Source organism: Schistocerca nitens, chromosome 2, assembly GCF_023898315.1.
Source record: "Schistocerca nitens isolate TAMUIC-IGC-003100 chromosome 2, iqSchNite1.1, whole genome shotgun sequence".
In the NCBI taxonomy this organism is placed as follows: domain Eukaryota; kingdom Metazoa; phylum Arthropoda; class Insecta; order Orthoptera; family Acrididae; genus Schistocerca; species Schistocerca nitens.
Genome location: NC_064615.1, coordinates 702,860,941 through 702,933,029, shown reverse-complemented (window position 1 = coordinate 702,933,029; position 72,089 = coordinate 702,860,941). Strand labels below are relative to the sequence as shown.

The window sequence follows — 72,089 nt, the reverse complement described above, 5'->3', positions numbered from 1 at the left end:
TTCAGACTTTTATGGGGCGTGATAGTGACAGAGACATCCCCCAGCTTAGTACAAGCGAGCAAGGCCCGCGACTGGGCGGAGGATGCCGTTTTTATCAACACCGATCCGGACCGCATCTTGGACAAGCCCTCCACCTCCCCAAACTTGTCCTCTAAATGCTCTACAAAGAACTGAGGCTTCACAGATATAAAAGATTCCCCATCAGCTCTGGTACAGACAAGATATCTGGGCGAATACGTTTCACTTTCATGCAACGCCTTTCGTTCCTCCCATGGTGTGGCCAGGGATGGGAACGATTTGGGGTCATAAACATTACCCTTAAAATGAGCCCTCGAACGCTTAGAGACTGCCGACGGCTGGCCGCCAGCGAGAGATGATGTACCACGCTTCATTGCGGGTCATCCGCCATGATGCCACCTACTCCGACCAAGGGCCCTCCCCACGGGCGCCACCCAGCCACAGCAATAGCCACCTGGCAGGACGGCCATTGCCGGGAGTCCTGATGCCCCAAGGAGATGGGCATCTACTCCTTGGCATACGTGGGGAGTTAACGGCGCAGGCATCAGTAGAGCGATCCCTGTGTTGTCAGGGGGCTACAACCAAGAGGGTACATGGCGGCCCCACCACAACGGGCTGGCTACCGTGCTGGATCTTAGGTGCAAAACTGTCCAAGGTCGTCGTCGCAGTTAAAATAAACACTGCAGAGTGCAGCGTGGGAATCGCACCCAGGGACGTATCCTCGCCCAAGAGATGGAAAACGAGCGGGACACCAGTGCAACGACGAAAAAGCCGGCTAAAGGTCTCAAAGCACGACGGATACAGTGCACCATGTAAGGCGCCCTTCCCCAATTGGCTCGCTCTTTGGAATAATTTAGAAAGATGGAGGTCAAACCCGAGAGGGGACCATCACATAAGGCCGAAACATTTGAGACTCCTTTTAGTCGCCTCTTACGACAGGCAGGAATACCGCAGGCCTATTCTATCCCCCGAACCCGCAGGGGGTCATCCAAATGTGACTAATCATAACACTACCATCGGGACGATCGCTGGCAAGAATTCTAACCCTGTGGCGGTGATTGAACCACAGTAATCTTTGGGCGGGCCATAAGACGTTCATTTGCTGCCTATGCGATCTCGAAAGAGTGCACAATTTTCTGTATGTCAACCAAGGAAGGATTGTTGAGCTTGAGGGCTGCAACATGAACTTCTGGATTGGGAGGCAATTGGACCACTATGTTACGCATCGTGGAATCAGCATACGGGGTTTTGCAAGACTCAGACCTTGCAAATCCATCACCCTTGACCAATAAGACTAGCTCGCTTGCTAGTGGTACTGAGGAACTCTGAGTGGGACGAAACCTTGTGGAACCATTGTGAATAATAGGTTGACAGCAACAAACACAGTTCCTCAAAAGTGAGTGCAACCAGGTTTCAGAGGGGAACCAAATTCTTAAGTAAGAAAAATGTCTCTACGGACGCCCAAGAAAGAAAGAGCAACCATTGGAGAGTGTCATCAGAAGTCTGAAATGCGGCGAAGTGCTGTTTCAGCCACTGTAAATGTGTGTACCAATCCTCCTCGGTATCATTAAATGGCGGAAATGTGTGTGGGCAGGACTCTATCTGGGATGTGACCACAGTCGGGACAGGTCATGAATCTTGCACCTGTAATCAATCTGAAAGTAGCTGAATTTCCTGGCGCAAAAGGTCCATTTGCTGTTGGAACTGCAGGAGCAGCAGCTGTTGCTGCTGTTCCACTAACTGCACAAGTCCGAAGAGTAAACCAAATCAAGAGCCTAGACGTAGCAAGATCAAGAACCAACAATGATGCGTATGATGAACAACACTAGGGCACAGTCAGAAAACAGCGACTTCTGATCCCCTTCGCAGCTGGCTTTATAGTGACCCCATGATGCCGTTAGGCTAGAGGGGCAGGTGTAGTCCATGCAAAGCGCTGTGGCAGACACACTAGCTGCACAAGTTTTGCATCCACAATCCATAATTTTCATCCATAATTGCCTAGTCGCAAATTCTAGTAACCATAATCCGACACAACTCGAAGACACAGGCTGACCAGCTAAGGGCATCGACAGCGAGTTGCCAAAACAACAGGAGGACAGCTATTGACAATAATGAAGACAATAGCCATGGACAGATACAGCAGAATAAAAGTCCGAAGAGTAAACCAAATCAAGAGCCTAGACGTAGCAAGATCAAGAACCAACAATGACGCGTATGATGAACAACACTAGGGCACAGTCAGAAAACAGCTGACTTCTGAGCCCCTTCGCAGCTGGCTTTATAGTGACCCCATTGATGCCGTTAGGCTAGAGGGGCAGGTGTAGTCCACGCAAAGCGCTGTGGCAGACACACAAGCATTTGCACATTATAGGGGTGCCGCCTGGCAGCCATCGTCTATGCCCATGTCTTCTGGCAGCCTATCCAAATTGTCAGACTGGGATACCAGATATTCAATATCCCCCGTCAGTCCTATCTGGTATCAATCACTCAAACATGGTCTGCATTCTAGGATGGGTCAAAAAATTGAACTGGAAGCAATATCCTTTGTAGAGTGATTGCATTTCCTTTTTATTCAGTCAATAAATCAAAGTCTGCTTCCTGCTTTACCTGCAACTGAGTATATGTGATCATTACATTTCATGTCCCTACAAATTGTTACACCCCGGTATTTGTATGGGTTTACAAATTCCAACTGTGACTCACTGATATTATAGTCATAGGATACTACATTGTTTCATATTGTGAAGTGCATAATTTTACATTTCTGAACAGTTAAAGCAAGTTGCCAATCTTTGGACCACTTTGAAATCTTATCAAGATCTGATGAATATTTGTGCAGTTTCTTTCAGACTGCTCTTCATTATAGCTGGAAATGACACTCTTATTAAAATATTCTGTGCTGTTAAGCCTTGATCAACTGAATTTCTTATAGAAACTCAACATTCACTTCATCTGTTTGAGAAGGTCTTCAATGAAGTTGTAACTTCTACAAATGCCCAGTTTACTGTGTGTTGTTTCTCTGAGAATATCACTCAACACAATATAATATCTAAGAATATTTTAACAAGTGTGACAGATAAAACTAACATAGTAAAAAGAAATAAAGGATGCATGATTGTAATCTAAGATTTTTCAGCAAAATCTATAGAATGTAGCAAGTAAATTGGCAGTTATTAAAGTATTGTTAGCTACTGAGTTGACAGAGAGATTCTTTATGGCAGGACGTGGGATGAAAAAAAAAAATTACAATGTATAACACCTTGCATTAGCCCCAGATTTCATTTGGTCTTGACTACACAGTGGTGGCATTGCAATACATGTAAACAGTGAAGTAAGGGATATCATTTCACAGTCTGTAATGATTTGCATTCACACAATGGCTCTACTACTCTTATGTGACTGGTGCGAAATTTGAACAGATATAATCTTTCAGATGTAGAAACACTCCTACCAACTTTCGTTTATGTCGCGCAGCTCTTTGGAGTAGTGATTTTTTTCCCCCGTCACTGCATTTTCAAATCTTTTGAACCACATACTCAGAAAATTAACTATTTACAATTGTGACTACTTAAAATAGTCTCAATTGTAAATAATTAATATAAAGTTCAATGTATATGGACTGCATTCTACATACATACATGCCTTGAGTGCTCAGTTACTTACAAGCAGAAGATTTATTTAATTATGCTGAGCATAGTGATACACTGATGATTGTGGATATTGTTCTTTGCAATGTGCTGTGGTACTTTGATCACATGAAGGAGGAAATGCAGCTACATTTGTTTGTTCAGATCATTATTGCATTCAGCTTTTGTATTGTTCTGTAAGATGCTTGATGAACAGATACATATACAGTTGAAGAATGATAATGATAAGTGAAAGCACTTTACATTTTGTTTTTGATAGTATGCACTATGTTTATGGTATTAACGCACAGGAGAGATGTTGGTAATATATTTATGAATTAATCTGCTGCACTTTATGAGATACGTACTCTTCTGTGGAAGATAAATTGTAATTTAACAATTGAAGGAGTCACTTAGAAAGTCAAAACTGCACCTGACTTCCTGACGGATAATGATACAGCACTGCTCACATCACATTTGGCCTAGTCTAAACTGTACCAGACAACATACTGTTTTACATTTCATTTGTCTAGACAGGTAGTGTAGCTTTAGTACTTCTGCTTACCCAAAAGATGAACCCTACTTTCTACATAATTAGAGTGAAGGTCATGCTTCCATTCTGCAAGATGCAATCTATGCTATAAACACAGGTGACACATAGCAGTTTGTTAGTTTCATTGTTCATTTCACCACACAAGACTGGATATAAACGGATATAGATATTTTGACATTATTCTTATGATTACATATTCTGCAGTTACTAGTAACTTTTATGAAATGACACACTACTACCAGAAAAAGGTATATACTTATTTGCTTTTATGAACAGTATTATTGTTTATGTGTAGTATTGAGGGGAAGAGGTATTGATTATGGCGTAGTAAGAAATTTTACATTAGGAGAAAGATGTTAGGGTACACAACCGGGTGTATAAGATGGTAGTATTGACACATTCACTGATACAAATGTGACCACTCCTGTCATTCCACTGCTCTGTACTTGACACTGCACTTCATCAATGCATTAACACAGATAGGAAATGTAGGCTCTGTTTACTCTTTACTCGTGCTATTTGAAACATGTTTGAAAGAATGGAGGGAAGGGTATGTTTAGTTTTGGTTTTAAGTCTGAGCTTTTATTGAATATGTAATCATGCAACAACATCACCAAATTTGAATATAGTCAACATCACCACATTTAGTAGTAAACATCATTACCAAAAGATTTAGATGTAAGAGGTATTAATTAGTTATGTATATATTTAAATGTCTGGATTTGAGATCTATGACATGAGTTTTCATTTCTGGACACATGAAGTATATATATATATATATATATATATATATATATATAGAGAGAGAGAGAGAGAGAGAGAGAGAGAGAGAGAGAGAGAGAGAGGGGGAAACATTCCACATGGGAAAAATATATCTAAAAACAAAGATGATGTGACTTACCGAACGAAAGTGCTGGCAGGTCGATAGACACACAAACAAACACAAACACAAACACACACACACACTCAAAATTCAAGCTTTTGCAACAAACTGTTGCCTCATCAGGAAAGAGGGAAGGAGAGGGAAAGACGAAAGGATGTGGGTTTTAGGGGAGAGGGTAAGGAGTCATTCCAATCCCGGGAGCGGAAAGACCTACCTTAGGGGGAAAAAAGGACGTGTATACACTCGCACACACACACATATCCATCCACACATATACAGACACAAGCAGACATCTCACAAGCAGACAGCATATATATATATATATATAGGATTTTTATTTAGGTTTAGGCATGTGATTCGTTGAATTCAGATTTATCATTTTTGAAATGTGCACTAGCTAACTGGTATAAACACTGACTTTCATTACTCACTTTGTACGCAAAATTGATAACTGACGTCTTATGATTGTATAAACTAAGGGAACCTTTATTTGATGTATGTTTACTTACATATACTGTATGACCAAGATATGATATACTGAGATCAGTCTAAAAGGAACACACACTACTGATCTGCTACATACTGGAAAGAAAGAATTGATATTTTACTTGAAATGCTCCATCATACACAGGAAGGGAAGTTATACTGATATGCTCCATTTGGAAAGAAAAGATGGATTTGGATGTAAATGATCTACATTGGGAAAATATTGATTGCTTATTGTATGTGCTTTTAGCAAACGTGGAGATACTTACAGTTCATTGCCTTAGATTAGAGAGTCAAATGATATACTGATAATTGACTATGAAAACTTGTATAGGGAGGTCTATGGTGCTACAACTGTGTGTTGTGTGTGAAGTGAGAGACTTGGAAATGAATTGTTACATTTGTCTGCCTCATTCCGAAACTATTGAAAATGAGCTATGATAATGAAAAGAGATTGGTTCTGTATTATATAAGGAGAAGTTGAGAAAGTTTTGTTCTATTCATGGTATTACTGTTTCACATGACCAATCAGTTCTAGAGGATGTGTTATTTGTATAGTAATTATTGTTAGATGTATGAATGCATGCATTATTGAACTTTGTTAGCTATTTTGCGACTGCCTAAAAAGTTTTGTCCAACCTGTGTTGCACAATACTGTTTTGGAGGGTACTGAAATGTAATGGCTCACTTTTCATAAGATTTGGATCATCTGATTAATTGTTAAGTTATCATGTACAACCCATACATGTAATTTCACTTTTTGAGCTCTGCACTGTGATTTTCAACAACTTCATGGCAAAGTAATGTCTAATATTTCGTCCATCCATTGGGAGGAACATGTATCATTGATTTTATCAATTGCAATTACGATTTTTCATTTACAGACAATCGGATAACAAAAGAAGCACCAAATAAACTGCATTTTATAATGTTAGAAACCTGTAACAACTCTCTGTATGTCCTCCTGAGGAACATTTCCAACCGATTTCTCATACACATACAGCAGTTGACCGGCATTGCCTGCTGAAACATTGTTGTGATGCCTTGTGTAAGGAGGAGAAATGCGTACCATCACATTTCTGACTTTGATAAAGGTCGGATTGTAGCCTATCGCGATTGTGGTTTATTGTATCATGACATTGCTGCTCGTGTTGGTTGAGATTCAATTACTGTTAGCAGAATATGGAATCGGTGGATTCAGGAGGGTAATACGGAACACCGTGCTGGATCCCAACGGCCTCGTATCACTAGCAGTCGAGATGACAGGCATCTTATCTGCATGGCTGTAACGGATCGTGCAGCCACGTCTCGATCCCTGAGTCAACAGATGGGGACGTTTGCAAGACAACAGCCATCTACATGAACAGTTCGATGAAGTTTGCAGCAGCACGGACTATCAGCTCGGAGACCAAGGCTGCGGTTACCCTCGACGCTGCATCACAGACAGGAGCGCCTGCGATGGTGTACTCAACGACGAACCTGGGTGCAAGAATGGCAAAATGTCATTTTTTCGGATGAATCCAGGTTCTGTTTACAGCATCATGATGGTCGCATCCATGTTTGGCAACATCGCGGTGTATTCGTCATCGCCATACCGGCGTATCACCCGGCATGATGGTATGGGGTGCCATTGGTTACATGTCTCGGTCACCTCTTGTTCACATTGACAGCACTTTGAACAGTGGACATTACATTTCAGATGTGTTACGACCCGTGGCTCTACCCTTCATTTGATCCCTGCGAAACCCTACATTTCAGCAGGATAATGCACGACTGCATGTTGCAGGTCCTGTACAGGCCTTTCTGGATACCAAAAATGTTCGACTGCTGCCCTGACCAGCACATTCTCCAAATCTCTCACCAACTGAAAACGTCTGGTCAATGGTGGCCGAGCAACTGGCTCATCACAATATGCCAGTCACTACTCTTGATGAACTGTGGTATCGTGTTGAAGCTGCATGGGCAGCTGTACCTCTACACGCCATCCAAGCTCTGTTTGACTCAAAGCCCAGGTGTATCATGGCCGTTATTACGGCCAGAGGTGGTTGTTCTGGGTACTGATTTCTCAGGATCTATGCACCCAAATTGCATGAAAATGTAATCACATGTCAGTTCTAGTATAATATATTTGTCCAATGAATACCAGTTTATCATCTGCATTTCTTCTTGGTGTAGCAATTTTACTGGCCAGTAGTGTATTATCCCCAGCAAGACGATTACATTGCAGGTACCTTATCCTGCCGTAGAGGCCTGGCAATGAAACACCCATCACTAGATGTGCAGAAGTCAACATGTTAAATGGGCAACAGTGGGATTTCAACAGTTAAAAATTATTATAAACACAAAACAAAATATTTTGCAACTGTAAAGTACAGGACAGCATGATCAGTGTGCACTTACTATAATGGAATGCTGTCGCACTGATGGGCATTCAGATGATACTATAAGTTCTTCAGATACATTCAACTCAGTCTGAAATAGAGTGTTCCACAGGGAGCAAACAAAAGTGATATTGGGCGATGAATACAATCCTGCTGCACATTCAAGTAGTGATTCATCAGATAGCAGCGTAGATAATGACCAACCAAGGGTTTCTTCCAACTACAATGATGCTGTAATAGTGGGGATTGATATGGTATTGATTTACGACTTGCAAGTAATGCTATTAGTCATAGAAGGACATGACAAAGTGGGTAAAATATTACAATATGTATAACTGTAAAACATAAAACTAATTTATATATTTTTTATGTTGTGTTTTCTCATAAGTTCTTAATTTTTGCAGTGTTGCTATAGTACAAAATGCTGAAAGAAGAGCTGATATTGATTATCAATGGTCTGAGACTGATGGAATGGCATGGACAGCTACAGCATTGCACCTACAAACTCTGCAGGGACAGCTACAGCATTGCACCTACAAACTCTGCAGGGAAGCAGTGCCAACAAAATGTTATTCAAGAGACTGCTGGATCTACAGGGCTTGCAAAGTGTCCTGTTTCCACAGTAAGGAAAACAAGTTTTTGTATCTGCTTTGGATGCAGTAGATATAGAAGAAATGGACTGTTCAAATATTAAGAAAGATTACAAAAACATATTGACAGAGTATCTTTACTTTTACATACCACATAGCGTAATTTGCTCACACAAGAAATTGACATGAGTTCCGTTTTCAATGTCTGCAGTAAAAACTTGCTCCAAATATGCAACACAGTCTTTTAGTTTTGTGACACAATCATGACCACAACTCTCACTATACATTTCCACTGTAACATACTTCTGCAGAATGTTCTCCAGCTGTGCTCACCTCGTTACTTTCAAGTATTCTTTGCATATTGTGGGCACTTGCAATACTATTGCTGACACATACTTTGACACACATACACTTATCAGTTTTTGCACTAAATTGAATTTTTGGAATTCCTTCCACTGATAACTTATAGAAACATACTGAATTGCTAGTTACAGTAATGGCATCAAATGTCACTTTGCGTAATCCTACCTACATTTTCACTTTGGTCTGTAAATATTTTAATCACATTTTCTGTAAGGCACTTTTCATTTCTCTGATGAAGGTCTTTCTGTCACTTCAGTCTTCCTTCAGTCATATCTTTCCTAGTCCTTAAATAATGAAGCAGACCCGCAAAAAATCTTGGCATTGTGCCAACTGTTCATTTGAGTCCAGCTCTTTCGGTATTTCAGCTTTTTTCCCAGCATATCTTTAAACATATTGAAGTTTATTATCTCCTGTTCTCCACAGTACTTAGCACAGACCATGTATATCTTGGAAGGTAACCAAGTCTCTTTTTGGAACTGGTTTCAGCCAGTCAGTGTTGTATGTCCATATTTGCTGGAAACCAGAACACCTTGATGTAGCTTTTATCGCCACTGGAACATAACTGCTTTAACATCCTGGAATACAGTAATAGTGTGGCATCTGAAAAATATCACGGAATTAACAGTAATACATATTTTCTGCAGATAATGAACTACTCTTTACTACCATTTTGACTACATGGTTTTACTCTCTTACATCAATTTTAAATTTTGTTTCTATAAGAAAACATCAGTCAGAAAACTCACCTTTACAGATAAATCAGCTATCTTCGGACGTCTACACATGCATATCTCTCTGCATACAAAGCACAAACACTCTCAATCTGTTCCTCTCGTAACCAGTTAAGTAGGCCATCTTCACAATGCTGCTACTTCTCATAACTTCAGTTTGCGTAGAGTAGGCCATAATATTTTATCCACTGTCTCAAATAATAGAATTCATCTGCATTAGAACTTAAAATGCTGACGAAGCCAGGCCCAAGTTGTCGACCTTCTATTTCTTCTGCTGAGAAGCTACTCATTACAATAAGGTAAGCTGCTGCAAGTGTGAGCGACATTAAAAATGCCACAATGAAAAGTTCATTTCTAGTAAGACCACCTAGTATTGTACTTTATTTGATGAAGTACAGTCTTAGACATAAAACATATTCACTGCTGAGCCGCCCAGACACTGAGTGAGCTCCCTTAAGGTGCCAATAGAAATGGCTGCACCTGAAAATTCTAAGTACAACCATATGCATGACCTGACAACACTGTAGGATGTGGAAGTTTCAGGAGGAAATGTAGTCTCCTGCTCTAGCTGTAAATGCTGGTGGTCTAGAAGTAAAGGCTGCACAATGGTAACAGAAAGTATCGGGAAAATATCGAGATCAAATCCACTCACTGCTGACCTCCCCCCCCCCACCCCCCCTTTTCTTAATAATGCATTTTGGCTGACTGCTAAAGGTATCGGTCTTGTGGGACCTCACAGATAATTTTCTCCACTTTCTAGCCCACCATAACAACAAAACTTTCTGCAAAACAGCTTGTGGCTCGCCATGATCAGAACAGTTAATGGTTGGGAGTTCCCGTGCCCTACAGTGGCTGCCAACACTGGGTGCCTTCACATCAGTCACCATCCAATGATCGGATCAAGACACAGTGAACTTTGCCATATTCTGCTCTCACATTGTTACTGTAAAATTGGTTCTTATTGTAATGTTATTTTCCACACAAAATAACTCTGATAAATTGAGTGAACACTGTGCAGTTACACAAGATGCGTAAGATTCTGCAAATGTATTTATCAAGTGTCATTTTCTTATTTAAAGTTCTAGTTTTTGCCATGCAGCTATGTTTTGGACTCTGCATACAGCTGAAGAACACTAGACATGTTGTGCAATTGCAAGGTTTTCACTTGATTTATTGAAGTTATTTTGTGTGGAAAATCGGACTTTCAATCTTATAAAATTTGTTTAAGTGCTTAAGTTTCTATAGGCTTGCAACTGGTAAACTACTTGAGCACTGCCAGACTGTTTTATGTAATGTAAGAGATATATATTGCTGATGTTAATTTGTCCCATGTTTACTTTTCGTGTACAATAAACTACTGAAAAATGCTATTAAAATATGCATTGCCTTAGTACAAATAAATTACTACTTACAACTATAACCTTACACAAATATAAAAAAATAAATTATCTGTAAAACAGGCACACCAACATCAGCACAAATTTGTAAGATATTACTGCCACACACTTTGGTCTTCAAAGCAGTCTGAATTTACATTATGCCCTGTGTCATACTCAAGTAGTATGGAAATTAGGTATTTGGAGTATACAAATGAAGGAGTCCAGTTAAGAAAATGTTCACTACCACAATTTCACATATGAAATAGTGTCTCTACAAAAACCAAAAATTATCTTGATAGAAGCAAAACAGGGTGTTATCAATTGTGCAATAACATACATTTTTCAACCTTACAATATGTGGTACTGGAAGTAATAAAAGAACTTATGATGCAGCAATGTTCTTAAGTTTTCCCTACTGGTTTGGAATCTGGCTGATGGAAGCTCTGTCACAGAATAGGGGAAAATATTGGCCTACATTCAGAATGGAAACAAGACCAGATGCTGCACTTATTTTGCAGTATGACCCCATCACCTCTGAGCTAGCAAAGATCTACAGCATTTCTCTCCCCCAGTGGTGGCTAGGACAGATAAACCCTAATGTAAAACATGAAATTAGCTGCAATTTCTGTGTGAAGCATGCTCCCTGGGTGCAAAACTCTAAATTGCTTATCCCATGTCACATTTTAAGACGCTCAGACTGTTCAAAAGAAATGGCAAGAAAATATCGAGTGAATTTAGCACTAGATCAGGGCTTCACAACATACGTGCTCGCGGAGCAAGCTGTGAGCAGCAAGGAGTGAGCACGGAGCAGCGCGAGCACGCTACCCCTACTACCGGACCAGAGCGGAGAGTGGGGAGAGTCATGTGAGGCACACAACAGCTGCCGCCAGTCAATGTAAATCCGCGGCCGCCTGCAGGAATATCACTCACGAATTATACTGCGACAAATGAAACAAATAAAGGAGAATGTACACATGCCAGATAATTTTATTAGCTTAGTGTATGCCTCTACATTCGTATTAATTTGTGAACTGTTACACAATAAAAGGTGTCACTGAAGTGCGGGATTCTCGGTTATCTTGTACTTTTTGCCCTTTACAATTGCGTTTATGTTCGGAGTAATTGTTCTTGTGCATTGTAGGCGCAGCGTGCAGTTTAAATTTCGATCAGAAAATGTGTTTCTCAGGCGCGTCTTGTTACATTTCATTGCAGGGAACAGTTGTTAACAAACATACGTGGAACCGAACATTGATATTATTGTAGCCGCCAGTTTGTGCAAACGAGGAAATCTATGCTGAGGGAAGTGTCTGTAGAATTCCAAAATGTTTTTCTTGTTCTGAAATTTGTCTCTGTATTCTCTGTCACACTGCAGGTCAATAATTTCTAGTTGCAGCTCAGGACGAATCTCTTCAATATTCGCTGGATATGGAGAGGAGAACAGATCAAAATCACTGTCTAGTGCTGTCAGATCTAGAAAGCGTTGATCAAATTCTTCCTTAAGGGCAACTAAACTATGTGAATAACGTTCACAGTCTTTGTGAACATCTTGCATGGATGGTAATTTAGGAAAATGAGCTAGATTTCCTATTTCCAGCTGACTCGCCCAAAGTGTCAATTTCATTTTAAAAGCTCGTATTCGATCTATGAAATGAGTAATTAGCAGATCTTTAACTTGTAGTGAAACGTTCAAAGCATTCAGATGGCTAGTTAAATCTGCTAAGAACGCGAGATCAAATTTCCATGAAGGCTCTTTCAGTTCAGGAACACACATGTTATTTATTTCCATGAACATATTTATCTCATCTAATAGGCAAAAAAATCGATTTAATAATTCGCCACGACTAAGCCAGCGGACCTCGCTGTAATAAGGCAGGCTACCGTACTGGCTTTCTACATCCTCAAGAAAGCTTTTAAATTGTCTGTGTTGTAGCCCATGCTTCCTTATATAATTGGTTGTACGAACAACAACACTCATCACATTTTTTAGAGTGATACTCTTTGCACATAAGTTTTCCTGGTGGATCACACAGTGAACGCCCCTTATTTCATTTGGCACGGTCAATTTTTGCATTTTCTCCTTCAACAGCGCAAGGAAACCTGATTTTTTTCCCCGTCATCGCTGGTGCACCGTCTATAGACACTGAAACTAAAGAATTCCACGACAATCCTATATTTTCAACACTTTCTTCAACACTACTTAAAATATCACCTCCAGTTGCAGTGTTCATGGCTACTACATCGAGGAGCTCCTCCCTCACATGAAGATCTCTTTTAACACCTCTAATAAATATGGCAAGCTGTCTGTTCCAGTGATATCAACACTTTCGTCCAGAGCTAGAGAATACGCCATAAAATATTTACAGATATTTGCAAGCTGGCTCTGGACGCCGTCTGCCATGTCCTGTATGCGACGCATAATGGTCATGTTAGATAATGGCACAATCAGAAACTGCTCAACTTGCGATGGACACAAATGTTCCGCTGCAGCTACCAAACATTCTTTTATTAAATCGCCATCAGTGAAGGGGCGCAGGGATTTTGCTAAAAGCAAAGCAATTTTGTAACTCACTCTGAGAGCTGCCTGTTGATTTTTCTTCGTCGTCCAGATCTTCTTCGGATAGCTTCCTTTTAAGTTTAATAACTTCCTGTGCACGATGTGGTCCATCACATTTTCCACTTCCGTAGTCTTTCGCGTGGTACGACATATAATGTCGCTGCAAATTAAATTTCCTAAAAGAATTCAGCGTTTTGTGACATACTAAACATTTTGCAACTCCATCTTTTTCTGTAAACAGATACAATTCCTGCCAATGGCGGTTGAACTGCGAAAGCATGGTTGGGGTTACACAACGGCGACTTGACATGATTCTTAACCAGCGAAGTGACTGTTAGAGCTGATCATAGTACTTTAAACGTTACACAGTAGGTGCGAATTCAATAGGCATGCTGCGGCCCTATTCAAACGTACGCGCGCATTTCCCCTCCCTCCCCTCCTTCCCTACTCCGCGACCTTGCACCTGCTCGTGAGCACATGCCTGAGCAGACGCGAGTACTCGCGCTCAAAACCGGCCAGTTGTTAAGCCCTGCACTAGATGCAAGACATTATCAGCCACTGATCTCTTCTTAAGAAGTTAACATAAAGGCATCATCAAATCATCACAGTACCAATATTGCAAAGGAATGTTCAATGAGCGAACTGATGATACTTGAATACAAATGTAACAATATTCACCCCGTTGATTTTTCAGAACATGCAGTGCCACTGCACCCAACCTCTTGCATGCAAATGCTGCAGTTCAACATATATGTCAATTATTGAGCCTTTCTGAATATGGAAAATCATTCACAGGAAAATGAACTTTCTTGAAACATGAAAATCCTTTCCTTTCCTGACATTATTATTACATACTCACCTCAGACATGAAACAAATGTTTTGATTTGCTTCCACCTCTGTTGCACTGCACCCCCGCCCCCCTCCCCCCAATCAAACCCAAAGTGAACAACATGTCCCAAATGTTAGGCATTTTTCTTCCACCTTCAACTGTTTTACAATGCTTAAGCAACTTCCATAAGACTGAAGTAAACAAATTCCAATCGATAACCCCACAATAAATACTAGAACTTTAAATCAGAAAATGATACTTCATAAACACACCCACAGCAAACTAAGCATCCTGTGTAGCTGCATGGTCTTCACTCAATTTATTGAATGTACTCTGCATGGAAAATCAAAGAACAATAAGAAATAATTTTCTGCTAACAATGTACAAGCAGAAATGTGCCAAAGTGCACCATGATCAGCTGGTCAGATAGTAGCTGGCATCAAGGTGGACAGTAGCCACTTTAGGACAAGGAAAGTGTAGCAGAAACAGTTCTGATCATAACACAGCGATGAGCTCTTTTGTTTGTGGTTTTGCTATTAGTTGTACTTAGAAAATGTAACATTATTTTTGATGTTCCATGATACTTACACCTTTAATAGACAGCCAAATTTCAGTTCCAAAATAAAGGAATGAGTGGACTTTAATTCACTACTTTGTGTCTCTATTGTGTGACATTTACAACTAGACCACTAGCAGATACAGCACTGTACAGCTTGAGTAAACTCTTCCACATCTTACAGTGTTGCCAGATCACGCAGATTTTGAATTCTAAGGAGCAGCCACTTTTATGGGAGACTAAGTGGAAAACTTGGACTTAGTCTTGTGGCAGCCGGCTGGCGGCCATGTTTTACGTTTAAGACTGTACGTATACACGGAGGTGGCAAAAGTCGTGGGATACCTCCTAATATCACGTCAGACCTCCTTTTTCCCGGCGTAGTGCAGCAACTCAATGGGGCACGGGCTCAACAAGTCGCTGGAAGTCCCCTGTAGAAATACCGTACCACGCTACCACTACAGCCACCCATAATTGCACAAGTGTTGCCAGTGCAAATTTTGCGCGCAAACTAACCCCTCAATTATGCCACATAAATGTTTGACGGAATTCATGTTGGGCAATCTGAATGGCCAAATCATTTGCTCGAAACATTCAGAATGTTTTTCAAACCATTCTCTAACAACTGTGGTCAAGTTCCATGAATCATTGTCATCCATAAAAATTCCATTGTCATTTGGAAACATGAAAACCATGAATGGCTGTAAATGGTCTCAAAGCAGCCAAACATAATCATTTCCAGCAATGATTGGTTCAATTGGACAAAAGGATCCAGTCCATTCCATGTAAACACAGCCCTCACCACTATGGAGGCACCACCAGCTTGCACAATACCTTGTTGACAACCTAGGTCCATGGCTTCAAGATCTCTACACCACACTCAAACCCTACCATCATCTCCTACCAACTGAAACTTGGACTCATCTCACCAGGCTGTGATTTTCCAGTCATTTAGGGTCTAATCGATTTGTTTTCAAGCTCTATGCAAACACTGCTGCTCTCAGTCATTAAGTAAAGGGCACTGTGTTGTCCTTGGTGAGAGATAATGCCTAAAATTGTGTATTCTCGGCACACTCGACACTGTGGATCTCAGAATATTGAATTCCCGATTTCCAATATGGAATGTCCCATGCATCTAGCTCCAGCTACCATTCCACATTCAGAGTCTGTTAATTCCTGTCGTGTGGCCATAAGCACATCAGAAACCTTTTCGTACAAATCACCTGAGCACAAATGGTAGCTCTGCAAATGCACTGCCCTTTTATTCCTTGTGTACATGATGTTACTATTATCTGTATTTAAGCACATCACTATCCCATTACTTTTGTCACCTCATAATGTAAACAATGGTTACAAGTTAAAAAGTAACAACTGCTCCATATCCTCAGGTAGAATGTAATTCTGCTTGAAGTGTATTCACAAGAAGCATTGTCGGATTTGAGGGGAAATCTGTCACCATCGATCTTGTAGCAGTGGATGATTAATTCTGTGTAGTGGCATGAATTTGTTAATTAGACGCAGTCCATGATGAGGAAAATCACGATGTATCATTCTCAGCTTCATCCAGCTGCTCATTCAAAAGCAACAGGAATTTTGCTTTCATGTCTCTCCTACGCCTGTCACTAAGTTTCTTGAAATCAGGGAGGATGGATTGAAAAAACATCCAGTCAGCATCACCAGCTGATGACTCCCAGTTTCTCTTCATTTCATTAAATTGTTTAATTTCCAGCCAGTCAGCATATACTTTATGGGCATCGCTGTTGCTGGCTTCGGCTTTTCTTTTAGGAGGAGTTGATTGTAGTACCACATCACAATCAACCAAATCACACATTTCTTCCGACATTTCACAACTTTCCATTTCCTGATGGTCTGTGGTGGTCAGCGTTGCATTTGAAGCTGCCATGCTGTCTTCATTTTCCTCAAGTGGAGATACATTCCCAGAAGGAGCCCCTTTCATGTACGGGCGAAGAAATGAGAGATGGGGGGCCAAATAATATGGTTTCTTTAGCCTTCCCGATCCAGATTTCAAAGGTTTCAATGACCTTCCAAAAGCAGTGCGGATGTTTTTCCATCGGTCACGACAAATCTGTTCTGAAAATTAAGGCAAAATAAAGTAAATACAAAGTAGGTACATGTTTAAAAATTACTTAAGATTATATTTGTTTGTATAATGTAAACACTTGTCAATTATATTGACGATTACTTAGCATACATGTAAAATGTAGATGTGATGTATATTTTCCAATAGTTGTTATTACAATATTTAATATCTGATGTAACCCCACAAATACTCATTCATTATTATTGCAGGTATTTGGCTACAAGAAGCAGCTTTCAAGACCATCATTTATGGTTGTCCTAGACCAAAATAAGTGGAAAGTTATTGCAGATCAGTACGCTGAACTGTGAAATCTGCCAAACTGGGTCAGTACTGTGTCCTCTGAGTCTTTTGCAGTGGCTTGCTTCAATAAAAGCTGAGTCGCTTCAAATAACACATTGAGCCTACAATAGCTATCTTTGTCATTGTACTCAGAAGTTAAAATAACTGACTCCAGGGGCTGGCATGATATTCCGCTTTTACAAGTATGGTAGTAGCATCTAAAAAACATGATGAATTAATGGGAGCAACAATATGGAGCAGGGCAAGGAAGAGTGAGGGATAGCAGGGTAAGGGTGCGAGAGAGGTATCAGTGCTGCCTGGCAGAGCTTGCACAGGGACTAGAGGTGGCAGGACAGGGCTGATAAGTGCAGTGTCAGGAGGCTGTTGGGGAAGAAATGGGAGAGCTTCTCATTTTTCTCCTCATCTCCCTCCTCCATCTGCCATGCAGCACCGATTCCTCCCCCCCCCCCTATCTGTACCCTGCTATCCCTCCCCCCTTGCCCATGCTGTTACTCCCATTCAGTGTGTTTCTGTTACAGTCTGGGTGGAGTTGTTGGAGGTAGCTATGATCTGTGTGAGAGGTGTGTGTGCTTGTGAGAATGTGTGTGCATTTCTCTTTTCTAAAAAAGGCATTGTCCAAAAGCTTATTCGTAACAGTCTTTTCATCGTGCCTGTCTGCAACTACATCACTTGGCCTTTGTGTCAATGTATTTGTAGCTGCCTACTGCTAGAGGGCTCCAAATTGTAATGTGTAGCATGACGGTGTGTAATGTAACTATGTCGGTGCATGTTGTAATCTATTTTTGAATTCTAAGAGTTTGTCTATACATGTGGCACCCTCTCCACATGACAATGCGAGACCACACAGCCACTTATCATCCTCCATACAGACCCAACTTGGCCCCATCTGATTTACATCTATTTCCATAACATAAAAAACACCTTTGAGGACTTCACTTTGATAGTGATGAAGCAGTGCAATCACACGTGAGGTTGATCCACCAACAAAGTCAAACATTCTGCAATGACAGTATCAACAAGTTGGTCTCTCATTGGGAGACGTGTTCATTGTCAGAGTTACAAAATAAATATGTAGACATGAAGAATGAAGATGTAGAATGTCAATTTGTTGTCTTATTTAAAAATCTTTCCAAGTTTTCACATAAAAAATTTGAAGGCATTACTTTTCAGCATGTTCTCATATTTATATCTGTTCTCTAGGCAATGTTCAGCCTGGCTGACTTCACACATTCCCTTTGTTTAACATGTCACGACAGCTCAGCACAAAACTCAGAAATCATTCTAACAGTTTGTCCTTTGTACAGACTACCACATTTGCAGGGGACACCATACATGCTAGGAACTCTGAGACTTATGCTGTCTTTAATGGGGCGTTACATCTCAGAGGCAGGCCGCAACACTGGTTTCAGTCCATGTTCCTGCTGCATGCTAGTCACTGCCCCACTGCATGGAAGGAATGCAGCTAGCTCAGCCTCTTCCACCAATTCAAAAGCTGTCTTTAAATGGTGGAACTTAAAAGTTTTTACTATCTCTCCTTTACTGTCACCATTCTCCCTGAACACGTGTCTCAAATACTGAAACTCAGATTGTGCATGGTCATCACCCAAAATAATCTTTGCCTAGTGTACTAATTTGTTCATGACTGGCTTTCTTGTGTAAAGGGTGGTAAAAGTCACTATTTTTCAAGAACCAGTTTTATACACTGAATGACCAAGCCAGCCTCATGCTTTGCACTCAGCTCAAACAGCTAAGAACATAAGCTGGCCATCCCTCTCAATCTAAACAGTAACTTAATGTTAAGCTGGACACTGTTCATGTGGCTGATGAACTGCTTCAATGCATTTTCATCACTAGCCCATATCAAGAAGATGTCGTCAATGTACTATATGAAGCAATTTGGATGCATTCCCACATAGTTCGAAGCTTGCACCTGAAAGTGCTCCATGAAGAAGTTCGGGACAGACGGAGACAGTGGGCATCCCATTACTGTGCCCCGCATCACCTGATAACATTCACTGCAGTATAAGAATTACATTGTCATTAAGGCACAGTAGAATAGCTTTAGAGTAAAGAAGGAAACTGAAGGCCCAAAAATGTTCAAATGTGTGTGAATTTCTAAGGGACCAAACTGCTGAGGTCCCTAGACTTACACACTACTTAAACAAACTTATGCTAAGAACTGACGGCCCAAAGATCCCGCTTTTCTTGTATCAGCACCCTCATAAAAAGTGACAATGTCCAGACTAACCATTACGTCATTCTGGCCTATCTTTATTTTCCTGGGGGTAACGAAATGCTGCTCAGTGTCTTTCCGCACTAACTACTAGTCTCAGACGAATGACTTCATCTGTATGTTCAGCAATCCATAAAGTGTGGCATTAATTTCTTCAACATTTCTTTTGGAATGCAAGCTACCTTTCATAACTTCCCTATCTTTCTGTGATAGCTCGTGTTGGATCGAGACTAAGCTGCCAGAATGAATCATCCTTTAATAAATTAGCACCTTCAGATGACAGACTTAAGTGTTCAGGACCACACTGGCATTTCCAGTGTTTTCTGGTAAGACAACCAAGTCCTCTTTCTCACACAATAAAATGAGCACTCATGATGTATTAATCAAAGGGAACTTGAGAACTTATCCAGGACTTCCAGGTAAGACATCCTGTGAAATGTTAGTAAATGCCTTCTCTGAAAACTACCTGGAACAAACAGTTAGGAACACCACTCATGATGGAAATATACTGGATCTATTGGCAACAAACAGACTTGACCTCTTTTAGGATGTTCACATCAAAACTGATATCACTGATCATGATGCAGTTGTGGTAACAATGATGACCACAGTACAAAGGACAACTAAAACAAGCAGAAAGATATATATGTTCAATAAGCTAGATAAAACATCAGTAGTGTCATATCTCAATGAGGAACTTGAAACTTTCAGCACAGGGCAGGAGCATGTACAGGAACTCTGGCTCAAGTTTAAAAGAATAGTTGACCAAGCACTGGATAGATATGTAACCAGAAGAACAGTTCATAATGGGAGGGACCCTCCACAGTATACAGTCACTGTAAAGAAATTTCTTTAGACACAGAAATTACTGCATGGTAGGTGTAAAACAAAGCCTAGGGCTATAGACAGAGAGATACTGAATGAAACATGTTTGGCTGTCAAGAAAGCAATGCGTGATGCCTTCAGTGACTATCATAGCAGAATATTGTCAAGTGATCTTTCACAGAACCCACGGAAATTCTGGTTGTATGTAAAGGCCGCCAGTTGCGCCAAACTTAGTACCCCGTCCCCAGCGAGTAGCAAAAGCAAAAGCTGAAATGCTTAACTTTGTTTTCAAATGTTCCTTTACAAACGAAAACCCTGGATAACTGCCCCAATTTAACCCTCAAACCACTGAAAAGATGAATGAAATAAATATTATTGTCAGTGGTGTTGAGAAACAGCTGAAGTCATTAAAATCAAACAAGCTCCCGGGCATGATGGGATCCCTGTCAGATTCTATACTAAATTTGTGACTGAGTTAGCCCCTCTTATAAATATAATCTATCGTATATCCCTCAAACAAAAAAACCCTGCCCAGTTCTAGGAAAAAAGGCACTGTCTACCACCATCTACAAGAAGGGTAGTAAAAGTTATCCACAAAACTACCGTTCAATATCCTTGACATAGGTCTATTGTAGAATCTTAGAAAATATTCTGTGCTCAAACATAATGAGACATCTTTAACAAAATGACCTTCTCACTGCCAACCAAAATGGATTTCAAAAACATTGATCATGTGTAACCCAACTCACACTTTTCTCACATGACATACTGAAAACTTTGGATCAAGGCAACCAGGCAGATGCAGTATTTGATTTTTGAAAAGCATTTGACTCAGTATTGCACATAGGCTTTTTGTCAAAAGTACGATCATAAGGGGTATCAAGTGAAATTTGTGAATGGATTGAGGACTGTTTGGTAGGGACAACACAGCATGTTATCTTGGATGGAAAGTCATTGTCAGGTGTAGAAGTAACTTTGGGTATGCCCCAGATAAGTGTGTTGGGACTCTTGCTGTTCATATCGTATGTTAATGACTTTGCAGACAATATTAACAGTAAAATCAGGCTTTTTGCAGATGATGCAGTTATCTATAATGAAGTACTCTCTGAAAGAAGCTGCATAAATATTCAGTCACATGTTGATAATATTTCAATGTGGTGCAGAGTGTGGCAACTTGCTCTAAATGATCGAAAATGTAAATTTTTGCAATTTAAAAAAAGAAAAAGAAAATAAAAATTGTTCCAGCATAAAGTCAAGCACCAGCATGCCAGGCGGGAACGTTAGAGCAGAGAGCGCTGTGAAGATGATGTCAGCCAATAGAATACTGACTGATCCCTCTCTAGGACAACACGAGACAACAGTGACATCTACACGAAGAGGACACAAGCGCCACGCCGCCTGGCCATGGCCCAGTTGTAGACAAACCATTCAACAAGCTCTACAGCAACAACTTAGGAATTATATTGTTTCACTTGTATTAGGAGTTGTGTATACTGAGGAGATTTTCTTAATTTGTTTGTCACCCACTGCTTGCAACACCTCATTGTAAATTTCTCAATGTTAAGTATTGTCATTTATCTTACTGTACTAAAAACTCATTAATACGATTTGCTTGGATTGTTGTCTAGCGATCTGAGAAAGAAGGTTTCCGAGGCACCTGAGTCGTGGCGCCTTATATCACTATTGTCTAGAGTGTGTGTATCAGGAGAATGACACACACACACACACCTGCAAAGTGACAGATGGTCTGAAGCAAGTTCAGTCAAGTATGTAGTTCTAATTTTCATCTGCTAGAGGACAGTAGCAGACAGGACTGAACAGGAAGAATTATGATGTAGTTAAGAATCTTGACCACCAGAGTCCAGCAGTGTATAGACATTCAATAAACAGGTCAATAGAATGTTTGTAGCCGGCCGGAGTGGCCGAGTGGTTCTAGACACTACAGTCTGGAAGCACGCGACCGCTACGGTCACAGGTTCGAATCCTGCCTCAGGCATGGATGTCCTTAGGTTCGTTAGGTTTAAGTAGTTCTAAGTTCTAGGGGACTGATGACCTCAGAAGTTAAGTCCAATAGTGCTCAGAGCCATTTGAACCATTTTTAGAATGTTTTTGTGAATTGTTCTGTTTATTTCTTGAAGGCTTTTTTTGTTTATTTATGTTTGTACAGTTTTGTATATGCTTTTAGTGGTGTGAATGTGGTCTAAAGTAAATATGTAGATCATTGTTCTACAGACGAATGCTCTACGAACTAGTGTGAGAAAGTTTTAACGCAGTGTGAATGCAGACGACAGGGAATTTTGTATCACAATAGGTTAAGTAAGTTTACAGTAAAAGGAAAGCTACTAAAGAGCAAATGAAAAAAAAAATAATAATAATGTAAAGTATAAACAAAATGTTAAATATTTATTTTGGGAAAAAGTACAGTTCGAAAGTGTGTAATTTGTTGACTGGTTAATCATGAAAAGTGCAGACTAACACGGGAGGATAATGTTTTTCTATTGGCTTTAAAGAAAACTGACCAATCAGACAGAGTATTCTCCACGCGTCTTTTTTCTTGGAAATATAGAATGCTGACAGCAGTCTAAGAGAGTCTGAGCCAAGCCTTTCAATGGTATGATCGTGCAAAGTATGAGCTCCAAAGGAAGTTATAATTTGCCATTTTAGTTGTGCTACATGTTTCAAAAGTGTTTTAGAGTGATGGTTCATTTATTCCAGTGTACTTTTTTTAGAAATTACAGATTTTTAAGTAATTCTGTGTGTGAGAAAAGACAGTAATTCTGTGTGGCATATTGAGCAGATCGGAGACTATAATCTTTAGCGCATTAGACACCGATAAACTTAATAGTATGGCGAGCATTTTCATTTCAGAACAATCCATGCTTAGTAGCTGTTCAGATTTCGGGAAATACATTACATAAACTCACTCAAAATGAGAACATTTCAACTTATCCAAGTTCCATTATTTTGAGCACAGCAGTGAGTTGAAAGGTGTTGTGAAAGCATCAGAAGCAATAATTCCCACAACTCCTGCCACATATTTGTACTTCACAAAAATGACAGCCATGAATCTTTCACTATGGCAAGCCTATTCATCTGGTAAAACAACAAAGCCAAGCTCAATGACATTCAGAATGTGTACTGCGATATTCCACTAGAGTACTCCGACTTCTATGAAGAAATTTTGAAATGGTCGACAGCAAATAGTTAATATTATGATTTCAATTACTGACAGTGATGATTACAGTGTCTACAATTTCATCCACATCCACACACATACCCTGCAAGCCCTTTTTCCCTGCTTGGCAGAGGGTACCGTATACAATTACTAGTCATTTCCTTTCACATTTTACCCACAAAGAGAGCGAGGGAAAAATTAGTGTCTTAACTTTATTATGATCATGGCTCTCACACAAAATGCATGTTGTTGGCAGCAGAATCGTTCCACAGTCAACTTCAAATGATGGTTCTCTAAATTTTCTCAACAGTGTTCCCCGAAAACAATGTTGCCTTCCTTCCATCGACTCCCACTTGGGTTCCCGAAACACCTTCATAACACCTGCATTGCTGTTCGAACATACCAGTAACAAATCTAGCAGCTTTTCTTTGAACTTCTTTGATATCAGCCATTAATTTGATCTGGTTCAGATCCCAAACACCTGAACATTACTCAAGAATAGGTTGCACTAGTGTCCTACATGTGATCTTCCTTAGAGATGAACAACACTTTCCTACAATTCTCCCAATAAACAGAAGTTGACCATTCACCTTCCCTACCATAAGCCTTACATGCTCATTCCATTTCACATCACTTTGCAGCATTATGCCCAGCTATTTAAATAGCATGACTATGTCAAGCAGGACACTAGTACTGCTGTATCCGAACATTACGGGTTTGTTTTTCCTACTCATCTGTATTTAGAACTAGGTGCCATTCATGACATTAACTAAAAATTTTGTCTAAGTCATCTTGTATCCTCCAATTGTAACAACTTCAAGACCAACATACATCATCACAGTATCATCAGCACACAACTGCAGATTGTGCCCAACCTGCCTGCCAGATCATTTATGTATACACAAAATAATATTGGCCCTATCACTCTTCCCTGGCACACTCCTGATGATACCCTTGTCTCCAACGAACAGTCGCCATTGACGAGCCACTAACAAATCTGGGAACCTGTTCCATACACTCATAGCTTTGTCAAAAGTCTGCAATAGAGCACTGAATTAAATACTTTCCGAAATATAGAAATATGGAACCTAGCTTGATTCCCTTCATCCTAGTCCGCAGTATATAATATGAGAAAAGGGCAAGTCGGGTTTTGCACAAGTGATGGTTTCTAAAACCATTCTGATTCACAGACACAACCTTCTCAGCCTCAAGAAAGATTATCATATTCAAAATCAGAAAATGTTCAAAGATTCTACAGCAAATTGACCTTTTTTTTTAAGGGTATGTACAGGAGTCACCTGCACTTCTTTCCAGTCACTTGGTACTTTGCACCAGGCAAGAAATTTGTGATAAATGAAAGTTAAGGGCCAGTGCTGTAGAGCACTCTTTCTAAAACCTAACTGGGTTTCCATCTTAACCTGGTAACTTCTTTGTTTTCAACTCTTTCAGTTGTTTCACTACACCAGAGATGCCAATTACTAAATCCTCCACACAGAAGTCTGTTTGATGGTCAAATGTCAGGATGTTTGCAAGATTTTCCTGTATGAATGATTTCTTAAATGTGAAATTTACAGCTTCAGCTTTCGTTTTGCTGTCTTCAACTGCCGCACCCTCCGCCATGCACCTCACAGTGGTTTGCAGATATAGACTGGTCAACAATGACTGCATGGAAGCCTTAGACCAGCTTAGCAATTTTACCTAGTACCCGAATTTTCTTGTACGCTTGGTCAGAACTTTTTCTAAGGTATGACAGTGGCAATGTTTTATGCTTCACCTATAAATCTTTTCTGACACACAAATCTCTACTAAGCTTTGCATTGTCATTTGCACATTCTCTTTTGAATCAAGGCCTTTGCGTCAGCATTTTCCATATTTCACTGTTAAACCATGGTGGGTCAGTTCCATCTGTAACCCATTTTGACAATTCTCTACACAACATTTTACAATCTGTTTAAATTTTACCCATAATCCCTTTATAGCCATCTTACTGAAACTAAGTGATGTCAGTCCACTAAGTGAGATGCCTCAGAATGCTCACCTGCTCTTTCTAGCAGACACACTCCTCTGGCCTTTTCGACTGATTACTAACTTCCGTAACAATAGCTGCTATAATGACATCATGGTCACTAACCCTGTCTTTACACCGACACTGTCAATAAGGCCCGGCCCATTTGTAGCTATAAAGTTAAGATATTTCCATTCTGTGTGGGCTGAAACAACAAGACTTGTCAATGTGTACACTATTGTTGAAGGAAAGGCATTTTAACACTAAAGCTGCTGTTTATTTATAGCCGACTAGTTTTCACATGCCATCTTCATTATCCAGCATGATGTGATCCACGTGATAACATTGACACCTGGATCACATTACGCTGGATAATGAAGGTAGCTTGTGAAAATGGGCAAAGCCCGAAACTAATCAGCTAGTAAGTAAAACAATAGGTATGAGGATAGTTAATAGAAGAAAAAGTGATTTATTGTAGAAGAGAGATAAGACATTACAGCCCGATTGTTAAAAGGTACTCAAGTTTCAAGGTTTCCCAAGAGCTCCTCGAAGACAGCTACAGGACATTCAAAAGGAAGAAGCATCTCATTGACTGTAACAACAAAGTGACCAGTATGTTTTCCAGTGATTCAGAGAAGTTCATCACTACATGTTTACTGGTAACTGCATGTTGATAAAATTTCCAAACTATGTACTTTCTGTAGCTAAAGTGTTGAATCCAGTATTTGATGGTGATGAATGTGAGGTTTCATACAACTGAAAAAGTATAATAGCAGATTCTGTATAACCACAAGTGTAAGACATAGCTTGTGTAGCACCCAAGGACACTGATGTTTCTGCCTCCTATATCACCTTTAGCTACCATGACAGTATCAAATCATTTTGGATTTCCAATGTATTTTGGTTGACTTGATGCTCACTGAACAAAACTTATTGTAACTCAATGCTTTTCAGTGTATTTAATAAATATGCTGTCCAAGCTATTCAGATGTTAATAAATGTAATAAACGACAGCTGTTGCACTGTGTACCACACATAGCAAACAGGGAAACATTTACTGTGTTTTTATAAATTCTAAGTTCCTTTACTATCTGTTGCCAAATTATCATTTTATTCCAAAATGCTGGCACAGAACTGTTCCTTTAACCCTAGGACTCACTCTGGGGTCATAGGTGACCCCAATCATCTTTACTATGGATAAAATAATATTTCTATTTCTTGTAAAAATCCAGAATTTTATGACTTTTACCACACAGTATTGTAGTTCTCTCACAAAAATTTTTAGAGCGCTTGACGCAACATTTAAGTCAATAATTAACAAAAAACTACTGTTGGGGTCAATTATGACCCCAGATAGATTATATGTAACATTCATAGAATGTATAGATTATCAACTAACAATCTCTTTCTTAGGTATTTTGAGTTGGTAACACTGAATTCAGGTGTTATTCAGGTGTTACTCAGAACTAACCTCAAACGGGACGTTTGTTTGTACGTTTGTTGTTGCAGTGTAATTTCAGCATGGATGGAATACGTTTTGCTCCTGGCTATAGTGTAGAACAAGCTACGGAAGACTTATTTCGTAGTAGTAGTGATTCAGGAGGTAGTGACGCCGAAGACACAGGTAGACCAAAGTGATGAAATTTGTTTACATGAATTAGAAGAAAATGATATTCTTGCTGAAAATGATGACAGTGGAGAAGATGAAAGTGCAGTACCGGTAAGCAGAGATCGGGTTAGAATTATGTTTCCTGTTGAGTTGTTCATCACATTTTCTGTAAATTTCAAGCCATTGTGAAACATTTATGAGTGAAACAAATTATGACTTAGAGTAATATTGTAACTTCTGATATGTAATTACTCTGTCATATGTAATTTAATTCTACTACGTACATACCTGTTAAAAAAGCTGTGAAATGTGTCTAAATAATAAATAAAATGTAAACAAACAGTATTAAACGACAGTACGTTGTTCTCTGAATGATTAGTACACACAGTCAATTATATATTGATTGGGGTCATGTATGACCCCAGATGGAGTACTAAGGAAATTTTAGCAGAGTGAGTCCTAGGGTTAAATGACTATAAACATTTTATTCTTAAACTAATTCTGAGAAACATCCCTAGAGTGATTTTTGTTTCACTCTGTATGATTGTCATAAAAAGTGCATTATTGTTGCTACACTTTCTATAATTACTTTCAAAATGACTGACCAGTGCTGTGTAGAGTAACAGCACTGACAGATTGAGTACAATGTGCTTAAACAGCCTCCTCTTATTGCTATGAGCAGCTATGTAGAGCTGCAAACCTGCAGATGTTGGTGCTCTGACAGCACTGATAGGAAAACTGCTTTTCTCTGCCTGTGGTAGTTTAACTACCAAGCATAATCACATTCTAATGGCACTGTGCTTGTGTTCATACTGTAATAATAAAAAAGAAACTATACAAGCTGATTTATTATTCTTTCCTTCGTTCCAAAACTCAATGTTTCTATAGTAGATAATAATATAGGCATCTCAGGTTTACATCCTCTCCTTTTGCTAACAGCGAAAAAAAATCCAAGTTTGACAGATGCTTGTCATATGGAGTAGTCTTGATTTGCCAGACCATTCGCTCATCACAGTAGCCTACAGTCTTACTTCTGTGACAACATGCTACTGAGCTACCGTACATCTATAAAATACTAAAATGAGTTACTTCATTACCTGCACAATAATCCAACATCCTCTGGCTGCGTATTGCAGCAAACCATATAATGAATATTTTTGTATTATTGCGCTGACGAATGTGTACTTGCAACAACAGAGCAAAATATGAAAAACCGTTCAAATAATGCGTCTTTCCGATTCATATTCTCTTAGGTCCCATACAACTCTATCGTAGTTCTTACATCGTCATGGTATCCAATGATTAAAGTTTAATCTGTTCGTCGAAGCAGCTGATGACAAATTTCATTCCAACCTACATTTTTAAATGACAAACTGAGGCTTGCACAATTTGTATGCCTGCAATTAATGTTTTCAGAACCTTAAATGACGGCTCCTCCATTTCAGTTTCGAATGAAACAGTTTTAGAATACGATTGACGTTTTACAACCACAGGCCAAAATCGTGCGTTTGTTATATGAATTACAAACTGCAACGACAAAGTTAAGGAGATCCAAATGACGATACAGATTCAAGTTCTTACCAGTTTCCTTCATTTCAGTTGCTATATTTTTCCAAGCCAAACTGGTCACATCTGCCCTTGAATAAGATTTCATTGTGTAATTCCACAGACAAGGATTTTTTTCAACAAGCTGCACGAAAAAGATCATCTTCGAACACTCTTCCTGTGTGAACGACATATTGACTATACATAGTACAGAAGGAAATATAAAAGCGAAGAAGTCTTGAATAGACACGTGCGATAGAACGCAGACAGCCAAGTGCCTTGGCTCTCATTTGTTATCATTTATGTTTAGTACCGGCAGCATGCGGAGGGGAAAAAAATAAAAGCAGCTCTGGCGTCTTATGTGACGCGTCACTGCCAACCTTGTCGTGGACACTTATTACGTCTGTTAAGGCGCCAAGGCGGTCAAACCACGATTTACATCACACTCTAGAATATTGCTCAAGTTTGTGAGACCCGTGCCAAATAAGACTAATAGGGGACACTGAACTTATAAAGTGAAGGGCAGTACGAATGCTCACGGGTATGGATGACCCATGGGGGGAGTAACACAGAGAAAATGAAAGAACTGAATTGGTAGACTTCTGAAGGCAGACGTAAATCATTCCGAGAAAGTCTCCTAACAAAGCTTCAAGCACTGGCTTTAAATGACGACTCTAGGAATGTATTATATCCCCCTACTTATCGCACAGTAGGGACTGTGAGGGGAAAAAATAGAATAATTACAGCACGCACAGAGGTATTCAAATAATATTTCTTCCCGAGCTCCATACTGCAAGAAACTCTAAAACTGGTACAACGGGACGTGCCCTCTGCCATACACTTCACGGCTGGACCCATGTAGGTGTAGACAAAAAAGAAGGTATGGCTTGCCATTCATAGTTAAATACAATCTTTAGCTACATTCCACGCGCAGCAACAGCTACCAAATCACAGGCATTATGCCTCTCCACTCTCCAGCCTGCACCGAAAGTAGTAAACTAAACTGACCAGCGACTACATTCTTCACGGCAAGCTTCACATGTTCACAAAGTATGCCAAGCAGTTCACTTATTTTCGAAGTCTCACAATACATGGGCAATGGTGAAAAACAAAACCAGTCCATTATAATTATCAAGCTATGATGTGGAGCGATAAGGCAAGGAAATCTTTTTGTTACCGCTTAAAAACAGTCTTGTCTCAAATCGAAAAAAAAAAATCAGTGTAAATCTTTTTCATTTTTGTTGTACATATATGTTACTAATTCTGTGTTTTCTATATTTTCGGTTAATGCAATCGGTCTACTCATAACTGGTTAATGTAATACAGAAAAAAACATTTTTGAGAGTGAACACTTGTTATTTGCGGACTCTACATAACTTATGAAGTTGGCAGTTCCGACCAAAACATTTGACAGAAACAAGTGCAAGTTAATCCAGAGTGCAGACTGCAGACGATTGGGAACAATGTTTAGTGGCAAACATTTGGAATGAGTATTGAAGCTCTGTTACTTTCTTCGTTTTTTGTGTTATTTGGTGAGTTCATCAAAGTTTTGTCCCGTGTAATGTATGAAGTATGTCTGTTGAACAGTACAGCAGTACGGAAAAGCGCAATTAAATTGCTAACAAAATAGAAAAAAAAATTTCTTTTTATTGTATCAAAAAGAACACAGAAACGGAAATTTTCTTGTTCACAGAACATAACCTTTTATAGCAGGGCTACGTCCGTAAACACACACTCTCTCTCTCTCTCTCTCTCTCTCTCTCTCTCTCTCTCTCTCTCTCTCTCTCTCTCTTGTTGATCTCAACTATATATCTATATATGGCGTAGTGAAAGTTCTATTGTTTTTGCAGTCACCAAGAAAAATGAAACTCCAATTTCTCACTGTAAATAATATTATTTAATAATTTGCAATAGTTCATTGTTTGTTGGTCACTTCACAATCTCACTGAGCATGGTTTCGTAAAACACAAATGATTAACCTTAAAAATTCAGAGAACCCAGCATATGCAAAATATAGTGCAGTGTTCTGCATAGAATTTGCTGTTTTGTTAGTGCAAAGGAAAGTGGTATTTTTTTATTTACTTGTAAGTACTAAAAGCTTTTAAACATATTGTATTTTGAAAATATTATTACTTTTAAACCATGTTCCATGATGTGTACGCCTGTTGATTTAGTATGACAATCTTTTTGCTAGAAAATGATGTTTCTAAGTATGTCAGAACAAATACTATGCTTTGGAATTTACAGTGTCAGTTGGTGTTTGTGCAGAAGATTTAGGACTCCAGTCTGTTGCTGCTTTGAATAGCGAAGTAGACTCCTTCGGGCATGAAAGTAAATCTGATGTTTTGCCTCTGCGAGCTACTGTAGTGAGCAAAAGAGTTGCAGAATTTACGGTAAGCCACTACCTGTTTATAGTAATGATTTCAAAGAAATGAAAGAAAGGGGGGTATCTAAGTAAATATGTGAAAGTTTTGTACTGTTAATTAGTTAATATGAGAAGCACTACATCCTCAGAATGACAATCCCCTTTACAGTGGGAGTCAGCAATCAAAAGTCACAGCTTTGAATGCTGTTTCATACTACCATAATTTAGAGAAAAAGAATGACATTTGCTTTGACATCTGTCTTGATGCTTCCTCAGATATGAGGCTATAGACAGAGATTTCTATCACTCAAATTCTAATGACCATAACTAGATGGCAAACGAGTCATATGGGGCAGACTAGAGACTATATCCCAATGCATTTTAGCAGACTAAATCATGTCCCATTATGTTGCTGAAAAATTATTCAACCTGCCGATACTGCTTGTTTACATTGACCAATGTTATCCTTAAAATGGGCAAAATGCTTCTGAAATACATCCAATAAGTGTAAAATAAATGTCATAACAAGTATTATTGTTTTTCTTCTGTCATCACATTTCTGAACTTTGCAAACTTGCGAACAAACCATCATCTTTCCAACCTTACCGCCGGCCGGAGTGGCCGAGCGGTTCTAGGCGCTTCAGCCTGGAACCGCGCGACCGCTACGGTCGCAGGTTCGAATCCTGCCTCGGGCATGGATGTGTGTGATGTCCTTAGTTTAGTTAGGTTTGAGTAGTTCTAAGTTCTAGGGGACTGATGACCTCAGAAGTTTAGTCCCATAGTGCTCAGAGCCATTTTTTTTCCAACCTAACCTAGAGCTGGGGTACATTACGGTTTAGTCTGTCACCACTATAAAACTGATAACAGAAACAAAATAAATATTGTCAAAGTCTATCTTCTCAGTATTTTGTTCATGTATGACATCGCGTGCCCCAACATCATTCCGTCAGAGGTCTGTGCATGCTTGGAATTTTGGGACTGTGAAGCATGCCATTGCATGAAATACGTGGATAGCAAGAGTGCATGTGGAGTGCACATGGTGCTTTTTGGGTTAGGCAATAATTTAAGATCCTCCGAATGCTCGCCAGTTAATATGCAGAAATTTATCATGTATGAAGAATATACACTTGGAATGACAGAATTTTAACTGTAAATTGTTGAAGAATTCATTAAAAAAAGTCACTGAATTTACTGCACTCCAGGAAGGCTGTCGCCCTCAAATTACATTTGTAACAAACAACTTGTTGGAACCCGATGTAGAATGCTTCAAAGTACTTACTATTGCATGGAACATATATCGAAAATGACAGGTGGGCAGTGTTCATTGCAATTGACGAAAGTATTATATTGAGGACCAAATTGAGTTTGTCTGCAAAGTTATCTGGGTGCTATAACGGGACTAGATGAACTCGAATTAATCAGATGTTTCTACCAGTCACTACCATCTGCTGTAATACTGTAGGTTCATTGGAAGAATGTGTACGGTCAGTAGTATGGAAGTACTCCAGTCTACATCTACCTATAGACTCTGCAAACCACCCTGAGGTACATGGCAGAGTGTACGTCCCATTGCACCAGTTATTAGGGTTTCTTCCCAATCCCTTCACATATGGAGAGCAGACATAATAAATCAGATGTGATGAAAGATATAACAAAACACAAATATTTTAAGAAAATAAAATTAAAATAGAAAATTATTTAAAAAAAAGATAGCACACCCCCCTCATGACCATAACTTCTCTATTGTATGTAAATAAAGATAGATGTGGAACCTGGAAACCAGTAAATGTATTATATTATTATACCTTTCATTTAATCTTTCTTTTCTATCATAATAAAGAATAAATAATATAATAGGTTTATTAGAATGAATTATATAATTTATTGTAATATGTTACTAATATAAAATTAACTTTTTATTAAGTTGTGCAAGTGATTTGTAAGCAATCACCATTGTCTACCACCTGTTTTATCCACGACTGAGCCTATGTGGTCATTCCGTTTCATATCCCTACGAAAAGTTAAATCCAAGTATTTCTATGAGTTGGCTGTTTTCAGTAGTGGCTCATTGATAGTATAGTCCTATGATACTTGTTTTTGTTTTGTAAAGTGCATAATTTTAAATTTGTGAACATTTTAAGCAAGTTACCAGTGTGTGCACCACATTGAAATTTTAGCAATACCTCAGTGAATATTTATGCAGCTTCTTTCAGATAATACTCCACAAAAGATAATTACATGATCTGCAAAAATCTCAGGCTACTACTAATATTGTTCATAAGGTCAGACTTCTGAGACACTACTGAAGTTACGAGGTGCATTCAAGTTCTAAGGCCTCCGATTTTTTTTCTCCGGACTGGAAAGAGATAGAAACATGCGCATTGTTTTAAAATGAGGCCGCATTCATTGTCAATATGTCCCAGAGATGGCAGCACTGTATGGCAGATGGAATTTTACCGCCAGCGGCGAGAATGAGAACTGTTTTAAATACTTAAAAGGGCGACGTTTTCCTTACTTGAACAGCATGCAATCATTTGTTTTCTGAATTTGCCTGGTGTGAAACCAATTGAAATTCGACAGTTGAAGGAGACATGTGGTGATGGAGTTATGGATGTGTCGAAAGTGCGTTCGTGGGTGCGACAGTTTAATGAAGGCAGAACATCGTGTGACAACAAACCGAAACAACCTCGAGCTTGCACAAGCCGGTCTGACGACGTGATCGAGAAAGTGGAGAGAATTGTTTTGGGGGATCGCCGAATGACTGTTGAACAGATCGCCTCCAGAGTTGGCATTTCTGTGGGTTCTGTGCACACAATCCTGCATGACGACCTGAAAATGCGGAAAGTGTCATCCAGGTGGGTGCCACGAATGCTGATGGACGACCACATGGCTGCCCGTGTGGCATGTTGCCAAGCAATGTTGACGCTTAACGACATCATGAATGGGACTTTCGTTTCATCGGTTGTGACAATGGATGAGACGTGGATGCCATTTTTCAATCCAGAAACAAAGCGCCAGTCAGCTCAATGGAAGCACACAGATTCACCGCCACCAAAAAAATTTCGGGTAACCGCCAGTGCTGAAAAAATGGTGTCGATATTCTGGGACAACGAGGGCGTAATCCTTACCCATTGCATTCCAAAGGGCACTACGGTAACAGGTGCATCCTACGAAAATGTTTTGAAGAACAAATGCCTTCATGCACTGCAACAAAAACGTCCGGGAAGGGCTGCGCGTGTGCTGTTTCACCAAGACAATGCACCCGCACATCGAGCTAACGTTACGAAACAGTTTCTTCGTGATAAAAACTTTGAAGTGATTCCTCATGCTCCCTACTCACCTGACCTGGCTCCTAGTGACTTTTGGCATTTTCCAACAATGAAAGACACTCTCTACTTCTACATCCAGTGATGACTCTCCATCCGGTATAATATGCTGTGTCCTCCCTGCTGAAAAGTTGTAAATTTCACTTTACCCCATATAATTGTACTTTTGACAGTAATTGTAGTTGTGATATTGAGTCAGATGCTTTTTTAAAGTCAAATACTGCACCTACTTGGTTGCCCTGATCCAAAGCTTACAGTATGTCATTTGACAAAAGTGTGAGTTTGGTTTCACATGATCGATGTTTCTGAAATCCATGTTGTTTGGCATTGAGGAGGTCATTTTGTTCAAGATATCTCATTATGTTTTAGTTCAGAGTATGTTCTAAGATTCTACAACAAATCAATGTCAAGGATAGTGGATGGTAGTTTTGTGGATAACTTCTACTACCCTTCTTGTAGACAGGTGTAACCTGTGCCTTTTCCCAAGAACTGGGCATGGTTTTTTGTTTGAGGGATATACGATAGATACTAATTCAGTATAAAATCTGACAGGGATTCCGTTGGAGCCTGGAGCTTGTTTGATTTTAACGACTTCAGCTTTTTCTCAACACCATTGACAATAACATTTATTTCATTCATCTTTTCAGTGGTACAAGGATTACATTGAGGCAATAATCATAGGTTTTCCTTTGTAAATGAACATTTGAAAACAGAGTTATGCATTTCAGATTTTGCTTAGCTGCCCTCAATTTCAGTTCCTGTCTCATTCACTAGGGACAGGACACTAACTTTGGTGCAGCTGGCAGCCTTTTCACACAACCAGAATTCCCGTGGTTTCTCTGAAAGATCACTTGACAATGTTCTTCTACGATAGTCACTGAAGGCATCATGCATTGCTTTCTTGACAGCCATATGTGTTTCATTCAGCATCTCTCTATCTGTAGCCCCATGCTTTGTTCTACACCAGTTATGTAGTAATTTCTTCTTCGTTAGAAGGTTCTTTACAATGACTGTATACGATGGAGGGTCCCTCCCATTATGAAATGATCTTCTGGGTATATATCTATCCGGTGCGTGGTCAACTAGATTCTTTTAAATTTGAGCCAGAGTTTCTCTACATGCTCCTGCCCTGTGCTGAAAGTTTCACGTTCCTCATTGAGATATGACACTACTGATGTTTTATCTAGTTTACTGAACATATATATCTTTCTGCTTGTTTTAGTTGTCCTTTGTACTGTGGTCATCATTGTTCCCACAGCTGTGTCTTGTTCACTGATACCAGTTTTGATATGGACATTCTCAAAGAGGTCAAGTCTATTTGTTGCCGTCAGATGGGATATATTTCCGTCATGAGTGGTGTTCCGAACTATCTGTTCTAGGTAGTTTCTAGAGAAGGCATTTAGTAACATTTCACAAGGTGTCTTATCATTCCCACTACTAACAAAACTGTAATCTCTCCAGTTAATTGTTGGGCGATTTAAGTCTCCATTGATGATTACAGTATGATTGAGGAACTTACATACAAGTGAACAGAGGTTTCCTCTAAACTTTCCAGTTACATCAGGAGACAAGTCTGGTGAGCAATAGAAGGATCCAGTTATTTTATGCCCGTCCTGATACTGAGTCTTGCCTAAACAATCTCACATGCAGCTCCAGTTTCTATTTCAGTGGGTCTGTGTTTCTTGTCTACTGCAACTAATACGCCACCTCCATTTTCCATTTGCCATTCCTTTCAACATAAACTTAAATTTCCCCAAAACTTCACTGTTTTCAGTCTGAGGCTTCAGCCAGTTTTTTGTGCCCATTATTATGTAAACTTCACTGCTTTTCATGAGCACTTCAAACTGTGGCACTTCGTTATGAATGTTTCAACCGATTACCATGTTGTCGTCGTCATCTTCAGTCCAAAAACTGGTTTGATGCAACTCTCCATCCTACTCTATCCTGTGCAAGCCTCATCATCTCAGAGTAACTACTGCAATATATGTCCCTCTGAATCTGATTAATATATTCATCTCTTGGTCGTCCTCTTATGGTTTTTAACCCCCCCCCCCCCCCCCCACACACACACACACACACACACACACACACTCTTCCCTCCAGTGCTTAATTGGTGATCCCTTGATATCTCAGAATGTGTTCTATCAAACAATCCCTTCATCTAGTCAGTCTGTACTACAGATTTCTTTTCTCCCCAGTTCTGTTCAGTACCTCCTCATTAGTTACGCGATCTCCCCATATTAGATTAGATTAATTATTCATTCCATAGACCCACAAAAGAGGGGATCCTCGGGTGTGGAACATGTCAGATAACACATCACAAAAATGTAATTAGAAAAACTTGAGTTTCATTAAATTTAATGATCCTCAGTCAATAAACAGTAAAATTATGTACATGAATTGAAATTAAACTTCTAATATTTACAGGTTTAATACTTACATCTGCTTTCATTAAATCAATCATTCACACAGTAGCTAGTTACTTGGCTATTACAATAAAGTATTGTCAAAAATTAAAGTAAATTATTCATTTCAATGATCCTCAGCGAAGAACAGTCAAATTATGTATAAGATTTAAAATTAAACTTCCACTACTTACAGACTTAACCAAGGATTGTCAAAAATTAAAGTATAATAAATTTTCATTAAAATGGTCTACTGCACTTGTTGAGAAATTCATGGATGGAATAGGAGTTGGCCACCAAAAATTTTTTAAATTATGTTTAAATTGTGCCTTGTCTGAAACTAAAATGCTGCTTCTGTAGCAGCACTTTCCAAAAGCTTCTTTTTCTCTTTTTACCTAAACTGTTTATCGTCCATGTTTCACTTCCATACAAGGGTACACTCCATAAAAATACTTTCAGAAAAAAATTCCCGACACTTAATCTATATTCAATGTCAACAATTTCTCTTCTTCATAAATGCTTTTATTGCCATTGCCAGTCTGCATTTTATATTATCCCTATTTCAACCATCATCAGTTATTTTGCATCCTAAATAGCAAAACTCATTTACTACCTTTTAAATTTCTCATTTCCTAATCTAATTCCCTTAGCATCACCTGCTTTACTTCAACTACACTTCATTATCTTCATTTTGCTTTTGTTGATGTTCAACTGATATCCTCTTTTCAAGACACTGTCCATACCGTTCAACTGTTCTTCCATGTCCTTCACTGTCTTTGACAGAATTACAATGTCATTGGCAAACCTTAAAGTTTTTATTTCTGTTCCCTGGACTTTAATTCCCGATCCAAATTTTTCCTTTGTTTCCTTTACTGCCTGCTCAGTATACAGATTGAATAATGTCGGGGATAGGTTACAACCCTGTGTCACTCAGTTCTCAACCACTGCTTCCTTTTCATGCCCCCTAGACTCTGACTGACTTCTGGTTTCTGTACAAATTGGAACTAGCCTTTTGCTCCCTGTATTTTGCCCCTGCCGCCTTTAGAATTTGAAAGAGAGTATTCCAGACAACATTGTCAAAAGCTATCTCTTAAGTCCACAAGTGCTATAAACATAGTTTTGCCTTTTCTTAACCTATTTTCTATGAGAAGTCATAGTCATAGTCAGTATTGCCTCGTGTGTTCCCACATTTCTCCGGAACCCAAAGTAGTCTTCCCCAAAGTGTGCTTCTACCAGTTTTTCTATTCTCTGTAAAGGATTCGTGTTAATATTTTGTAACACTGATTTATTGAACTGGTAGTTTGGTAATTTTCATGCCTGTCGGCACTGCTTTCTTTGGAATTGGGATTATAATATTCGTCTTACAGTCTGAGGGTATTTTGCCTGTTTCATACATCTTGTTCACCAGATGGACTCTTTTCAAGAGTTTTATCATGGCCGGCTCTCCCAAAGCTATCAGTAAGTCGAACAGAATGTTGTCTACTCCCTGGGCATTGTTCCAACTTAAGTCATTCGGTGCTTTGTCAGATTCTTCACACAGAACCACATCTCCCTGTTCATCTTCCTCTACATACTCTTCCATTTCCATAACATTGCCCACAGGTACATCTCCCGTGTATAGCCCCTCTATATACTCCTTCCACCTTTCTGCTTTCCCTTCTTTGCTTAGGACTTGTTTTCCATCAGAGCTCGTGAAATTCATATAGGTGGTTCTCTTTCCTCCAAAGGCCTCTTTTAATTTTCCTGTAGGCAGTATCTGTCTTACCCCTAGTGATATGTGCTTCTACATCCTTACATTTGTCCTCTAGCCATTCCAACTTAGCCATTTCACATTTCCTGTCGATCCCAGCCATTTCACATTTCCTGTCGATCCCATTTCTTAGACGTTTGTGTTCCCTTTTGCTAGCTTCATTTATTGTGTTTTTATATTGTCTCCTTCCCTCGATTAAATTCAGTGTCTCTACTACCCCTCGTCTTTTTACCTACTGAATCCTCTGCTGTCGTCTGTCTTAGCTATTTCATCTCTCAAAGCTACCCATTCTTCTTCTGTCGTATTCCTTTCCCCTGCTCTTATCAATCATTCCCTAATGCCCCCTCAGAAACCATCTACAACCTCTGGTTCTTTCAGTTTATCCAGGTCCCATCTTCTTAAATTCCTGCCTTTTTGCAGTTTCAGTTCAGTTTTAATCTACAGTTCATAACCAATAAATTGTGGTCAGAGTCCACATCTGCCCCTGTTCTTAACGCTTTGTATGAAAATAGCTGAGTAAATTGATCAACCACCCAAGCAGAAAGGAAACATTTTAGACTTCTTAGCTACAAACACCTGACCTTTCTGGACAATGTCAATATGGAGGTAGGAGAGATCATCATAGCCACATTGATTACTAAGTTTCATAAGTGCAACATGAAATCTAAGAGAATATTTACACTGAAGAGAGAAAATAAGCTGTTAGCATCCCACTTGGACACTGAGTAAGCATCATGTAGTTACAATGTGATGGATCACCACCATTCTCACCCCAGCCTTCACTGGACATAACCCCACCAGCCTAGTTCAAAATCAGATTTTCTGGGCCACCACATCCAATCCTGATATTGCTGATGCCTCCAAGAAAACAACTTTGGACCACAGCAAAGTCAGTATTATCAGGAATGTATTAATTATCTGGAATGTATTAATCAGCTACTTCGACAAGGCCATCATTTCCTAAACTCATGCCCTGAAATGAGATCCATTCTGTCTGAGATTTTGCCCACCACACCTAGAGTAGCTTATCTCTGCAATATTCTTGTCACACCCATGCTGCTCCTACACCCGTCTCCCTACCGATGGATCCTGCTCCTTTGACTGTCCCTGCTGCAAGACTCGCCCACTGCACCCTCCTATCATCATCTGTACCAGCCCTGTAACTGGCAAAATATATATGATCAAAGGGAGAACCACCTGTGAAACAATACATGTCACATACCATCTGTTATGTAACGACTGCTCGGCCTTTTAGGTCTATATGACTACCACTAAATTATCAGGACAGACGAATGGGCATATACTGAGGGTGTAAACTGGCAACACACAATATCCTGTTGCAGAGTATGATCTACTTGACAGTTGTGATCTCGGTGCCTGTTTCACCACATGCGACATCTGGATTCTTCCCCCAGACACCAGTTTCTCATAATTCCACAGGCGGGAACGAGCGCTACAACATGTCCTCGGTTCTTATACCCATCTGGTCTTAATTTACGTTAATTTCTTCATCTCAGCATTTCTTCAAAGTAACTACTCCTTTCTCCACTCCATTTTAGTTTTCTACATCTTTCATTTTTTATCTGTCTATTTCTCGCCACCCGCCTCTGTTATGTACAATGCACTTTGCTTTTCACTCTCGTTAACTAGTGTACAGTGTTTAAGCAATAATCTGTCTTGCGTATTAACCTATCTTCCACCTTTAAACTCTTATTTTTTGAAATTTCATCTGTTGCTGTCCCCAAAAATCAGTCTTTCCTTCTCATCCTGTCTGGTAAGTCTCCGCTGACCCATGGCCTTGGCTGACCATCCTGACATCTACTCCTTTTCCAAGACCTTTACAGTCCTTTTCCTTCACCCCTCTTCCTTCCCCTCCAACACTTCTGTCTGAAAAAGGAGCCGCTAGCTGCAAAGCTTGCTTAATTATAACCTTTTATGTTTGTGATCTGCCGCCGCTTGGTGAGTAGATTTTTCATCCACCCAATTAGATTATTTTGTCAAAAATTGATTGATTTCACTGTGTTATTAGCTCATGTGGCCCTCATTTCTTCTTATGTAACCCTGTTGTCAGTCTTTGTTGTAGTCTGTCTTGTTCAAACTGTCGTCTGTTTTCTACCGTTCCGTTCGTTTATTTATCTCTGTCACCAAGATTAATCAACGCTTTGCCCCCTACAGTTTTCGATTTCTGATTTCTGTGCATGCAGATGGATCTATTTTTATTGGCATATAACAATTCCATTGTTATTTATGAATTTGCATCTAACAATTTACGCTGAGTACACTGCAGGGCCTTCTTCCGATCGTCATTTTTTTTTTTAATCCCCCCCCCCGATTTGACAGCTATTTTCTTTCTGACCTTCCACTTATCTTGCTTATACGTACTTATTTCATGTTTTTGTGCATTTGTGTTTCGCCAAACCGCTCTGATCGACTTTTACTGCCGTCTCCTACGTTAGATTAATTGTCGAGGTAAGTGGATTAAATTGTCTCGTTCAACTTTGTCTTTCTGTTACCCAGTTCTTAAAATTTCCTCTGTTTTTCACAACATTCCCAATCTATTTATTTTTTTTTTCCTTTCTCTTCCAATCGTTTTTTTCGTATCATATAGGCCACTTTCTAGCAAGAAATTCTACTCACTAATTACCTGTTGTTAATCGTTGTCTGTTCTCACAATTTTCATACGAATTTTTATGCTTTTTCCGAATTCTTTCCTTGTCTTTCTTCAATTTTTCTATCTTGTATACACTCTCTGATTTATCTTTTTTTGTCACTCCCACAATTTCTAAATCTCAAACTGTCCTTTTGTGCCATGATGAATCCCATCTCACATTACATCCGTTCTTTTCAAAAATGTGCTTTTCCACCATCAAGACTAAGGTCCCATTTTCCGTTTTTTGAAACCTGCTTTTCCTGTGGAGTTACTCCAAAAGGCCTAACAGTGAATGTCCCTCTTTCTGGATGTAATCCTACTGTACACTAGGCTCTTACAGTTTCAAATACAGTCATCTGTGACCTATATGCCTCATCAGCCAATATCCACTCCACCCGACTTCTCACCTCCTATAAAATCCTGCAGTTAGCTGCCCCTCATGTTTCCTCCAATAGTATCATCCACCCCCCCCCCCCCCCCGCCCCTGCGGGTCCGGGGATTAGAATAGGCCCGAGGTATTCCTGCCTGTCGTAAGAGGCGACTAAAAGGAGTCCCTCCCCCTCTAGGGGGTAGTTAGTGCCTGCGTCCGGAGACGGACGGTTCCACGACCTCTATTTGCGGTCATTTTGCTTTTTCACTTCTCATTTCTTCCTTCCTTTGGTTGGTTCCTTTCTTTGCTCTTCTCCACCTCACTGTCTTCCTTACACTTTCCCCTGCAAAATCTCCTTGCCCTCTCATTGCCTTCTTCTCATTGCCTTCTTCTCATTGCCTTCTTCTCATTGCCTTCTTCTCATTGCCTTCTTCTCATTGCCTTCTTCTCATTGCCTTCTTCTCATTGCCTTCTTCTCCTTGCCTTCTTCTCCTTGCCTTCTTCGCCTTGCCTTCTCATTACCTTCTTCTCCTTGCCTTCTCATTGCCTTCTTCTCCTTGCCTTCCCTGGTCTCCGCCTCGGCGTTTGAGACAGTCTCTCTCTCTCTCTCTCTCTCTCTCTCTCTCTCTCTCTCCCTCCCTCCCTCCCTCCCCCTCTCTCTCTCCCTCCCCTTTTTCCTCTCCTTTTTCCTCTTCTTCCTTCCTCCCTGTGCGCGCCTGAAGGCCGACCCACGCGTTCGCACGCGTAGCCGGTGACGGGGTAACACGTAATTCCCCACCCTGGGTAGGCATGTAAGGCACGCGCGTACCCCCTGGTAAAGGCCAGGCCCGGGGAGGGGTGATTGCCTGAGCTGATACCTTCTGACCATGCCGATTGGTCCCTCCGTCTGTTTCTCGGGAGGTGTGACCTGCGGTGTAAACATTCACCTAAGGCGGGAGTGCCCTCTGAGAGGGTCCCCACAAGGAAGGAGCGCGCCATCGGAGATGCTGGCAATCATGGGGGATTCCTCCGCAATGGATTTCACTCCATCTCTCTCGACTTCTGCCCAAAAACGGAAACTTGACCAGCTACCAGTGACAAAAGTACTACCGCCTGCCCCACAGTTCCTCGTCGTTTCCCGATCTGAGGACGGAAAGGATTTTTCCTCTGTCAACCCTTTCGTTATCCAGAAGGGCGTAGATGCCATAGCTGGATCTGTCAAATCTTGTACCAGGTTGCGTAACGGTACCTTATTACTCGAAACTGAGAGCGCCTTTCAGGCACAAAAACTGCTTCGGGCCACACTCCTGTACACGTTCCCTGTCCGGGTGGAGGCTCACCGAACTTTGAATTCGTCTCGTGGTGTGGTCTATACTAGATCCCTCGACAGCTTGACTGACGAGGAGATTCAATCTTTCCTCGCTGAGCAGGGCGTGACGGCTGTCCATAGGGTCATGAAAAAGGTCAACAATGACCTTGTACCGACCCGGACACTTTTCTTGACCTTTGACAGTGTTAAGCTGCCATCGCGCATCAAGGCGGGCTACGAGGTTATTTCTGTTCGCCCCTATGTCCCGGTACCTACGCGCTGCTACCAGTGTCAGCGTTTCAATCACACTCAACAGTCTTGTTCCAATGCGGCTAAATGTGTCACTTGTGGCAGGGATGCCCATGAGGGTGACTGTCCACCTCCGTCTCCTCGTTGTGTGAACTGTCAGGGTGACCATGCCGCATCCTCCCGCGACTGTCCTGTCTATAAGGAAGAACGCTGTATCCAAGAAATTCGGGTCAAAGAGAAAGTGTCCACCTCGGCTGCTCGCAAGCTATTGGCTAGTAGCAAGCCCACGCTGCTCCCAGCGGGGAAATACAGTACTGTCCTCACCTCGCCTCGCCTCTCCTCAGACTACCAGGGAGGTGGCACCCCAGACATGCGATCTGACCAGCACCACGGTCGTCCGTTCGGCCAGTGCTAAGATCGCGCGGTCGACGTCTCCTCTTCCTCCCATCACCCCACAGACACCAGCCCCTTCATCAGCTTCTGCTAAGACGAAGACCCAGAAGTCAGATGCACGGGCCTTCAAGAAGGAACCGTCCCGTGCAGACTTCCTACGTACTTCCACCAAACGACCTTCCAAGAAGGCAAATAGGAAGCACAGTTCTCCTTCTCCGCCACGGCGCATTTCTTCTCCTGCGCCACCCAGCGGTTGCCGCCCCAGGCCGTCATCAGTTTCGCCTGGCCACAGCGCTGGTAGCCGAACATCTGGCCGTTCACCGGCGGAGGAAGCTCCCCCTCCCGGCCATATTTCCAAGATGGTCGATGAACCTATAGACCCAATGGACGATGACTGTCCGCCTACTGATAGCGGCGGCAGTGCTCGCTCGAAGCCAGGCTCTCAGCGGCCTTCGAGGTGACCCCTGCTTTCATCTTCCTTTTTCTTTTCTTACGATGGCACTTATTCACTGGAATATTCGCAGCATTCGCTCCAACCGAGAGGACTTGAAGTTGCTGCTCCGCTTGCACCGTCCGCTCGTCGTCGCCCTCCAGGAAACGAAGCTACGCCCTTGCGATCAAATTGCCTTGGCACACTACACCTCTGTGCGTTTTGACCTACCCCCTGTGGTAGGTATCCCAGCTCATGGAGGGGTTATGTTGCTGGTCCGGGATGATATTTACTAAGATTCCATCACGTTGCACACCGGCCTGCAGGCAGTTGCCATCCGCATTACTCTCCCCACTTTTACATTTTCCATTTGTACCGTTTACATTCCATCGTCGTCTGCCGTTACCAGGGCAGACATGATGCAACTTATTGCTCAGCTACCTGCACCATTTTTGTTAACTGGAGACTTCAATGCCCACCATCCCCTTTGGGGCTCTCCAGCATCCTGCCCGAGGGGCTCCCTGTTAGCAGACCTTTTCAACCAGCTCAATCTTGTCTGCCTCAATACTGGCGCCCCTACTTTTCTTTCGGACACATCTCACACCTATTCCCATTTAGACCTCTCTATATGTACTCCCCAACTTGCACGCCGGTTCGAGTGGTATGCACTTTCTGATACATATTCGAGCGACCACTTCCCGTGTGTTATCCATCTCCTGCAGCATACCCCCTCTCCGTACTCATCTCCAAAGCAGACGGGGGCCCTTCTCTTCCAGGGCGACCTTTCAGGATCAAACATTCACAAGCTGCGATAGTCAGGTCGCACACCTCACGGAAGTCATTCTCACTGCTGCTGAATATTCCATCCCTCACCCTACTTCTTCTCCACGTCGCGTACCGGTCCCCTGGTGGACTGCAGCATGTAGAGATGCTTTACGTGCTCGTCGACGTGCTTTACGCACCTTTAAACGCCACCCTACAGTGGCGAATTGTATCAATTATAAGCGATTACGTGCACAGTGTCGTCGTATTATTAAAGAAAGCAAGAAAGCCAGCTGGGCTGTTTTCACAAGCACCTTCAACAGTTTTACTCCTTCTTCTGTTGTTTGGGGTAGCCTGCGCCGGCTATCTGGCACTAAGGTCCACTCACCAGTTTCTGGCTTGACGGTCGCGAATGACGTCCTTGTGGCCCCTGAGGCTGTCTCCAATATCTTCGGCTGCTTTTTCGCAGAGGTTTCGAGCTCCGCTCATTACCAGCCTGACTTCCTCCCCCGCAAACAGGCAGAGGAGGCTAGGCCACCTAACTTCCGCTCCTCGAATCGTGAAAGTTATAATGCCCCATTCACCATGCGGGAACTCGAAAACGCACTTGGCCGATCACGGTCCTCCGCTCCAGGGCCTGATTCTATTCATATTCAGATGCTGAAGAACCTTTCTCCTGCGGGTAAAGGTTTTCTTCTTCATACTTACAATCGCATCTGGATTGAGGGACATGTTCCCGCATGCTGGCGCGAGTCTATTGTTGTCCCGATTCCTAAGCCGGGGAAGGACAAGCACTTGCCTTCCAGTTATCGACCCATCTCGCTTACCAGCTGTGTCTGTAAAGTGATGGAGCGAATGGTTAACTCTCGATTGGTTTGGCTGCTCGAGTCTCGACGCCTACTTACCAATGTACAATGTGGATTTCGTAGGCGCCGCTCTGCTGTTGACCATCTGGTTACCTTGTCGACCTTCATTATGAATAACTTCTTGCGGAAGCGCCCGACCGCGGCTGTGTTCTTTGATTTGGAGAAGGCTTACGACACCTGTTGGAGGGCGGGCATTCTCCGCACCATGCATACATGGGGCCTTCGCGGTCGCCTCCCTCTTTTTATTCGTTCCTTTTTAATGGATCGACAGTTCAGGGTACGTGTGGGTTCTGTCCTGTCAGACACCTTTCGCCAGGAGAATGGGGTGCCACAGGGCTCAGTTTTGAGCGTCGCTCTCTTCGCCATAGCGATCAATCCAATAATGGATTGCCTCCCAGCTGATGTATCAGGCTCCCTTTTCGTGGACGATTTTACCATCTATCGCAGCGCGCAGCGTACGTGTCTCCTGGAGCGCTGTCTTCAGCGTTCTCTTGACCGTCTTTACTCTTGGAGTGTCGCCAATGGCTTCCGTTTTTCTGCCGAGAAGACGGTCTGTATTAACTTCTGGCGCTACAAAGAGTTTCTCCCACCGTCCTTACGACTCGGTCCCGTTGCTCTCCCATTCGTGGAGACAACAAAATTTTTAGGTCTTACATTTGACAGGAAACTTAGTTGGTCTCCACATGTGTCATATTTGGCTGCCCGTTGTACCCGTTCTCTAAATGTCCTCCGTGTTCTCAGTGGTATGTCGTGGGGAGCGGATCGAACCGTCCTACTTCGCCTATATCGGTCGATCGTCCGCTCCAAGCTGGATTATGGGAGCTTCGTATACTCCTCTGCACGGCCATCCATCTTACGCCGCCTCAACTCCATACAACATCGGGGTTTACGACTTGCGATCGGAGCGTTTTATACTAGTCCCGTCGAGAGTCTTCATGCTGACGCTGGTGAGTTGCCACTCACCTACCGGCGCAATATACTGCTTTGTCGGTATGCCTGTCGGCTACTGGCAATGCCCGACCACCCGTCTTATCGTTCCTTTTTTGATGACTCTCTCAACAGTCAATACGGGTTGTATGTCTCTGCCCTGCTACCCCCTGGAGTTCGCTTTCGTCGCCTCCTTCAACACCTTAATTTTTCACTCCCTGCAACCTTTCGAGTGGGCGAGAGCCACACGCCACCTTGGCTCCAGGCTCAGGTTCGCGTCCACCTTGACCTCTGCTCGCTCCCGAAGGAGGTTACCCCCGGTTCGGTCTACCACTCCCGTTTTGTCGAACTTCGTTCGAAGTTCCTTAATATGACCTTCATTTATACAGATGGCTCTAAGACCAATGACGGGGTCGGGTGTTCTTTTATTGTCGGGGCACAAAGTTTCAAATACCGGCTCCATGGCCATTGTTCGGTCTTCACAGCTGAGCTCTTTGCCCTCTACCAGGCTGTTCTTTACATCTGCCGCCACCGACATTCTGGATATATCATCTGCTCCGATTCCCTGAGCGCTATCCAGAGCCTCAGTGATCCGTACCCGGTTCACCATTTCGTGCACCGGATCCAATGCTCTCTTCAGCAGCTGGTGGACGTCGGTTCTCCGGTTAGCTTTATGTGGGTTCCTGGCCATGTCGGTATCCCTGGGAACGAAGCTGCAGATGCCGCGGCCAAGGCTGCGGTCCTCCAGCCTCGGACGGCTTCTTGTTGTGTCCCTCCGTCGGATTGTAGCAGGGTAATTTGTCGGCGCATTTTATCGCTGTGGCATGCCGATTGGGCTGCACTTACAGACAACAAGCTTCGGGCCTTGAAACCTCTTCCCGTGGCTTGGACGTCCTCCTCACGCCCTTCTCGGCGGGAGGAGGTAGTTTTGGCCCGGTTACGAATTGGACACTGCCGGTTCAGCCATAGCCATCTGCTGACGGCTGCGCCGGCGCCGTTCTGCCCATGTGGGTAATTGCTGACGGTCCGCCACATTTTAACGTCCTGTCCGGATTTTAACATCCTGCGTCTTGATCTTGGCCTGCCCTGTACTGTAGAAGCCATTTTAGCGGATGACCCACGAGCAGCTGCTCGCGTTCTTCATTTTATCAATTTGACAACCCTCTCCAAGGACATTTGATTATGCTGTTTTCTTTTTTAATCCTATGCCTGTCAGTCTGTCTTTTATTGTGTTTTCCGTTTCATTGCTGTTTTAAACTTGTGACTCGCGGTGCATTCCTAACGTAGTCTGGGCGCTAATGACCGTTGAAGTTGTGCACCCTAAAACCACAAAAAAAAAAAAAGTATCATCCACCAAGCCAGCTTCAGATTGCAACATCATGCCATACTTCACCCCAGAAAGCTATCCCACCTTCTCCTAAACTACCTGAACAGCAGTGTTTCCATTCCAGTCCCCCTGCAACTCCCTAAACAGCTACACCATCAACCACTGTCCTCTGCTAGAAACAGAGCTTGGCCAACCTCCTTAACATCATCCCACAGCCTTCGCCACTGCCTCCCAGACAAAGAACAACTCATAATCACAAGAACCAGTCAGAACAGTACAGTATCCTCAGCCTCCTGTCTAAAGCACTCTCCACTCCTGAGTTATCAGTATTATCTAAGGGTCTCACTTTCAGCCCTAAACCTGCTTTTGATCATACTGCTTTGGTGAAGAATGTACTTACCCTCTTTCCTTCACATTTAATATCAGCTGGAAATATCACGTAGCAACCCAATCCCAACACCTTTTCAACAGCAAACCCAACATTGAACCCTGCCTTTAACAATTCTGGTCAGGATCCCGACTTGATCCACCACCACTATCTCAAAATCATCCCTAACAAGCCCTACAAGAATTCCTCACATCCAGCATTGCTTCACAACCCTTTGTTAGGTCCCTACAATATGACCCTAACCTGTCACTGCAGAACTCCAAGCTCTACATTCCCTAAAAAATCATGACTATCAGTATCCTTCCAGCAGACAAAGGATTTACCATGGTGGTACTTGACCAAAAGGAGTAGGTTAGTGAAGGTTTACATCACCTGTCTGATGCCTCCACACACAGCTTCTGCCATCAAGATGCCATCCCTGTGATTCAGAATGTCCTGCAGTCCCTCCTCAAAACCTCAGGCCCCTTACAGGGACTAACACCTCTGTCCTACCAAGCGAGGTGGTGCATTGGTTAGACACTGGACTCGCATTCGGGAGGACGACGGTTCAATCCCGCGTCCGGCGATCCTGATTTAGGTTTTCCGTGATTTCCCTAAATCACTCCAGGCAAATGCCGGGATGGTTCCTCTGAAAGGGTACGGCCGACTTCTTTCCCCATCCTTCCCTAATCCGATGAGACCGATGACCTCGCTGTCTGGTCTCCTTCCCCAAACAACCCAACCCCAACCCAACACCTTGGTCCATTAAACTTCTCACGTCACCCAAACCATGCACTCCCACCTTTTACTTTCTTGCTAAGATCCACAAACCCAATCATCCTGGCCATTCTATAGTTGTTGGCTTCAGAACACCCACTGAATGTATATCTGCCTTAGTTGATCAACACCTGCAATGCATAGTACAGATACTTCCCTCCTATATCAAAGATACCAACCATATCCTAGATCTACTGAAAACGTCTATCCCATTCCCACCACCCATATTGTGTGTCACCATTGATGCCATCTCTCTCTATACCAACATCCCTCATGTACGTGGTCTGTCTGCTGCTGAACATTTCATCAGTCAGCACTCACCTGATTCCAAGCCTGTGACATCCTTCCTACTCAGCTTAATCAACTTTATACATAACAACACCTACTTCACCTTTGAGGGGCATTCCTATGCCAGTCTTTTCGTTGATCGCTTGGAGGGGGCTTTCCTAGGATTCATAAGTCTTCAGCCCATGGCTTGGTTTAGATACGTATTTACCATATGGACTCGTGATGTTGACCTGTTAAAATTACTGGACTCTCTGAATACCTTCTACCAGTTAAATTTCACATGGTCCTATTCCAAATCCTATGCCACTTTCTTTGGTGTTGATCTCAACCTCACCAAAGGCCAGCTACACGCTTCTGTCCATATTATACCTACTAACAATCAACAATACTTACAATTTGACAGTTGCCATCCTTTCCATGTCAAACGTTCCCTCCCATACATTCTTGTCATTAAAGGCAAATGTATTTGTTCTGATGCAGACTCTTTACAGCAATACTCCACCATTTTCACCTCAGCCTTCACTGGATGTAATTACCTCATCAGCCTGGTTCAAAAGCCGATTTCCCAGGCCATCGCATCCAATCCTGGTACTGCTGATCCCTCCAAAAACCAACTTTGGAGTGTACCTCTGGTCGCTCAGTATTATCCTAGTCTGAAATGAGTTAATGAGCTACTTCAGCAAAGCCATCATTTCCTAAACTCATGCCCTGAAATGAGATCCATTCTGTCTGAGTTTTTACCCACCACACCTAGAATAGCTTTTCACCGCCCTCCTAATCTCTGCAATATTCTTGTCAGACCCTATGCTCCTTCTGCACCCATCTTATTACTGATGGCTCCTACACCTGTGACTATCCCTGCTGCAAGACTTGCATTATGCATACTCCTCCCACCACCTGCACTAGCCCTGTAACTCGCAAAACATATACTATCAAAGGGAGAGCCACCTGTGAAACCGCACATTGTATACCAGCTGTTATGTAAACACTGTTCGGCCTTTTACATCGGCATGACTGCCACCAAATTATCAGTAAGGATGAATGGACATAGGCTGAGGGTATATGCTGGCAACGCGCAGTATCCTGTTGCAGAGCATGCTCTACAAAATGACAGTCGGGACCTCGGTGCCTGTTTCACCACACGTGCCATCTGGATTCTTCCCCCAACACCAGTTTCTCAGAACTCCACTGGTACGAACAAGCTCTACAACATGTCCTTGGTTCTCGTAACCATCTGGTCGTAATTTACGTTAATTTCTTCATCTCAGCATTTCTTCAAAGTAACCAGTCCTTTCTTCATTTCATTTTAGTTTTCTACATCTTTCATTTTTTATCTGTCTATTTTTCGCCACCCACCTCTGTTATGTACAATGCACTTAGCTTTTCACTCTCATTAACTAGTGTACGATGTTTAAGCAGTAATCTTTGTCTTGTGTATTATCCTATCTTCCACCTTTAAACTCTCAGGTTTTCAAATTTCATCTGTTGCTGTCCCCAAAAAATCAATCTTCCCTTCTCATCCTGTCTGGTAAGTCTCCGCTGACCCATGGTTGTGGCTGACCTTCCTGAAATCTACCCCTTTTCCTAGACCTCTCCAGTCATTTTTCGTTCACCCCTCTTCCATCCCCTTCAACACTTCTGTGTGAAAAGGTAACCACTGGTTGCAAAAATTGCCTAATTACAACCCTTTATGTGTGCATTTTGCTGCCGCTTTGTGAGAAGATTCTCTCTCTCTCTCTCTCTCTCTCTCTCTCTCTCTCTCTGTCCTGTTATATTATTTTGTCAAAAATTGATTTTGTTGTTATAAATAGTCTACTTTGTTTTATTGGGAGAATTCAAAGAAAGTGCAGCACATCACTAAAGGAGACCACATACAGAACACTTGTGAAACGCATTCTTGAGTGCTGTTAGAGTACTTGGGATCCTCTCCAGGTCAGATTAAAGAAATACATTGAAGCTGTTAACAGGTGCACTACTACGGGTAGATTTATTAAAGACAAGATTATTACGGAAATGCTCCATGCACTAAAATGGGGGTCCCTGAGGGAAGATGACATTCTTTTCACAAAAAAACTATTACCAAGTTAAGAGAATTAACATTTGTAATAGCCTGCTGTATGATCATACGGCTACCAATGTACATCTTGCATAAGGATTGCAAAGACGGGGGAAATAAGGGTTCATGTGCAAGAATAAAAACAGTATTATTTCTCTGCTCCATTTGCAAGTGGAACAGGAAAGAGAATTACTTGCAGTGGTAAAAGTTGCCCTCTGTCATGCATTGTATGGTGGCTTGCGGAGTATGTAGATGTGTTCCACATTATCTTGTGTGCTTAGTTTGTCATTTTGTAAATAAAAGGTTGATGGCAAAAGTCTTTTTTTGTAAGTGTGTCCACAGTCAATTCAAATTATCTTAATGAACACATTTTACTACACTTGATGTCCCTCATTGACATTCTGTGTTGACTTTTGTCTTGGAATCTTCAGCTGAGAGAAATCATTAGACAAAAGTCAGTCGAAGCTCTCAAGACAAAAGCTTACAAGTTGCGCTCATATGTTTGTGAACAGCAAACATACTTGCTAGAATTTGGTTAAGGCTGTATGGTATTGTAACAGATTTAAAGCTCATTATGGTAAGCACATTTTGGTTCATTTAGTTAAAATTTGTTCTGGAATAATGAAATAAACATTAATTTCTATTTTATATAAATTAGAATGTTGTTAATATTCCCCATTCTGTTCACATTGAATGAATAAAAACCAATGATTAACGTATGTTTTTATGGAAAGTTAATGGTTTCATTAAAACTGTGTTGCAGATTTCAGCTATAGTTTACAAATCCAGAGTGACACCTTAACCACCCACCTATTGGCCCAGTTATAGCCATTAGCCCATGGGCATCTTGGAAGACTTCTATAGCGACTTCTTCAAAAACTTCTACTCCAGAGTTGAAATAGTTGTTCTTATTCTTTTAAAAATCTTTTTTGTATATAGTGGATTGATTGACTCTGTATGGATGATTATGGTTATCAACCTTTTTCTCCTTTCTGTTTCTGCAGGATCAGTTTATAAAACAAGATGATCTGTCATTATCATCAGATGCTGAAGTACTCCAGGGAGATGTTGAGGACCTGCAGGTGACAACTGCTCCTGCCTCTCAAACTGAAGATATTGAAACAGTGGAAAACTCAACATTAAATAATACTGATAATGGCTTGAATAGAAGTACACTTGTATCCTGTGTTGTAGGAAACAGTAGTATTGGGAAACCAGTGGAGGTATGCCACTTGTATAGGCTATTGCTAAAGTAGATCAACGTGTAGATCATTTACAGAGAAAGGAATAAAACTAAATCCCGATATTAATAGGAAAAGACTGCTTATTTGAATTTGTATTTGTCTGTTCTCCCCCCTCCCCCCCCCCCCCAAATCTACACTAATTTGTTATAGGCTGGCAAAAGCAGTTGCAATTTAGGTGGAAATGTAAGCATTATTATTTGTGTATGTTACCACTCAGTGCAAAAAATGGTCTATGAAATATAATCAGCTGTTTTATCCAGTGCAGGATAAAAGCCTCCTGAAGCTTTTTCATATGGTGAAGATAGCCTGTGAATGAATAATGAATAAATAAATGCATTATAGTCTTCACTTGTATACATGTGTGTTGCTTCTGCATGATTTTCAATGTTACCCACATTATGTTATACTGCAATCTCATTTTTTCCTTTTAGTTGCTGAAATCCAACAAAGAACTTCCTTGCTCCATCTACCATCCATTCATGTTGCTACCTGTCCCACCTACGTCCATCTCATTTGCTGTATGCTCATGATTATGTCTTCCACTCCTTTATTTTTCTGCTCCATCTAGTAATTCTCAAAATCTCCCTAGTAGTTGCTTGAGTAATCCTTCAGTTTTTGTACGGTTTTAGCATTACAACACAATTGTCTCACTGTCATAAGTATTTCCGAGTGCAAATTTTCTCCTTGAGATACACTGGTTACTTAGTTTCGGCCAATTTATAGTTGAAATGCTGTTACAGTATTTTAATACATGTTTTAATGCATAGGTGCATTTCTTACCTGCACTTTAGGGAAGAGGGTAGACTCCACAGACTTCATAGATAGTTGTCACTATACACATTTGCCAGGTCATTGTCACCATCTTTACGAGTGGTGGTGGTGGTGGTGGTGGTGGTGGTGGTGGTGGTGGTGGTGTCGCCACCGCCACCACTGCCCCCGATCTTATTATTAACTCTTCCACACTTTCTTCCAATGCTCCTTCTCGTTGCCATGCCTATTTCAAGATGTGACATGCATGTTTGACAATATTGTTCCATTTTATGGGAGTAATACTACCAAATGCATCACACAATAAAAATTTAAACTTTTACATTAAAAAACTTTCATTTTTGTTTTACAAAATATGACTTCACCTGAGCCCACACGAGTTCTATTGCATTAAAATGACAATGATATAGAGAAAGACACAACACACTATGACCATTTTCTTGTGCAATTTTGTCAGTCTCCTGAATGATATTGCGTGATTTGTGCTCCTTCATCTTTTCTAGCAGTTAAGTGTTTTTCATTTTGCTATCATGTGAATGTGTGCCATTCTTTTCCATCCAGTCCACTATGTTACTCTTCCTGCTGCAGCATGTTGCGGCTTTGTCTAAAATAATGGAGTGATATGGAGCACTATCCAATGATATAGTGGAGTTCTGTTTTAGGTTCAGTAGCAAAGATTGTATGAATCACTTTTTAAATTTTGTTGCCTTTCTCATGGTAAGCCCAGATTTCTTTGATGTAAACAATGACGACAACAACAATAATAATAATAATAATAATAATAATAATAATAATAATAATAATTAAGCATTGCACAAACCCACTGATCATTCTGGCATGTAAAAGAATGAGCCAACTTCATTTCCAACTGGAACTTCCATTGTTCCATGTGCTGTCATCAGTGCACATAGTCAGTCTGGAATGACCAGCATTTACTCATGTTTTGTCCAACTAGATGATTTTGTAAGCTTTATACCTAGATACCGTCCTCTAAAAAATTGCATCTCCAGGCAACAGTATCCTAAACAACAGCTGCTCAGTCAACAACTTTCGACAAAGGTATGAGACCCGACATTATCCCTTTCTTCTTCAAAATAGCATCATACATTATGCACGAGATTTGCTCTTTAAGGTAGTGCCCCTGCCAGCGTTCCTACAGCTAAAGGAAGAGCTGCATCACATAACTGGAAATTAATGACACTTTACATCTCACCATTAACACAAAATACATCTGTAGCTCACAATTGGGAGAAATGATGAATATTTAACAGCTATTTTGCTGCCACTAAGAAAGTATGGAACAACATGCAACTGTGAGTGGTAGGGGTGGAATCCCTGCACCACCACCATGGCAGTGTTTATGAATTCCAGAGTTTGGACTTCTATTTGACAACATGGTCCACATGTGCAAAGTGTCAGGGAAGTACTTTTATCAGCCTAACTATAGTTCACAAAAAGCAGTCCAATCTGTTTCACTCTCTTGTTCATTCATTCATTCATTCATTCATTCTATTGTCCTTCCAGCCACAGTTTTCAGCTGCCCTAAATAGCTCTGCCAAAATTTATCAGTTGGTCCTGTGACAACATTTTCAGTTTGTACAAGTTTCTTTTCAGTGATGTGAACACACATTTCATCAAATTATAATCAATTTTCGACCAGTTACGAAAACTGACAACAGCCGGGAGAGCAGTGGGCTGACCACATGCTCCTCTGTATCCACATCCGGTGACGCCTAAGGGCTGAGGATGACACAGTGGCCAGTTGGTACTGTTGGCCCTTCGAGGCCTGTTCAGTTGGAGTTGTTTTGTTTTTATACCTGATTTTCAGGCCTGCTTGCAAAATTGCTACATTAAGTATTTCCATTTGTGGTCTGTGGGGTTTGCTGCTAATGCAGATAATGCGATTGGTAAAATCAAGGTGTTTTATGTATATTCCATTAACACATTTTCCATGTTTTTACCCAATTTCAGGATCTGGAAACCCATCCTAAGGTTGCTGCAAATATTTTTGATGCTGTGGAATCTCCTTGTCTGAATTTGCTGTAAATTTTGAATTTACCACTGTCTAGTGGAAGCTGTACTACTTGTGCACAAGGGCAGCTAGTACAAGTTGTATTGAAAAGGAGTTGAAAACATCTCCAGAATCTATTAAACATAGTCAGTGTACTATCAACTCGTCGATTAACTTGGTTATTTTGTTCCCGATTTACAGCAGGATGTTTGAACGCCTAAAGCTAGTGTTTTTCTATGCGCGACTAATGATCCATCTGTGTTTTTACTTCCGTATGCATAGGTAACTGTTTCAGTGGATGTGTTATACTTTACCAAGAGAAAGCTAACAGATAAATACGTTTGTTGTGTTTTAAAAAATTGTCTCCTTTTGCAAACATTCTGCAAATAATTCAGTGGCAAAGTGTTCTGTTACTTTGCTTTCCACTTAAATAATTTCTGGTGAAACACCAATTTAAATACAACAATGTGAATCCATTCCAAAATTTTCCACTGTTCACTCTAAATACAATATTGATAAATTTTCGTAGCCATGAAGCATGTGAGGTAAATAATAAATTAATTGAACAGCATTCGGTTTAAATTTGTATGTAATTAAAAGTAACACAGTGGATTGTTGATTTTCAGCCTTCAAAAAGCTATTGATTTAGGTGAAATACATAAATCATAGCATGCAAACCATTTGTCGTTATTAATCGCTGTTCCTAAGATGTGTGACATCAGCCATTTATAATGTGTAACAGATAGCCTGGCTTAGTGGTAAAATGAAAAACTGGTATGACCCCTGGTGAATCATAGTATTTTTCTGTCACTCGTCTCTTCTTTCTCGTCTGCCAATATTAGTTAATCAGAGAAAAATGCCAAGTTGCATTGTGATTTTAAGTTCATTTTAAATTGGAAGTCTCCTTGGATATGTAAGTCAGTTCAAAGGTTGGAGGGTGGCAAATACATACCCCCCTTCAATAGGATCATGAATAATACAGCACTGTGGTGTTCAAGTCAACCTTAAAGTGAATGACAGGTTTACCTGTGAACAATGTATCAAGGCAACTGACACAATACAAGGAGTGCTAATGAGTGTGCCTTAGGTTTAGTAGACCTAAACTTATTTATGTACATACTCATATCCATAAATTAAGGTTTGTTTGGTTTGAATTTTGTGGCTGTAATTGATTTGATCTGATTATCATCAGCAGAGGGGACAGTTACAGGCTCCTGACATCCTTGTTTCTTAGTATGATGGGGCTTGCTAGGCAGCAGCAACAGCAGACATTGCCATGAGTTTGCAAAGAAATTACACAGACAGAGCTATTGCCATACATCCACAACCACCAGGCAGGGAAACCCAAGACCAGTGACTGTTGCTAATATCCCTGGTCTGTGAATTATTTGTGTACTTTGGAATTAGTGTGTAGTCTTCTGTAATCTCCTCCTGTTCAATAACAACTAGTGTCATTTTATGGCCAATAGAAATACAAAACTGATGTCAGGGGGGTTGATATTTACGTATTCACTACAGGCAAAGTTATTGATAATGCCTGAAGGAAGACCACTGCAGCTTGGTCAAAATCGTGGTATAGAACACTGCAGTATGCCCAGAACTATTTTAATTAAAGTAACTACTAAGATGTTTAATTTACATAAAAAGAATAATTCTCCAAACTATAAAACTAAAAATTAAACTTTGTGACTCAAACAATGGAAAATCCAAGACGGAATGTAACAATATTATGAAAAGGAAAGTTGCTACTCACCGTATAGCGGAGATGCTGAGTGGCAGACGGGCACAACAAAAAGTGTGTTCCAAATAAAGCTTTCAGCCTGCAAGGCCTTCATCAAAAATAGACCGCACGCATGCCGCCGCCCCCCCCCCCCCCCCCACACACACACACACAGTCTAGGGCAACTGTAACCTACATAAATTAGTATGTCATGAGCACCCGACAGGCTAGCTAGGTAGGTTTTCCGCTAATCTCAAACAACTAATTGTTTTGCCTGGCATAGTGCAGCAACTCTATTTGGCATGGGCTCACTCAACAAGTCGTTTGAAGTCCCATGCAGAAATTTTGAGCTATGATACCTCTACAGCCACCATAATTGTGAAAGTGTTGCCGGTGCAGGACTTGGTGCATGAACTGACCTCTCAGTTATGCCCCATAAATATTCAATGGGATTCATGTCGGTCGATTTAGGCATCCAAATCACTCTCTCAAATTGTCCAGAATGTTCTTTAAATCAGTTGCAAACAATTGTGGCCAGATGAAATGGCGCATAGTCATCCGTAAAAATACCATCATTGTTTCGGAACATGGTCCGTAAATGGCTACAAAAGGTCTCAAAGTAGCTGAACATAAGCCATTTTCAATCAGTGATCAGTTCATTTGGACCAGATGACAGTCAATTCTATGTAAACACACCCCACTTAATTATGGAACCACCGGCATCTTGCACAGTGTGTTGTTGATGACTTGGGTCCATGGCTTCATGGGTGTGTCTCACACTCAAACCCTACCATCAGCTCTTACTAACTGAATTGGGGACTCATCTGACCATGCCACATTTTTCTGGTCGTCCAGGACCCAACCTCAACCGATATGGTCAAAAGTCCAGGAGAGGTGCTGCAGGTGATGTCGTGCTTAGGTGCTGTCGGTAGTCTGCTGCTGTAGTTCATTAACACCAAATTTCACCACATTGTCCTAACAGATATGTTTGTCATATGTCCCATATTGATTTCTAGTTATTTCATGCAGTGTTTGTCTATTTGCAGTGACAACTCTTCACAAACACAGTTGCTCTTGGTCTTATAGTGAAGACCTTCAGCCACTGCTTTGTCCATAGTGAGAGGCAACACTTGAAATATTGTATTCTTGGCACGCTCTTAATACTGTGGATCTCAGAATATTGAATTCCCCAGTGATTTACAAAATGCAATGTCCCACGCATCTAGTTCCAACTACCACTCTGCATTCAAAGTCTGTTAATTCTCACCATTGGCCGTAAACACATTGGAAACCTTTTTACATCGATCACCTGAGTACAAATGAGAGCTCTGCCAATGTACTGCCCTTTTATACCTTGTGTAAGTGATACTACTGCCATCTGTGTATATGCGTATTGCTGCCCATAATTTTTGGTGCCTCAGTGTATGATGCACATTCACATATCTGTGTTACTTCAGTTTGAAATGTATAACAATGCTGAAGATTGGTACAAGACATACACGCCCATAAGTTGTCAGGAAAATATTCCCCGTCATGTCCCTTCACCGTGCAACAACAAATCTACCTGATCCTGTATGAATCTATGCCTTGTTTGTGAGTATAAAAATTTTTGTTGTTCAATTTTCAGTAAACAAAAAGAAAGAATGCAGTGCACCAGTCTGATTGAGTCCAGTTTACCCTATCTCTGTGAAAATAAAAGTTCACTTAACTTGTGTAATCTTATAATGCTTGACAAGTGCCTAGAAAGGGACACATTAGTAATTTGATCATTTCAAGTCACTATTAAAAAAGTCTCTGGTATCAGTGTATTTTGTTTCTGAACTTGATTTCGAAGTTCAGTTATACAAGATCAGCCAGGTGTATCATTGAAAAATTAACGTTATTCAAATGGGCACATAAGCTTTATTGTAATGTCATTAATCATAATCTTTCAAAATGATGAAACTCTGATGAGCCCCTTCATTTCAGATACCGTTCACATGCCAAAGGCTATATAAGATGACTTCAGGTTTGTTCTTGAATCTGGATTTTTATTTATTCTATTTGCAAAACAAACTTACATACAGAAATAAAATTGTGAAATTTTCTGACTTGTGGTGATGTACTTTTGGGGCTATCTTGTGTATATTTACATTGTTTGGACTGCATGAATTCCTCACTGCGGCTTTGAAATGCCTGGACAACAGGTTACAATATTTATTTTTCAAGTAGTTCTTTTTTGAAAACTAAGCATTATGAACAGAAAAGCAAGTGGCTGCTGATGCTTTTGATGAACAACTCGCATTGTTAGCAGGGTGTGGCACGGCAGTCTGCTCATGTCTCTCAGTGCTGCAGTATGAGAGCAAGTAGCATTTGCTGCTTGAATCGTTTAATTTATATAAAAATGGTGATATTCCTTAACCTAATGCTCTTCTCAGATTTTTAATCATAACTCTCTGCAGTGCCCTGGAAGCAAAATGTCCACTACAGCAGACAATTCATCTGACATTAGATTCTTACTGCTACCCATGTGAAGCCAGGGCTATAAAATACAGCTGAGAACTGCAGGCTACACGCATATTTCATCCAGGCCGCAGTCTGAGGACACTGTCTTAACCCAACTTGGTTGTAGTGTTTTTTGAGAGCTTAGCAGAATGCAGGCGAGCATATTGTGGAGTAGCATCTTTTCACACTGTCTTCCTGGCTGCTGTTCTTGGACTGTGCCTGCAAGACGTCTGAGTTGTTGACAGTAAATGTCAGTAGTAATGGTTACATCCGGGGGAAGCAATTTGTAGTACACCACTGTGTTACTGTTACACCAGATGCATACTATTATCTTTCGTGGGCGCACTGGTCTTTGTATGAGACGTTGCTGCTTTGTTTGGGTTCAACCATTTCTTTCTGTTATTCATGTTACAGGGTGTATACACCCTGGAAATCCAGGAAAACACAAATTTTTTCGTCCTGAAAAAATTTGGAAATTTTTTAGAATTCTGTGAATTTTTGTTTCAGTTTCCAGTTAAATTTTTGTAATTTTGACTGGTAAGAAATGATACTCTAATGAGCCTACTGCAGAATAATACTGCAGCAATGAAATGTAATGAGATAATAACACCAAAATAAAATTTTAGTTGCAAAGAAAATGCATCATTTACAGCAACAAGACACAGAGCCCACATGAGCGTCTGCAGACAACAAAATGTGTCAAAGGCTTTAGGGTGAAAACTATGCAATACTTCGTAACAACAAACTGTTTTCGATGAGCATGACATCACAACTGTTTACATTCCTAACAGATTGCTAGAAAATACTGTGAATGGTGGTTTGATAAGCATTACTTTCAAACTAAATTTCCTTTTACACAAGATGAATTATGATAAGTGTGAGACTGTGTGATGAATTTGTGAAATTATAGAGCATCAGACCCTCATTCAAAACTTTAAACATTAGGACCAGCCACTTAAAAAAATTTCAGACCCACAGTACCAGGCGTTTTAGCCATTATTTAAGCTTTTACTGGCACATTTGCATTTGATATATCATGAAGGGTAACATACGGTAAAAAAGACCAAGCTTCAAGTTTAGTTTTTCATATTTATTTTAGTTCTTTCATAGATTACAAATTATGCAAAAATGATGGCAGAAAGTTGTCCTTAAAAAGGGGTGAGGTGATTTCTTGAGCAATTCCACATGTAGTTGGCTTTTCTACTGAAAAATCAGTGCTAACGGAAAATTTATTCAGCCATGTAAACTAAAAAATGTTCAGTGCACAGCAGTGAAATTTATAATCATACATGTCAGTTATTTTCAGCTGCTGCAATGTAAGCTGTGCTCATAGGATCCTGCCTAACCACACCCTCAGACCGCCCCCCCTCCATCCCCCCCCCCCCCCCCCCACACACACACACACAGTGAGCTGGCAGCTCTTTGGTTAGTTCATGCTTAGCTACCATGGGGCCCCAGCCTTTGCAATTCCTCTTCCCTTTCCATTCTGCTTGTCTATCCTCCAGCTATTCTTTTTCCCCTCCCTTGAGGAACATGTGTGGGATATTTTGGTAATGTGTTCTGAAGTTTCAATAGCCTGGCATCGGAACAGTCCATCTCTTTCTTTCTTTCTTCATTCTCCATCTCCTACCCTTCTTCTGCTTTGGCGTTTGAGGTTTCTCTTTGTTTCTTCTTCCTTCCTGTGTGGTTCTTAAGGCAAGCCGATGCGTTTGACATTTAATAGGTGACTGGGTGATGTATAATTCCCAGCCCCGTGTCGACAGGTAAGCTTCGCATGTACCTCCTGGTACAGGCCAGGCCCAGGGAGGGGTGATTGCCAGTTTGTCCCTCTGTCAGGAGTTCAGGAGGTGTGAACAATCACCTAAGGTGAGAGAGTCTCCAGTTGGAAGGAGCATGCTATTGGAGATGCTGGCAGACATGGAGGACTTTTTCTCAATGAGCCCATCACCATCTCAGTCTGTCTACTAAATGTAAACAGAATGCGGCTAAAGATTCAGATACTATCCCAGGTGCACCTCAGTTCCTCGTATTATCAAGTATCGAAGGAGATCAATCCTTTGCTATGGTTATCCATTTATTATTCAGAAAAGTGTTAATACAGTTGCAGCCCCTGTAAAATCCTGCTCTCGTTTATGTACTGGGACTTCGCTTCTGCAGACCAGTTGTTACTTTCAAGCCCAACAACTGCTTACACCTTGTCTCATCCATGGGTATTCCGTTCGTGTCAAGGCCCATTGAATGCTGAATTCTTCGCATGGTGTTATTTACACTCGCCTGCTTGACGGTCTGAGCAAGGGAGAAATCCAAACTTACCCCTCTGATCAGGACATCACTGCAGTCCATCAGGTAATGAAAAAGGTTGATGCAACTTTAATGCCTACCTACACACTTTTTCTCATGTTTGATTCAGTAGTGCTTCCATTGAAGATCAAAGCAGGCTGTGAAGTCATCATAGTCCAACCGTATATTACAAACTTGATGTGTTGCTACCAGTGCCAACATTACAAGCACACTCACATGTGCTCTCAAAGCACAGCCAAATGTATTACTTGTAGTAAGGATGCTCACAAGGGCAATTGCCTGCCGCCTCCTCCTCCTCCTCCTCCTCCTCCTCCTCTCCCCCCCTCCCCCCCACAGTATCAATTGTAATGGCGACCATGCCACCTCATCCCTTGAATGTCCCATGTATCTCGATGAGCGGGCCATCCAGGAGATCTGGGTGAAGGAAAAAGTACCTTACCCTGTTGCTTGCTAGTTGTTGGCTAGTAAAATGCCTTGCGTTTTACTGTATGACACTTATAGTACTGTTCTTGCTACTCCTCGCTCCATGAAGGACATGGCCATGCAGACTTGCGACCTCTAATTCAGCACTGCAGATGTAAAATCACCCAGTATCATGGTAGCATCCCTGTCTCCTTCTCCTACAGCAGTGCAATGAGCCACCAGATCTTCGCCCTCGGTGGCGAAATCGCCTGCTACACAACCGGCAGGCCGGAAAGGATAAAAATAATACTCCTTTGAAGATCTTTTATGTTCTTCCAGCCAACAAACATCTGTCTTCATCTGCTAACCTCAAAGGCTCTAAGAAATCAAATGAAGGCTTATGGTCTTCTCCTTCCCTAACTTTGAAATCCTCTTAAACAGTGCCACTGCATGATACCTCACCCTACTGACCTCCATTTCACTGGTGTGCACTGCGTAATATTTTTCTGCCCTGGAACTCGCAGGCTGACCCAGGGAGAAGGGCGATGCCTCTGTTGACCTCCTGGAACAGGATCATGCAGCCTGTGCACCTTGTTCCGGCGAGTCTTCAAAGGCTAGCACTCGACAGCTGCCGAGGTGACTGCCCTTCATTTGTTCCCCACTCCCCATTACGACTCCCCTCCAGTGGACTGATCATGACATTAGATCCAAAAAGTAGGAATTACAGCTGCTCCTGGAATCACTGTCCACTTGTGTTCTGCCTCCAAGAAACACAATCACGTCCTCACAACTGCTATGACCTCTTGCGTTTTCTTCCAGTCCACTTTGACCCCTCCAGAGGATGGCATTTCATCTCATGAGGGGGGTCATGCTGCTCGTCGAGCATGATGATCATAGCCAAACGATCTCACTGAACACTCAGCTACAAGCTGTTGCAGTCCGCATTATTCTTCCTCACCTCGCCTTTTCTCTTTGTAACGTCTACTTCCATCTGTCATTCGCTGTCACCAGGGCAGACTTCCTCCAGCTTATTGGTCAACTCCCACACTTTAGTGTGCACCATCCCCTTTGCGGCTCTTCCAGAACCTGTCCAAGAGTGCTGTCTTGGCTGATCTTCTCAATCAGCTCAACCTCTTCTGTCTTAACACTTACACACCCACATTCTTTTCAGACTCCACGCATACCTATTCCCATTTGGACCTCTCATTCTGCACTGCCCAGTTTGTCCGTTGTCTCAAGCAATCCATTCTCTCTGGCGCGTACTTGAGTGATCATATCCCATGCGCTATCAGTTTGTGGTCTCCTACCCACCTACTTGAAAATCCAATTGGCAGCTTTCTAATGCCAACTAGAGGTTTTACTCCTCCCTGGCGACCTTCAACAAACATCGTTTCCCCAGTTGTGATGACCAAGTAGAGTAGCTTACGAACGTTATCCTTACTACTGCAGAACATTCCATACTTCGCACTTCATTTTTACTGTGCTGCGTCATGGTTCCCTGGTGGACTGAGCCATGCCACAACACGATTCATGCACGGAGACATGCTCTGCGTGTTTTTAACCATCATCCTATGATGGTAAACTGTAGTCATTACAACAAGTTGTGTGTGCAGTATTGTTTCATTCTTCAAGATAGCAAAGAAGCTAGTTGGATTTCATTTACTCCTTCTTTTAACAGTTTCACCCCCTCTATTGTTGTGTGGGGGCGGTCTCTGTTGGCTCTCTGGGACCAACTTCCATTCCCCAATTTCCAGCGTGACTTATTCAGGTTGTATACACCCCGGGACAACTGGGAAATCCAGGAGAAAGTGGGAATTTTTTCAGCTGGGGAAAACCCAGGAATTTTTCATTGTTTTAGTTTTCAGTTAAATTTTTATAATTTTGACTGGTAAGTATTTTACTGTCTTTTGCTACTACAGAATAATATTGCAGCAATAAAACATAAATGAGAGAAAAAAAATCTTAAGTTGCAAAGTAAATGTGCCATTTATAGCAGCAAATCACAGTGCACACACAAGTTTCTGCCTACAGGAAAATGTGACAAAGGCTTTAGGATGAAGACTGCAATACACCATAACAACAAGCTGCTTCCAGTGGGTGAGACATCAAAACAGTGTACATTAGATTCATTTGAGTAGTTGCCAGCAGTCTCGTGCACAGTTCAGTTGCATATTAGCGGTACCTTGTTCCGTTTCTGGCTACTTAAAGTGTGGGTGTTAGCTATATCAGCTGTAGCAATAGGCAGTCGGATGCTACCTGGAAAAATTTTTCTGGCAACGCCAAAAGCTGCCAGATTCGCGCATGTGCAGAGCAGTCTGAGTTGTAGTGGGGATGGGGGTAGTCTCCATGTGACCCAGTTTTATGTTTTGTGGTGTTTTATTCCACGCCATTGGCTAGTTTCAGCTGCTCACTGATTTTCAAGTGCACATTTTCATCTTCCGGCATGTGTGGCGGTATTTCATAATAAAGAACCAAATGTAAAGTAGTACAGTACTGGTACTCCAAGAAAATTTGCATCCCGAAAACCACACTGGAAAGCTTAATATCAAGTTGGGGCCTACTTCATTGTGAGTCTGGCCATACGAATGTGCACTTTCAACCGAATTATGCATTTTAGCAGGGTTTATGAAATTCCAATGCTCTTGGAATATCCTGTAATGTTCTGTTTTTGTATGATTTAATGTAAGATCTGAATAATGCTGTATATGCACAAACATAAGGGCTTCCTACATCATCGTAGCTGCACACACGAAGTAACACCTGTTTTCTGACGCTCTTTGACAACTGCTGAAATGAGCCTATTCCTAACATGTTGCAGGAAAATATTGTGAATGTGATTCGAAAAGCGCTAGTTTCAAAGTAAATTTCCTTTTATCCAAGATGAATTTCTTAAATCTGAGCATTTGACTCTCATCTAAAACTGAACACTTCAAGGACCAGCCACTTAGAAGAATTTAGAATCCAGAAGACTAGATATATAAGACATTATTTAAAATGTTACTGGCACTTTGGTGTGATGTATGTTAAAGTGTAACACACGCAAAAAAAGACCAATATTGTATGTGAAAGCTTAGCCTTTGTACACTATGTATACTAATTTAAACCACTATCTTCTCCTATTTGTGTGTTCACACTACTTAACAGTAATGTTGCTATTGACTGACTGCATCACGAGTCCTGAATATCTGCGGCCATCAACTGGCAAGATCACCTGACATGAGCTATGATTGGCTTACAAAAGCACATCCCAATCTTGATTTCATTGCTTTGGAAACTAACATGCTGCTTTTGATTGAAGTCAAATTCATACTTTCGTAATACGAAGATATGCAGCTTACGTGTAGCATCAAAGAGTTTTCCAACAAACATGACCACCACCTCTTCCTCCTCTTCCTCTTCCTCCTCTTCCTCTTCCTCCTCTTCCTCCTCCTTCCTCCTCCTTCCTCCTCTTCCTCCTCCTTCCTCCCCTTCCTCCTTCTTCCTCCCCCCCCCCCCTTAAGTGCTGGGAAGTACTACGCCAATGAATAAAACCTTAACCATTCAAAGGATTGATATGTTTTACAGTTTTGAGGGAAACTGTGCTGTCACTTAATGTGGGAAAAGTGTATTTGCACCCAAGAAAAGTGTATTTTTTAACTGGGGAAAAACTGGGAATTTTTTTCCCCCTTTACCAGGTATGCACCCTGCTGTTGCTACCTCCAACACCTTAGGCCACTATTTTGCAGAGATTTTGAACTCCACCCACTATATCCCGTCTTCCTCCCTCGGAAATTAGTGGAGGCGGCTCGGTTGATGCCCTTCTCCTACATCAATGCTACAATGCCGCCTTTACTATGAGAGAGTCAGATCATGCTCTCACTTCATCCCGTTCCCCTGCCCCAGGGCTGAATGATGTTTACATTAATATGCTGCAGCACCTTTCTCTTAAGGGGCATTTTCTGCTTCTTACATACAATTGCATTTGGGCAGATGGCATGTTTCCAAACACTAGTGTGAAGCCACTGTCATACTCACACCTAAGCCTGGTAAGAACAAACACCTTCCTTGTGGCTGGCACCCCATTTCTCTCACCAGCTGTGTTAGCAAGGTGACGGAACATATGATTCATGTCCAGCTGGTATGGTGGCTCAAGTCTCGCAATCTACAAAACACTGCACAATGTGGATTTCGAGCATGCTGCTCTGCGGTTGGCCATCTTGTCGCTTTATCAACCCATGTCATGAACCATTTTCAGTGGAATAACAGACTGTGGCTGTGTTTTATTTTGATTTGGAGAAAGCCTACACCACCTGTTGGAGGACTGGCATCCTCCATACTCTATATACATATGGGGCTTCCATGGCCATCTGTTCCATTTCCGTAATGAATTCTTAAAAGAAAGTATTTTCAAGGTATGTGTGGATTCAGCCTTGTCAGACACCTTTATCCAGAAGAAAGAGTTGCCTCAAGGCTCAATCCTGAGCACCATTCTTTTTGCTATAGCCATTAATCCCATTATGACCTGTCTCCCACCAGGCATCTCTGGCTCCCTTTTCAGGATGAATTCACAATCTATTGCAGCTCTCCATGCACTTGTCTCCATGAGTGGCGTCTTCAGTGATGTCTCATCATCTTTAGTTGTGGAGCATCGACAGTGGCTTTCATTTTCTCCATGCACTTGTCTCCATGAGTGGCGTCTTCAGTGATGTCTCATCATCTTTAGTTGTGGAGCATCGACAGTGGCTTTCATTTTCCACTGACAAAACTGTTTGTATGGATTTCTGGCAGTGCAGTGGGTTTCTTTCACTGTCTTTACATCTTAGACCTGTTGTTCTCCTGTTACTGAAACTACGAAATCACTGGGGCTCATGCTTGATAGAAAAATTTCTTGGTGCTATCATGTCTTACCTGGCCTCCTCAAAACAAGAAAAAAATTGTCTTGCCATACTCTGTCCAGTGACGTTATCCCCATACGTGGTGCAAATGTTTCTTTCTGGCTGCCTCTGCTGCTGTCACCCCAATTTTAAGGTCAAATGGTAGAATACGTCAAATATTTTCTGGTTTCTCCACCTGTGACTCCAGTTTTTAGTAGCCACAGCTCCGCTCACTATCTCCAAATGACAGTTGAGAAATAAACTCTTAGCAATCGGAATACCAGTATTCAAAACAGAAATGCTACGAACGTATGCACTAACTTAATTATCTGACAAGTACTCACTTCCAGTGTCATTTCTGTGAGCAGTGGAGCTGTAGTCAGAATTCAATGAAATAATGAATTGCTTGGCATTCATTTTCCCGCGCTTACAATTATAACTTTCTTTCGTTTACCCGCTGACGAAAAATTTAAAACATGCCTTGTCAACTGTTATTCTCCAGCATAGTTTTTGTTATTGTTCTTTGCTACACAGTCCTTACTTCAAGTCTATGCTGTCTGTATGCAATTAAATCAATAGTAGCACAATAGCATTGTCATGACCCTGTGGGCATAATTTTTCCCCACACTAATTTTAAAACCTTATAAGCCACAATGAGTCACTGACATCATCTGACATATGTTCCCAATTTGTTCTTGGTAATTATCAGTTTTGTTTGATTTAAATGATATACAATTTTCCACAAACCACACTTACACACATTCTTGGGGAAGTGTACTACTTGGCAAAAGTTGCATTGCATGTACTGCTGTTTGTTCACCTCTATGCTGTTGTCATAGGCTATTATTCCGCCTTTAGAAAGAAAAAACAAATAGTTGCATCTGTATCTCATTTTGATGGCTCAAACACAGTGAAATGTAAGGAATATTGTGACTTGGGTGACATGCTGTAGATGAATACGCCACTATTCAGCCATAGTCTTTCTCCAAGTTACCCTAATCAAAATGGAAACAATTGTTAGTGCAGTAACTTTGATTGTAATTGATTCGGTTAGTTACTGATTTGACAGTGTACAAAAGAAAAAGTTGAAATGCAAAATTTATTAATTCATCATAGTATTTGACAGCGTGGAGCACACTGCAGTGTGGCATAGCGCCACTGTTTTAAAAATGTTGGTTGATGGTTCGCCCCTAGCACTTTCCACAAAGAAGCAGCAATAACTCTGTTATTTTAGTCAAAGTACATGCACTCTTATACTTAGGATGTGGTAATTTAATAATGTAACTGTATGTTATCTTTCATTTGCTTCAGCTGATTAATTCTACAAGATTGTTGAGCCTTCTGGTAAGTGACCCCAATGTGACACGACGTCGCCAGCCGGCAGAATGCGTAATGGTCCTCTTCTATGCTCGTTATTGTCCATTTAGCAGCCTGGCAGCACCCCACTTCAATGCCCTCCCTAGGGCTTTTCCAGACATAAAAATGGCTGCTATTGATGCAATGAAATACCACAGGTAAGTCTACTTATGTGGTTTGATATTTTTACTGTGTATCGATTTTGTGAGCCTGTTATATACTCAGTCTCGTCACATTTGGTAATGTGTTTGTTTTTAGAGCACACATATATTTGTGTTCATTGACTTTAACCAAACAAAGTAATTATTGTCCATTGGTTTTCAGTTTCAATACACAATATGGAATTGTTGGTGTCCCCACAGTAATGTTGTTCCACAATGGTCGACCAGCTGCAAAGTTCAATAATTCTGATTACACCTTAGAAATGTTTGGACGCTTTATAATAGAATATACAGGTAATCTGCTCTTGTAAATCTTCTATTGACAACTAATCATTGTTCAATCAACCAACAACTGCAAAAGACTCTGTTTGTTATATTTTATAAATGTTATTTTTCCAGGCCTTGAACCCAAAAACAAATTGTTTGTGATGTCTGTTGACTTCAGTGGTCCTGTACCAAGTGTACCGGTCAAAGAGACTGATTACTGTCTTGTCTTGTCATGGGTGTTCATAATGCTGTGTGCAGTGTACTACTTTAGTAAGTCTGCATGGTGGCAATGGATTGTAGAAGCTGTACAGAACTCTTGGAGAGAAGCAGAAGCACACCATGAACATGAACATGTGGAGTGACAGTTAACCACTGTGCTTGTTGGAAGGGGACTGTGAACATTTCCTGCTCTTGGATTACAATCGTTGTATTGCTTGTCATTCAGGGATGGATGCCTTATTTTTTCCCAAACTTCAGTGCATTTAAATTATCAGTTGCAGTTGATATTATCTTTTAATAGCATTTTTGTTGAAGTTGATGAAATTATGCTATATCTCAAGTGTCTCATTACTGGAAAGAACAAGATATCTCCTTTAGCTTCTTGTAAATCAATTTAAATTGAAACAGTGGAATGAAGGGGATTTGTCTGTTACTGATGATCAATTTGAAGTGTTAAAATAAAGAAAATTGTACCTCTTTCAACCAAAGCATTACTATTTACAAATGTCAGTGTTATGTAATCAGATTATATAGTGTTCTTTCAGAAGTCAGTGTCACATCTTGATTTTCTTGTCATCTGAAAAGTAAGTAAAGGTAGCGTCATCTAATTTCAAATGAATTCATGCTGTGAACAAAACAAGGTACATGAAAAATTCATTATGTTCCTAGATTTTGCTTCAGTTACTTAGTTGCAACAGTAATGAAAATGTTGCATTATCTTTATTTAGTCTTGGTTAAAAATGCAGCTGTTTTAAGAAAATATAAATGCACAATTTTAAATAATCTATTTTAGTTATTTCGTCCTTTGTTAATCTCATAAGACTGTATTTAACATTTTATTAGGTTCCTTATTAAGGAAAAAAAATAATCTCTAGTTTACTCTGGTAAGTTATAGTGGCCTTAAAAATTGAAGAAAAAGAAATTGTTCACTTGAGCTGATGGGAATGTTGAGCCAAGAACATCAGTGGTTTTTGCAGTTACCCCATGTTACTGCATCGACCGCACCAGCACCTTGCTGGCCATGAGCATAGCAAGACGCAAAGTGCAGTGCCTGCAGGCATGGGTACAACTGCTAAATGGTGGCACTGTCAAACAGCGACAGCAGCAGCACTTGAAGGCCATCGCACGCACACAATGGACAGTGCCTCCTCCCGAGTTGGACTTGCAACCTATGGTTCTTGGTGTGGTCCACAGCCTTAATATGTTTGAAAAAAGAAAATATGGTCAAACAGGCTGTAATATATTTATTTTTCATGCTGTTAGCTAATTTCAACTGTTTGTCGTTTTCAAGTCCTCGCCACAAGCCTCAAGCTCCACATCACACTTGACTAAATAGTCTGTACATATGTGAATGCACACACAACTTTCATACACGTGTGTAGTCCATATACAAGCCAATAGTGCACTAGATTACATCCATTAGTAATATTTGTATAGAACACTTTCTGTACACATATTAGATGTAATCTAGTGCAGTATTGAATTGTATTAGTGCTACACACCCACTTGAAGGTGGTGTGTACCTTTACGAATGTACTGGCTATTTGGTCATATGTGACAAGTGCTTCAAAATTACTAACAGCCAAATTTAGCTAATAGTATGGGCAATAAATATATTACAGCACATTTGGACCCTGTTTCTTTGCTTAAAATATCTGTTATAATGGCTGTACCTACTCCTGTATATGGTTCAGGTTGTGAACAGTAACGAAAAAAGAATAATCTTGTATACAAGCACCAGAGGTAACATTCAAGATATATATGTAAGAGGCTGTAATAAAATGGATAAAACAATACGATCAGATTTGAAAATAACTTCCAGTTAATAACAAGATACAAGAGAATAGGATAAAATGCAAGAATCATGTTGATAGAATGTCAGAAAACAGATTGCCATAAAAGCTAATGAATTATTGACTGACTGGAGAGGGAGAACTAGATAGACCTGTAAGGGATGGATGGATGGATGGATAATAGACTAAAACAGGTGATTGCAGCATCTAATGGTTGGAAGGAGATGACGACGGTTCATTCATGTGCTTACTTGACTTTCTTTGGACTCGTCCTTGCTATGTACGTGACCCTTGTATGGAACTTATAAACTAGTAAGTTCTGCTTGAGTGAGTAACTGAGTGGTGGCATTGTCTTGTTGCAACTTACAATGATTTTTGTAACCATCATCTTCAGGCGAAGTCGAAGATAGGGACAAAACTCATTGAAATGTTGTGACAAGGTGATGTTACCACTCAGCTGATCACACAAGAAGAATTTACCACTAAAATACACCAAGAAGGCCCAGTAGCAGCTGCTGTGTAAGAGCACATGAACACCCTAACATTCGACACCTTGTGTGCTTATGGTTGTTTTTCTTTGAATGTTGTTAAATGTAACATAGATGCTGCGGTCTGAAAGATATGGCACTTAAATCTGCTGTGCTACTGCTCCGCTAGACTCCATGAAACTTGGCAAGAGGGTTGTGAACACACCCTCAGTTGTGTGCGTTTTAAGGAGCTTTTGCACATGCACAACTCACATGACGTAGTTGTCTTACTGGCCAAATACATACGGATTTGATAAACAATGTGCAAGGTTCACAGTGTGCACAGTTAGCCCTTGCCACTCGACTAGAAGTTTACGTCAGTGCCGCTAGGTGGTAGCAGACTGCGGAAGACTTTTATCCCCATTTGCTCAGCATAAATCCTGCCAGATGATAGCACTTTCCTCAGATTTACTAATTCACTTACCATGTACTGTAGTAAAATTATATCAGCCATCAGTATATGTTAAAGTTGTACTGGCAGTAAACCTATTTCGTGTGTTTCAAATGAGTTGTTGTATATTAAGTTATGAATTTTTTACCACACAGTAATCCATTTGAGACGCTGACAAGGAAAACTCCCATTGCATCCTCTTAGATTTAGTGGTAAAAGGGTGCGGTGAAGCCTGTCAGAAACTGAACACAGATGA

General features: G+C 41.0%; 2 protein-coding genes and 1 long non-coding RNA gene across 3 annotated transcripts; 1 reads left to right on the top strand and 2 right to left on the bottom strand.

Moving 5' to 3' along the window:
• Positions 1 to 8,658: 8,658 nt before the first annotated feature.
• LOC126236865 (uncharacterized) lies at positions 8,659 to 10,303 on the bottom strand. The gene is made up of 2 exons (XR_007544998.1): positions 9,647 to 10,303; positions 8,659 to 9,500 (listed from the first exon to the last, which is right to left on the bottom strand). It is a non-coding gene; the product is annotated as an uncharacterized LOC126236865 (long non-coding RNA).
• Positions 10,304 to 14,509: 4,206 nt separating this feature from the next.
• Positions 14,510 to 28,987, bottom strand: LOC126234566 (uncharacterized). Its single transcript, XM_049943270.1, has 2 exons — positions 28,777 to 28,987; positions 14,510 to 17,038 (listed from the first exon to the last, which is right to left on the bottom strand). Exons 1-2 carry the CDS (start codon positions 28,931 to 28,933, stop codon positions 16,485 to 16,487), a joined length of 711 nt encoding a protein of 236 aa, XP_049799227.1. The 5' UTR covers positions 28,934 to 28,987; the 3' UTR covers positions 14,510 to 16,484.
• Positions 28,988 to 30,116: 1,129 nt separating this feature from the next.
• On the top strand, positions 30,117 to 69,736 carry LOC126236864 (thioredoxin domain-containing protein 15). Its single transcript, XM_049946485.1, has 6 exons — positions 30,117 to 30,272; positions 30,988 to 31,133; positions 52,341 to 52,559; positions 68,431 to 68,633; positions 68,800 to 68,930; positions 69,036 to 69,736. The coding sequence occupies exons 1-6, from the start codon at positions 30,227 to 30,229 to the stop codon at positions 69,263 to 69,265; spliced, it is 975 nt and encodes a 324-aa protein (XP_049802442.1). The 5' UTR covers positions 30,117 to 30,226; the 3' UTR covers positions 69,266 to 69,736.
• The last annotated feature ends 2,353 nt before the right edge of the window (positions 69,737 to 72,089 follow it).

Coding starts and splice junctions, on each gene's coding strand:
- LOC126234566 (XM_049943270.1), bottom strand. CDS start 28,933: ATGTCGTTCACACAGGAAGAGTGTTCGAAGATGATCTTTTTCGTGCAG. Junction 17,039..28,776: donor AACTGAAATGAAGGAAACTG/GTAAGAACTTGA, acceptor CTTAATTTTCAG/AACAGATTTGTCGTGACCGA.
- LOC126236864 (XM_049946485.1), top strand. CDS start 30,227: ATGAGTATTGAAGCTCTGTTACTTTCTTCGTTTTTTGTGTTATTTG. Junction 31,134..52,340: donor AAAGAGTTGCAGAATTTACG/GTAAGCCACTAC, acceptor CTGTTTCTGCAG/GATCAGTTTATAAAACAAGA. Junction 68,931..69,035: donor CTTTATAATAGAATATACAG/GTAATCTGCTCT, acceptor TTATTTTTCCAG/GCCTTGAACCCAAAAACAAA.